This window comes from Lagopus leucura, unplaced genomic scaffold (genome assembly GCF_019238085.1).
Source record: "Lagopus leucura isolate 7727_CA_CO unplaced genomic scaffold, USGS_WTPT01 Super-Scaffold_774, whole genome shotgun sequence".
Lineage (NCBI taxonomy): Eukaryota > Metazoa > Chordata > Aves > Galliformes > Phasianidae > Lagopus > Lagopus leucura.
In genome coordinates, this window is record NW_024962258.1 from 2,382,943 (window position 1) to 2,455,031 (window position 72,089).

Genomic DNA, 72,089 nt, shown 5'->3' on the forward strand with positions numbered 1-72,089 from the left:
GTTTCAGTTTGCCCCCATTTTCTCTTGTTCTTGCATTGATCCCATTTTCTCTTGTTCTGGCTTTGAGCAGCCCCTGGCTTCTTTGCATCCTCCCTTTAGGTATTTATACATGCCAGTAAGACCCACGTCCGTCCCCAGGGCTCCTCCAGACTGAACAGTTCCAACTATCTCAGCTTCTCCCATGGGCGCAGTGCTCCAGTCTCTTGAACATCTTGGTAACCCGCCTTAGGGCATTTTGCAGCACCCCTAGATCTCTTTCTGTGTCCAGATTTGGTGCCTTCTATCTTTCATCTGTTCTTGCCAGTAAGACATACTGTGTGGGTAACATTTTTCCTGTAACGTTGTCACAGCATATGTGAAACTGTGAGTCTCCTACTCTATTGCATATTTTTACAAGAGTGGCATACAAACTCTTGTTTTTTGCTGGTGAGAAATGTTAGGTAATCATGATGACTTTTTAACCAATAGTATTTTGTAGCTGAGAATTTACTCTATTGAATAGTGTTGTTAAGTTCTTTATAAGTTGTGTAGATTCCATGGAAATAAATAGGAGTCATTACTATTGGAAAGAGTTATGTACTGTGAGTTTTAGGGTTTTTTCCTTGCAATGTTTTTATTTTCTGAAAAAGAAGCAAATAGAGAAAGAAATAGTAGATCAATGAAATTCAGTAACCTAGCTTTTCAATTAGCCTAAAAATGCATAGACTGCTGTTCAGCTTTTTGATTCTTATAGGTAGATAGGGCAAGTTTTATTATCTTTGCTTCTTTCTAGTTGGAGTCAAAATATCTTTCATCAGGAACGCAGTCTTTTCTTCCAAATCTCTGTATAGTCTTATTTCATCTCTTTATCCTTCCACACAGCCTTTAGAAATTATGTTCAGTGTCTGCCTGTGGGAATGACAAAGAGTATGTTGAGGCTTCTCTGTTTTTACTTTTGCTGTAGCTCTTAAGTTTCAAGCCAACAGATCATTCAATTCCTCTAGCTCTATTACTCTCAAAGACTCAGGCTGAGTTCTGATAAAATTAATTTTGCTGTCACAGAAGTAGTGAGATAGGAGAAATCTCCCCTTATTAAATACCTATATTTCCCTTGAAAACTTTATCTGTCTGATTTCTTGTTAATAAAACATCAAAATAACCTCTTTTACTTAATTCCTTGCAGACAAGGAGAAAATATCATGACAATAAATGAACGTGTTTAATAAATGGATTAATAAGGAAGGTATTATTATATTACTCAAAGAAAATTTGGAAAGATTTATGCTCAATCTTACGAGTAATAAGCAAGTCAAATTTTTACAAATTTAAGGTTGCTTCGGATAGAGGACCTTTGTTTAAAGTGATGTGTTGAAGGCAGAAATTCCATTATTTGATTTTAAAAAGGTAATGTTTGTATTACAGGGAGATGAGATTAATGGCATTTTAGGCATTTTGGGATATTTGAATCCTGCAATATTCTGATGAGTGAATATACAGTTAGCTATATTACACCCTGTTGGCTTACTGGAAAAGGTGACTTTTTTTGTATGCTAACCAAATTAATTAATCAGTTAAATACACGACAAAACTTCGTATAATGTTTTATCCCATATTTCCCTACTCTATTTATATGGAATCTGAAACATTTGGCTATTAGTATTTTTCATATTATTGGCGCAGAAAGAGACACTACAGAGTAGAATTTAAGATTTGTCAATTGTTTAAGTGCTGGTTCACCCAGTTCTGTGACTAGCAGGGCAAAAGGACCTACAGATCTGCACCCCAGAAAGAGTAAGGGAAAAGGATAGAGAGATGGGCCCAAAACAAAACAGTGGCAACAATCTGAGGAGAAACTGATTTACTAAATAAGGCATCAAAATGCAAGATAACACACTATAATACAATATAATACTATATAATTAGAATTGGAGATAATAAATCAAATAAAATGGGAGTGTCCAAAAGCTGAAGGTCTTACTTTAATGCTGAGGTGAGATGTGCAGTCAGAATGAACAGCAGGGAGGAGAGCCTGACGATCAAAAACGGAACAAGGGATGATGTCAGATGACCTTGCCAGGGGTTATAGCTCTTCTCTGAATGCGAAGTCCTCTGGGGTATGTAGTTCTTCTACCCTTCTGGGACAGGTACCCAGAACTAGAGCATTAACTCTTTAACTCCCAGTGTACTACGTGATGTTATGATGTAGAATACTGATAAGCAAAAATCATAAAACCATGATAAGATTCAACATTTAGCTACATCTGTAATGGTTTATTGAAAGAAAATAATTATATAAATATATGTACAGCATCTTCTTACTATGGACTTTGATAAAACTGTATTTGTAAACTACTGATAGATAGATAAATGATCTGAACGTGGAAATTTAAGTTAAAAAACACTGATGCAAGAAATTGTCCTTTGTACTCCTGTTGACATGAATTATACAGTAGATATGAAGGAAATAGATTTTTTTTTCTACATCTGATTAAACTCAGGGAATTTTGTTTAACGTTGTCTCCTGCCAGCATTGAACATCTCCACAGAAACAGCAGCACCATGCTATTACAGTTAGGTTCCTTAAGCATACAGAAAAATAGTTTTTATTACCACACTTAAAAAACAAAACAGAACAAACCATCAACCAATGAAAGAAAAAGAAACAAAATGAACAGTCTGGAAAGAGAAGGGTTTTTCAATTTGCATGCAAACTATTTTATTATTTTTCAACTGCCATTTTAAAGTTATTTTCAAAAGATTCTAAAAGACAAAATTCTCAACTAGTATAAGAACAATTCATTGAGTTTAGTATCTAAAATTTGAGCAGATAAAACCTTCTTTGGTACATGAATCACTCAGTATTCCTTCACCAAATGCAAAAATATAATTGATTAACTCGTTCAGCTTGTGGCATTCAGGATTGTTATTATCATCCCACTATTACCCAGTAGCTGCCTCGATTTAAACTGCATGAAATTGATGCTGTATTTAAGCCTCTCTCAATACATCCAAGGAGAACAACAATGTCATGAATCTCTGTCATGTTTTTGAACCGTGTTGTGGTAGAAAACTTGTGTTGTAGGTCTGTTACTTTAAGTAAGAAATAATTCAAATATTTTTGTATTCATTCTTTCCCCAAAACAGAGATGTATAGAAAAACTTTGCTCAAACTGTTAACTAAACAAACACCTAAGGTTTTTTGAACTTCACACTTATTTCCACTCTAGTTACTGACATTCATTCTAGCAGCACTACTTCTGGAAACAGAATATATATAGCTAAAAATATAATTATTAGGTACACAATATCTTTTCAAGTGTTATTAATGAGTTCAACTTTACATTAACATTCATTCTTGTTATTATATGTTCCAAATTATTGATTGCAAGGCACTGTTTTGAATTGGACTTCTGTAAAATGAATCTAACTAGCATGTTTATTTTATCATTAATCTTGTTGGTCATTATATCATTTGCTGTTCATTATAGCAAGAGATAAATTGCAGAAATGCTTAATATTGTTAGTTCAGCTTGGTTGCGTCTTTTAGTGACACTAATTCTGCTGAGCAGTTGGGCAAAATCAATGTCTGATGCACAATTTGTATTAAATTATGCTTGTTATATGATTGAATCAACACTGTGGAGTTTTCTCAAGCTAATTGATCAACTCTTACAAAACAAATTAATATGATGCATCAAACTTAAGCTGAACTGTAGACCAGAACAGAACATGAGCATTGAACAAAAGCCAAGCTGTATCAAACGACACAGGTCCAAGTAATCCATTATTTGATTCATAAGACACTAGGAACTCGCAGTTTTGTGTTTAAAAGAAAATATCAAAATATGAGCTTAAAGTAGGATTCATAAGTTGGAAAGCCTATGAATTATACTAAGGAAATTCCCTCAAAATTTTATTTTGTTCAAATGGACTGCCTACATATTATATTTCAGTTTAGTAGAGAAATTCAGACAGCATGAACTCAGCCAGGGATTCAGCTCATTGTCTACAAGATATTAAACACAAATTGTCTCCTCTTTTACTCTAGCATGTTTAAGTTTGTTTAGATCATTTGTTAATATCATGGTTTTATGAGTTTTGTTATTGATATTCCACATCATAACATCATGTAAAGCACCAGGAATTAAAGAGTTAATGCTCCAGTTCTGTGGACTGCCGATTTTCCAGATACCTGGTTTTCAGAAGAGAAGAACTACACTCCTCTCAGGATTTTGCATTCAGAGGGAGAGATAAATTACTCACAAGGCCTCACCTTGAGTCCTGTGTTCGGTTTTGAGCACCTCGGTACAGAAAGGACATTGAGGTGCTGGAGCAGGTCCAAAGAAGGGCAACAAGGCTTGGGAAGCACTTGGAGAATATGCCCTACGAGGAGAGACTGAAGGAACTGGGGATGTTTAGTCTGGGGAAAAGGAGGCTGAGGGGAGACCTTATTGCTCTCTTCTAATATCTGAAAGGTGGTTACAGCAAGAGTGGGGTTGGTCTCTTCTCACTGGTGACAGGTGACAGGATGAGGGGAAATGGCCTTCAGTTGTGCCAGGGGAGGTTTAGTTTGGATTTCAGGAACCACTTCGTTACAGAACGTGTGGTTAAGCAGTGGAATAGGCTCCGCAGGGAGATAGTTTAGTCACCATCTATGAATGTGCTTAAAAACTATTTGGATGTGGTGCTGAGGGACATGATTTAGCGGAGGGTTGTAAGAGTTAGGTAGTATGGTTAGGTTGTGGTTGAGCTCAATGATCTTTATGGTGCTTTCCTACCTGAGCAATTCTATGATTCTGTGATTCTATTCTGTTGTAAAATCTTAACCTAGCACTGTGGCTTAGTTCTTGAGATCAGATGTTGGGTGTATATTGGAGAGTTACTTTAGAGTAACTCTCTAGAGTAAGCTCTATATTTTTTGTTATAATAGTTACATTGAAGCTGATGCGATTTCTATCATGTTAACAGTGACAGATCACTGAATAATGAGATAAAATTGTATTTGCCTAAATTCTTAGCTGAAAGACAAACAAATTTAACAGCACTAATTTTTGTGTCAACCCATGTGTTGTTCAAAATATACACCTGTGTTATGTAGTAAATCAATACATTTTCTCATTAATTCAGCTTTTAAAGGTAAACGTAGAACTAAACATTCTCAATTATTTTTTTACATCGTATTGAGTGAATATTCTTTACAATCATTTGCCTACACATTTGAGTTGAGTACCGTTTCAGTCATATTATCCTTAATTATTTGAAATTTTTGTGTTTAGAAAAACAAAACATAGAAGAAACATTCTTCTAATTTCCATATGAAAATCTCCAGAATATTAATTCTACTTTTTATACAAGTAATCTAATACTTTTTTTTTTTTCAAAAATTACAGTAGTATGTCTATTTTCTTATATTAAGTCATTTTCAAATGACAAGGTTTGATAATTTTTCTTCCAGATCTGTTGAGAAAAATGTAACTATAATGAATGTCTTTGTGTTTTGCTGATTGACCTCTGCTACACAAACATATGCTCAGTTTGTTCTTTATTTTCCTCCCTCAGGCAGAGGACTTGTGATTAATATCTCTTGTTGTGTTACCTCAGTTGTTAATGAAAAGCATTGGGTGTTCCTTTCCCTACACATAGTGCAAACTCATACAAAAAATTTCACAGGTGAACTCCTTATGAACACTTCTAATTGCTTTGGAACAGCGACTGAAAATCTCAACTAATTTACCATTCTAATAATGGGTAGTATAAACTGTAATTTTTCATAGTAATTAACTCGTGTCAGCACCATTATTTTTCATTAATTATAAATGAAAATAATGAAAGATCACCCGCAGGAACAGATGTGTGAAATTGTCTCTAAGGTTCTGTTCTGGCTTTTTTTCTTTCCTCCAACAAATTACAGTGAGAATGGGATCCAGCCTTGCAAGAATGCAGGTGGATATGTTAGAATATGTCCAGAAGAGACTGGAATAAAAGGATATTTAATAAAGTTGTTGTCTGTGAAGTCTAATATTTTAATGAAAAATGTGGTTATTACCTGTAAATGAGACAAATAGCTCAAAATTAAAATGATTTTGTATCTTAGAGTTGCAAGAACTTAAGAAAATCAATCTGGCAGTAACATTTAGTGTTTTTTTTGTTTGTTTGTTTGTTTGTTTGTTTTATAAATGGAGAAGTCTAATTACATATTTTGAATCTCTACACCACAATTTACCTTCATTAAAGACAAATTCTAAGAAGCTGTGATTTTCTATTTAGTTTATGTGTTCATGTTTGCTTTTTTTGTAGGCAGAAGGTGAAGGAAAAATAAAATTGTATATGTTTATGTGTTTTCTCTCTTTTCACATCTTCCACTCATCTCTTACGAGCACAGATTCCAGAATTGAAAATGTAATTCCTATTAGGTTCTGCTGAATTAAAATATTTTTTTATTAAAGAATATACATACTTCACTCCTGTATACATTCATCAAAAGCACCTATTCCTCTATATTACTAAATTACTGTGTGAACATCTGCTAAACTATTAGCTTAGTAATGTCTAGTCTTTTTCAGTAAGAATGCTGGAAATGTTTAGGAGATCACCTGGTCCAATTCCCTGTATGAAAGAGTTACAGAAAGAAGTACATTGCTGAGACCCTCATCCAATTGATTTTGAAGCATCTTTAAAGATAGAAATTGCTTATCTCTTGGAAACTTATGCCATTGCTTTACTTATACATTAAAGATAACTTTGTCACTAAAATGACTGACTAATGCAGAAGATATTAATTTGAATATTTTTAGCATAATGAACTGGCTACATTATTAAAGTGTTTCACATCCTCTTGCAAATAAAACAATGCATGAATAATAATAACTTATTGTAGGTGGTTATGTATTTTTTTATAATTTGAAAATTTATTTTAAAAATATTTTAACAGCAATTTTGCATGTATCTACTGCATACAAGTAACTTTATGTTGTACATTCTAGATAAATTACTAAACAGTCTACTTTTAGCATGTTATAATTACTAAAAAGAAACCTCTCAAGTCTGGTACATCATTACATATATATCTCTATGCATTTATGAACGCATTTGTTCAAATATATTCAGAAACATAAATCTATTGTCATTCATCTTAGAGTCAAAAAGTTACTGAATCTACCAGTGGAAAGTCCTTGAACCCTGATATTTTATTTCTGAAAGCATTTAGTATTGGAAACCTAAGGTAGAGCGTAAAAGAGACAACTCGTTGACACTAGTTTTCATTTTTGATCTTTAAAAAATTTGGCACAATGATTTACTGGTACAGAAAATGATAAAACACTACTGAAATCTAAGCCTTACGAATCTAATTTTTTTGCCTGAATTTGATTAAAAGTAAATACTACAAAATATCCATAATATGTAGGTGATTTTACAATATAGAGAATATTTCCTATACACTATTAAATGTATGTCACGGAGTTGACCAGATCAATCTATGTCCGTGACAGGGGCGACAGGCCTCTGCCCTCCCCCCCACCCCAGTCCCACAAAAAATGGGAAGGAAGGAAGGGAGGAAAAGAGCAGCGGCAACAATCTATGGAGGAAAACTTATTTTACTATAATATCGGAATACAAGATAACACAATAGATACAATTTAATTGAAATTGAGATGAATAAATCAGACAAGGTGAGAGAGGGAGAGTTCCCGGGACCGAGTCAAACCTGAAAAGCTTGGAACGGCCAGGAAAGCACCCTCCAGCACCCACTGCAAGGCAGCAAGAGAGCGCCCCCCCCACCCGGAAGGGCCAGATCCCGTGACTGCTGTAATGTACAGGGATAGGTAGCTGGGATTGGGCAGTGACACTTTAATGCCCCGTAAACTACATGATGTTTTGATGTGGAATACTGAAACCCAAAAACAAAAAACAAACAAACAAACAAAAAACATAGAACCATGACAATGTAATAATCTATTGGTCATTGAATAGGATACTTTTCTTAGTGAACAGTTTTATATAACTGTTTGAAATATAATTCTTCTTTTCCACAATAAGTGTTTCAAATTCATTTCTGTTCTTTTGATGTTATTCTTACTTCAAAGGTTTTAAATAAAAAAATCACATTTGTTGTAATACATGACTAATACCTGAATATTTATTTGAAAATAGTGACAAGACATGTCAAGAATTTTTCATTAAATCTGTGGAGTATTCAACATAAATGAACAGATCTCACAATTTTTCCTGCTCAGATATCACCCTTTTCTGAAGCACCGTGAATCTTACTAAAGTCTTCAAGTGAAGAAGAAATCTTTATTCAAAGTTGAAAGTTATTTCAAACACAAAGAAGAATTTTTTTTTAGAAATGATCTATTATCTGAAGGAAGAAAAATTTTAAAAAGATAAAGAGTGGCATTAGCGTGTCATTATTTGCCTTTCATATGTGCTATAACTAGGGTTTTTATGCAAGTTTCCAGCTTGTTAATGTTTTCTCTCCTAATAGCAGCCAACATGCACATTCGCACTACATTTAAAGGTTTGTTCAGTTTCTCAGAACTAATTCCACTTATTAGATATTTTTTGACATGAAATTCTCTCAATCCCCAGTTTCTATGAATGGGAAATGCAAGATACTACTGTAATTCACATAGAAAATAACAGGTTGGTCCATCAAGGTTGGAAAAAACTTCTAAGATCATCTTCTCCAACCATCAGTCCAGACCACCTTGGCCACTAAATCATTTCTCACAGTGTCACAACAAACACTTTACTTGAAAAGAAACCTTTAGGACTGGTGACTCAATCACCTCTCAGGGCAGCTTGCTCACACACTCATATCCCCCTCTGAGAAAATTTTTTTCTTATATGTAACCTAAAACTCCCCGGATGCAACATGAAACAATTCCTTCTCAACATATCACCAGTCATGTAAAAAAAAAGACTCTACCTCAAACTCATTATAATTTACTGCAATTGTATGGAGCAGTGAGATTTTTCCCTGAGCCCTCCTCTCCTCTAAGCTAAGCAATCCCCATTCCCTCAGTTGCTCCTCATAAGACTTGCACTCCAGACCCTTCACCAACTTCACTGACCTTCTCTGGACCCACTGCAGGACCACATGTTTTTCTGTGGTGAGGAGGTCCAAAATTGAGCATGTAGCAGCCTCACCAGGTCTGAGTACAGAGGAGCAATCACTTCCCTGCTCCTGATGGCAACACTATATCTGGTACAAACCAGGACCCCTTTGATCTTGGTTGCTCCGAGCACACTACAGATTCATGATCATCCAGGTGTCAACAAATAATCCCATATTCTTTCCCTTCACATAGCTTTCCAGCCAGTCTGCCCCAAGCCATTACTATTTCATAGGGTTGTTGAGACCAAAGAACAAGGCTGAGCACTTGGTCTTGTTAAAGCCACTATATTTGGACTCAGCTCATCAGTGCCACCTATCCTGATCCCTCTGAAGGGCCTTCCTATCCTCAGGCAGATCAGCAACTTCCTAAAAACTTGGTATCATCCGCAAACTTAGAGAGTGCAGTAAATCCCTTCATCAAGATCGTAAATGGAAATATTAAACAGAGTCAACCCCAGTGCTGTTCCTTGAGAAATACCACTAGAGACCGGTCATAAGCTGGATTTAGCAATATTTGCCACAGCTTTCTGAATCTGGCCATCCAGTCAGTTTTGTTTTGTTTTTTTTTTTTTTTTTTTTTTTTTTTTTTTTTTTTTTTAAACCAGTGAAAAGTACATCTCTGCAAGTCATGGGCTGCGAGATTCTCCAGAAGAACACTGTGGGAGTCAAATGACAGAGGAATGAGGAAGAAAATTTTGTGAAAGTTCTGGCTTGTTATGAACTGGGGAGGAGGGAATTGCTTGTCACCACAAACTCTGAGGCTTTTGGTTCAATAATCATGGTAGTATTCTGCTGAGAGGCTGCATAGTGAAAGATTACCTCTGAGAAGACATGGACCTCCTCCTTACATATAGAATTTTGTGAACTGTTGTATTAAAAAATGGTTGGAGTGACATTATGTGGTCTTAACATGTGCTTCCTGATCACTATGAAAACAAAAGGATTTTGTTCTTTTTAATCTCTCTGCCCAATCAAGAAAGATTTTTGGTTTCCTTAGTCTTTGGTAATAAAAATTTAAATCCCATTTTAAGAGACAGCGAAGATGTTTTTCGATATGACTTGATCTAAAACATAGAGTAAAACAAACCTCTTCATTAAGCAGAAGAGTGTGTAAAATACATTTTTTATGATCAAAACATGGAAAAGAAATTTTACTTTTTATAAATGATCTGCCTTGCTTGAAACAAAATTTCTAACTACAGAAATCTGAAAGGACTGAAAACAAACATAGCAGTAAATATAATTAACTTAAATGTTTGCTTTTAATGACAGATCACTTACAGATAAGAACTAAAGAAAAATATCTTGCTGCCATTTTCAATGTAATACATGAGTTCATATCTTGAGAAGTAAAATACTAAAAAGTAAAAATACTACAAAGAATGAACAGCTCTTCATTGTTAGTGTTCTGAAACTGCATGGAACATGTAAAGCTTTCCAAGTCAGTGGAAAGTCTGTAATCACATTGCAAATATTGAATCATTTTTTAACAATTCATGTTTCATACAATAATAATAATAAGGAGAAACTAGAGATTTGTTGAATTATATACGTCAGAAAGTTTCCCAGTACTTCCTAATTGGTCTTTAATTTTTTTTTACTACTATATTCCATTCTTTCTTTAGTAAACTAATTTTTTGTCCTTACATATTTGTTTCTTATTATAAACAAAAAATAACCCAGGTGATTCAAGTGATATTTCCAATATTCACAGCCAAGTTTTTTTTTTTTTCAAATTAATTAATTGATAATTTTAGTATCATCTATATAATCCATGATTATAAAATCTAACCTGCCCATTAACTTCTCTCAACACATTTAAAGAGACTTTATAATCCTTATATTGATCATATTTGAATATTTCTATTTCATTATTGGAGTCCATTTAATCAAAAGTCTCCTTTCCAGTTATTTTGAGATATTCTCTATTTTGAAGTGCATGTTTAACTATCCTTTTTTTTATTCCAATTCAAAACTGTAGTAAAATCAAATACTATTGTTTACTGCCAACAGAGAACTCTTCTATTTTTAAGGAGGAATGTAAATTATTACTGCATTATTTACTACTATAGTGAAGAACAAAAACATTATGTATTGCACCTTGAGTTTTGGAGAGTTACTGTCATGTAAGATTCCTTCTATTTATACGGTTTTAATGGCCAAATGTAACTCAGTATGTCACAGTACTGTAGAACATTTGAAGAACATTTGAAAGGGATTGGTAACATTTTTTTCTAATTTTTAAAATAATTCTGCTTGCTTTATTATATTTATATAAAGTGGCATCCATTATTATCTAATTATTATCTAATATGAGAGAACTCATTCCTACAAACTGTGCGTTATTAATACATTTGAAAGGTATATATGTTTTCATGGGTTTGATAGACTCACATAACAGGAGAACTATTGCTAAAAAGGTGGAAATAAGTTACACACTTAAGAAATGTTCTTCCTCTTGGAGCTAAAAAATTAATGCAGTACCTCTAGGTGAAACTTGACATAGAGAAAGAAATATACAATAAAAAGATAGCATGTTTGAAACTTTCAAGAATATGAAAGAACTCACAGGAAAATCTATGACAGATGAAATGGGAATAAATTTATTGCAACTGTTTCTGTTATCAAAAACACCTTACCATCAAAAGTGTTGATAAATTCATCTTTGTATCTTAGGAACTACTAATATTACCAAAATTCTCTTGAACAGGAAACAGATGTTAAAAGACCAACAGTTGGACACTCATGAATAAAAACAAAGAAATAACCAAAAACAAACAAAATGCAACAACAAAACACTAGCAATTGAACAAAGAATTATTCAACTATTTAACCTAAAAAAATCCTACAAAATGGTTATGCTAAAGAAAGTATTTCAAAGATTTCAAAATATTATACAGTGAAATGGTACTTTGTGAAAACGCAGATTATGAAAGGGAGAGACAATTTTCATGAGCTATGAAAATAAAGCTAAATACATAATCATGAAATTAAGGAAATTCTAGTACTTTTGCTAGTGTTTTTATCATAATACGAGAATATGATCATCACAAGGCATGCAGACTTTAGAGAGGACAATTCTGTACTTGGAGAGACTAAGATGAAAAAAAAAAAAAGCAGAACAGAGATATAATCTGATCTAGGGAACTACAGGAAATTGCAGTCTATTGAGTAGCAGTTTAACAATTTCAAAACTTCAGCATTAAGATATCCGTGCAGGTAAGAGGAAAATAAAAAGACAAAAAAAAAAAAAAATAAATAAAAATAAAAAAAAAAATAAAAAAAAAAATCCCAAAACCAAGTCCAATAGGAAGGAATAAATACAGTGAAATCCCACTGATCTCAATAGGCAGTCTTACAATGTTAAGAAGCTAGATATAATACAGGAAAAAAAAATAATCAAGAATTATCTTTATCTTTTTGAAAGGAATTCCTGTGGTGTTTCACTGAATTTCACAATCCTTACAGTCCCAACACTCCTAATTCACAACAATCCTACTGCACAGGAAAAATCTATGCACAGGAACTTCTAAACAGATACCTGAATCTTTGTTTAGCATATTAAAAATTTGGAAAAATTTTGGCAACAGCTGACGCCCACAGCTTTATAAAAATGACAACAGTCAAAATTGTCATTTCCAGTGCTTCTTTGTATGTGTAATTAATCCTTAATGTAGGGGTAAGCAGAATGCAGATATATTTGCAGCATTGATGAAACAAAAAATAAATACAGGAAATGGGATAGATTAAACTGACATATAGATACACTGAAGAGCAAAAGATAAAGGAACAGTAGCGAAGATGAGAGCACATACGTCACTGTCTGATGGGCCATTGAATGCTACAAGTTCCCATAAAGAGGAAGATCAAATGAAAATTTACAGCTGGAAAGATAGGAGAAATATGACTATCACTGGAAAATAGTGCACTTACAATTTGACATTTGAGGGATCTTGTGTGTATTAAGTTGCATGAAAGTTGTTACACTATGTTTGATTCTTAAGGGGTCTGAAGAAATATGCAAGACTTGTTTGTAAAGGATGTTCAGTGATAAGGTGAAGGTTGAGGAAAAGGAAGAACTGAGGTAGACTAGGAAGAAAGGTGGGAAAGAATGGGGCCAAAAGGGGTTGATCAATAGCATTACTTGGTAATGTAAATTCCTGTAGACTATCTTCTTATCAAATGCCACTTCTTTCTCTTTTTTTTTCTTTTTTTTTTTTTTTTCCTTAGTGAGCCTACTGTCTGTCTGGCACAGTTGCAGGTGTCAGGTGTGAGTAACTGCTTGTGTTAAGGTTTCCCCAAGTGCTGATGAATGCACTGTTCTCTGCAAGTCTTTGGAGGTAGTCATGGGTGCTGACAGAATAAATCTGATCTTGATGTTTCTGCTGTGTAAAAGTCAGCCTGTGTGCTTAAATTATTTTTTATTTGGCTATCTCAAAATATTGTGTGGATTTTTTTTTTTTTTTTCCCAAGAGAAAAATGTTTTACAAAGGTATTTGGATGTAGTACCTGATATATTTCTTGCATTTATGTAGAAGCCTTGCATGGCTTGATATAGAAGAAACAGCAATAAAGAAATGTAGAAAAACATGGAGATACTATTTCAGAATTCATATAGAAAACCATGGAGAGATTATTTCAAGATTCCATAAGTAAAGTATCCATTAGTTGAATCCCCATTAACAATAAATGTTTCTGAAATCAAACACATTGTTATTCCTTCTACTATTCCTTTTTTTTTTCAACTGCTTAAGTTCTCTGAAAATTATTGAATTCTGTTAGCTTTTAATTATACACATTTATTGTTGCTGTTTGAGAATCACTCCAAGTTCTAAATGCAGAAACAAACATTTATTTATCATAACATCTGAGTACCTAACCCTGGTTTTCACAAAATAAGAACAATTTTTTTTTTTACATTATTATTATTATTATTATTATTATTATTATTATTATTATTATTATTATTATTATTATTATTTTTCCCCAGTTCCTTCTGATTCTGGTTGATTGGTCATAGTGCTTTCAGTAGTCTAAATTTTCATTTCAGTTTCCTTAATTTTCAAATGAACTATTTGTTTATTGACGCTGTTATACATACCTGTGTGTTTTTCACTAATGACATTTGCTTTCATTACCTTAATGTCCCCAAGCAGCTCTAAATCCAGAGTCTTCTTAAAATTATTGTTTAAAGTGCATTTTAAATTGCCCAGATCTCATATCTTGTTGTTTAAATGAAGATATGAATGACAGTCCTCAATTGACTTGCATCCCATTTCTCCAAAGCCATCACATTGGACTGCATTAATTTTATCTGCATAAATAATACCAGAAGTAATGAGAAAACAATTAAAAATATATTGGAATAAAAACTAGGAAGAAAGACCTTGTTCAAGTGATTTCATAACAATTATTATAATAACATTCAGGTGGAAATATAGAATAAAATTAATATTTAAATTCAATTCAGTTAATACATAGATGAGTGTTCTATGCCCTTTCTTAGTTACTAGTTTTACCATCAAAGTCATTCTGCCCTCTGATGAGCTGGTCTCCCCATGATTACAGACATCAAAATCTGAGCTCAATTTCTTAACACAATGCTAAATTACATGCAATTTATTTAGCAGTTACTGTGTAATTAGTGTATCTTAATTTGAGCTATTGAGTTCTGCATGTAAGATTCATAATAGCAAGATCAATTTGCAGGTACCTGATTTCACTAGTAGGATTTTTGTGGAAGATTAAAATAATATTTTTAAATTACCATGATAAAGAGGACTGCAACACTGTTTTAAATTAAAATAAGCACATTCCTTTATACCTTATAGAAATATTTATTAAAAACCAGGGACTTAAGAATGTATAAGTTCCTGGTCAAAAAGAGGAAAACTCATTCAGAAGACACATTTCTGCATGTGTGCACACAAAGGAATGTTCATGTTTGTATCTGCATGTGATTTTCATTAAATAAATTCATTACTTCCTTTTTTTTTTTTTTTTTTTTTTTACTTGGAAGAATAGATGTCTTTGCCAGCAACATATGGTGATGAAAACAACAACAAAATCATGATTACCAAAACACTCCAATAAGCTCAGCTTTGTGTTGATAAGCTTTCTGCATTTATATAGGCCTACAGGAATGTTTTTGTTTTTTTTTTTTGTTTTGTTTTGTTTTGTTTTTAATTACTCTTTACAGCCTCTATAGCCTTCACAAGCTTCTGTACTGAAGAAAACAAAATGCTTTTAAATGAACCAGCTTCAAAGTAGATAATGGGCTTTGGCGAGAACAGTAATCAATCTGTGCATTTTGACTGTACCTATCACCAGTGGAGTCTCTTTATCAACAGCCTTCTCTCTCTTAGGGAAAAAAAAAGAGAAGATTGGAATGTCAAACCTGAGTAGCCAGCATAGGTTCATTATTTAGTATTGTGTCTTTCCTTTCCAGCGTAAGGAACCAATTTATTTTTACTGAAGTTGGACTCTGAAATTTGATACCTACATGAACTAAGCAACTGATAGAAGAAATTAGCAGGAAAACTGTACAGGCCACAGCAATCTAAAAATCAGAGAACAAAGAAAAGAACTGGGAAGAAAGAAATAAGAAAACAGAAAACAGAAACAAGCAAAATAATGAGTCCACTAAGAAGTCAAGGAAGGAGATTCAGTCCTAGATAGTTAAACATTTCAATGCAAACAAAAGGATAGACTTTATTACCAGCTGCCTACAGTTAAACTTGCAGAAACATATGGGCCACACCTTAGAATGCCCTTCTGGAGCATCTGCTACAGATGGCCCTCTCAGTATCATCTCAGTGGGTTTTTGCAGAGGAGCCAGGAACATGACAGAAAATTACAACATGCAGTTAGTTCCCTACTGCCATTTAAAGCATGTGTATACATGAATTGCTTCGTGCATCCAAATGCACTGTGCATCCAGAATAATTTGAAAGGATTCTGTTATCAAAATACTATTTAAGTGTATTATTGTATTAATAACTCCATCTATAAAAAATAAAGAAACTATTCTAAATTTCTCCCATTTGGATTTTGAATGAAGATATTAACTTGATTTATGAATCCAGACTGAATTTTTCTCTTGCTCAGGAAAAAGGATATAACAGCAGTTTGACTTAGTGCCCTTTGGGAAAAAAATAGACTTACAAAAAATCATTTTTGAGTCATTTGGATTATTTATTATTGTTATTAAAAGAGTAGAAATTTCTTATAAAATCTATTCAACATTAAGCTAAATCATTAACCCAACATTAATACTTCGAGAATAAAGCCACAAAATGTGCAAAACAAAGATCTGTGTATTAGCTCATGGACTTATGAATTATTAAGAGAGATCTAAAGACACAAAACTTAATCACTGAAGGAGAGTAGACTTTTCCTTTAGAGAAGATTACAATGAACATTTTTCTTTTAGTTCCAAACTGCATGGTAAAATAGTACTTTTAGCACTCTTCAGAATAACAAACAAACAGGCAAATAAAAATATTTCCTAAATTAATGACAGAAATGATAGCAGAAACCTACAAGAACAAAAAGGTAGAAAGAAATCACAAGAAAATCAAACATGATGACTTTTTCAAGACTTAACACAGGTAAATAGCAGTTAATTTTTTTTTTTTTTTTTTTTATGGTTAGATTTCTGTAAACCAACACATATTTTCAACAAAAACTGTTGCAGAATGACATCAGTGTAATAAGTGTAATATCAGATTTTTTTAGGTATCAAGCAACAATAGCATTACAAGCACCATGCAAATGTACACTGAATAGTAGATAAATCATTACTCCCCAGTCTGTGCATTCTCCGTTACAGAAATTAGCTCGTACTTTCCCATCAGCAGGTTCCTAGCTTAGAAAAAACAGACCCTGAATCTAATTCATTGCTTTTCACTTTCACCAGGAGAAACTCAGTCTCATAAAGTTCCTGATAGCTATCCTGCTAACAGTAGGAAATTATTCAGTTTTTTTAGATAATCAATACATAACAAATATGAAGAAAGGGATATTATAATATTTAACTGAATTAAATATTGTAAGGGCACAGCCTCTGTTATCAAACTTTTTTTTTTTTTTTTATGGCTGCAGCAGAAATTTCATTCATTTACAGTGAAATGCTACAGACTACAGGCCTTGTTAGAATTGAGGTTAACAGTTTTGCTGTAGAAAGCATTGAGATCTTGATTGCAATGGGTACTGGCTACAGCACAAATAATTCTCTTCTGTACTCATGACTAGCACTTCTATAGAAGAAAAATGTTAAATGGTGTTTATATCCTTGACATAATATGAAATGAGATTTAGTTAAGCTTCTCTGTGCACAAGAACAACAAAAAAAATTAAAATTAAACATCTTTTCCTTTTCAACTGTAGATCCACTGAGATGCCTGCACATTAAAAACTCCTGTTAAATAACAGCAAAATCACACGTTCCATATTTTTCTCTCAATAAACTTACCTAAAATCCCTTTTTTTCTCTTTCTGCGATCTAAGGCACCTGTCACTTTTCTCAAGACTGAACAGACCCAGTCCTTTCCTCATAGGAGAGATGCTCCAGGCCCCTCACCATCTTTGTGGCCCTGAGCTGGACTCTTTCCAAGAGATCTCTGTCTTTTTTGTACTGGGGAGCCCAGAACTGGATGCAGTACTCCAGATGAGGCCTCACCAGGGCAGAGTAGAGGGGGAGGATCACCTCCCACGACCTGATGGCCACACTCTTTTTAATGCATCCCAGTATGCCATTGGCCCTCTTGGCCACAAGGGCACACTGCTGGCTCATGGCCAACCTGTCGTCCACCAGGACACCCAGGTCCCTTTCCGCAGAGCTCCCCTCCAGCAGGTCATCCCCCAACCTGTACTGGTGCATGCAATTATTCCTCCCCAGATGCAAGACTCTACACTTGCTTTTGTTAAACCTCATCCGGTTTCTTTCTGCCCAGCTCTCCAGCCTGTCCAGGTCTTGCTGAATGGCAGCACGGCCTTCAGGCGTGTCAGCCAATCCTCCCAACTTCGTATCATCAGCAAACTTGCTGAGGGTGGCCACTATCCCCTCATGAAGGTCATTGATGAAGATGTTGAACAAGACCGGACCCAGCATCGACCCCTGAGGAACACCGCTGGTTACAGGCCTCCAACCAGACTCTGCACCACCAACAACGACCCTCTGTGCTCTGCCAGTCAGCAAGTTTTCAACCCACCTCACTGTCCACTCATCTATCCCACACTTCCTCAGCTTTGTTATAAGGATGTCGTGGGGGACAGTATCAAAAGCCTTGCTGAAATCAAGGTAGACCACATCCACTGCTCTTCCCCCATCCACCCAGCCAGAGACAACGTCATAGAAGGCTATGTCTAGCTCCAATTTATAGGAGGGAGAGGAGGTTCTTTTATTATCTATATACCCAGCGTGAGATTAAGAAGCAACGGTTCAAATGTTGGTCCGACCAGTTTATAACAAATCTTAATCGGGGAAATGGGGAAGGGGAGGACGGACACTATTATGAATTAGGGTAATGGGGAAGAGAAGGAGAGTGATAGAAAAGATAGAAAAGAAGAAGCAAGGAGTCTTTATAGGCAGCAAGAGGGAGATAGTCACCACCATGGATCCAGCGAGGTTCGTAGTTCAGTCTTTGATCCTCAGTAGTGGTGGGTCGTCAGGCAGAGTTGTTCTATTGACGACAACGACAACGACCATGGTGATGATGGCCCCTTTTCAGTGCTTTCAAAGTGGGTGAGTCAGCTCTCCTTTGAGTGGCAGCTTCTGGCTCTGGGATCTCAGCAGAAACTCCTTTGTTCCCATCTTCCGGGCCTTGCCAGCAGATAAGAGCAGGGATGCCCATCTGCATCCTGTTTTTCACAGAACACAATGGTATCATTCCCCAATTTTCCCATACCTATCTGGAGCTGTTTAGTCACAGGCCAGATCTTCCACCAGGAAACACTCCTGATCACTCTCTTCCGCTCTTCTACAGAGCAAATAGCTCTGGGGGAAGGGGCTTTCAAATGTTCCCAAAGCGAAATCGATTGTCACACGGTTAGCACCCATCACTTGCCTCCTTAACAAATCATTCAGAGTCTTATCACAAGAAATACTTCAGGAAGCAAGCTTTGAGCCAAAAAACAAAGAAGGATTCTCACAGGCTACCAGATTGGTCAAGCACGACCTTCCCCTGGTGAATCTCATTTGGAGATATGGCCAGACAGAAGTATAAACCAGCATATGTTATGACCACCATCGCCATCACAAACTGAACACATCCAAGAAAGAAAATTGGAAGTGCAGATAGGAGGAAAACTCAAGACTCAGGTCTCTACAACTGCCTGGTCCCAGGGGCTTCCCATGCTGGAACTTGTTGACAGGTATTCAGAGAAAAGCAAGCCAATCTACAAAAGCTCTAGAAGGAACAGTGGAGAAGAATACCAATGTGCATGGGGCAAAGCAGTCAGCTGAAGTTTATCTAAACCTTGTCTTGAGACATTTCCTTCCTGAACTACTGAAGTTTGGAGCTCCATCTGTCCATGGAGCCTGTATGGATGAACTATACATCCTGTTCTAGCTTTCCCTGTCTTCCTGCTCATGGAGGTGCTAGATGCCCAGGGATGAGGTTGTGCTGGCTGCTCTGATCCCTGGTTCCCTGGATCTGCCTGCCCTGAGAACTGTAGTACATAGTAATTCTCTCATTCAGTTATTTAGTAGTAAAAATCAGGAAATAATAATATGGAATTATCCCAACAGTGTGTGGTGTTTTCACACGGGTGGGCAGCTAAACTCCACCAGGCTGCTCTCTCAGTTCTTCTTGAGAAAGGACAAAAGGAGAAAATACGTTGCAAAAAGGCTCATAGGTTGAGATAAGTGTGGAGTCAGCAGTTGCCATCACAGAAGAAACAGTACAGGAAGATTAACATAATTTGTTACCCACTGATAGCAGACTAGAGCAGTGAGAAATAAAAACAAGCTAAAAACCATCTTCTCATCAAGCCTCTTCTAACTCCTCCTCTCTGAACTGCACAGGTGAGTAGGGAATGGGAGTTAAAGTCAGTCCATTAAGCTTTGTCTGACACACTTTCCTGGTCACTCTCAGAACCTGCTCAAATGTGAGGTCCTTCCCACAGGATGCCATTCTCCTCCAACTGATCTTGTGTGGACTTCACACAGGAGCAAAGCTCGGAGAGCTGCAGGTTCAACTTCTGTGAGAAGGCTGCTCCAGCACTGTCCCTATGAGCAGCAGCTCCCTCAGCCCTCCTGCCATTCCTCCTGGCCCCATCTACCATCACAGTGTGATGTGGTTCATCTGCAGCTGCACAGGGAGATCTGCTCCATGCGTTGCTCATGGGCTGCAGGGAGACAGACCCTCAAGGTTCTTCTCCTAGACTGTAGAGGCTTCTGCTCCGTGCCTGGAGCAATCCTTGTCCTTCTCATGGACTCAACCCTGTGCCTGCAGGGCCACTTCTCTCCCATTTCTCACTTCTCTCTCCCAGCTGCTGTTGTGAAGCAGCTATTCACTTTTTAAAATCTGCTGTCCCAGAGCACATCTAGCAGCGCTCCACAGCTCAGCTCTGGTAGCAGTGGATCCCTTATGGAGCAGCTCTGCTCTGACATGGGGCAGTGCTGAGCCCTGTTCCCAAAGCCACACGTCCTGCCTGTCCCCACATAATACATTGGGCTCAATACACTGTGAAAACTGTATTTGATGTCCTCAAAACATGAGGATTTGAAAATAATGATTAAAAATGGCTATCATGGCTAGAAGATGGCTATTTCTCAGTCTTGACACCTCCTATGCTAATAGGAAGATATTAAGAGAGTATCTCCTAGGCATTTTGTGCAGGAAAAAATGTAAACAGCTGCAGCCACATGTCTTTCTTCATCAGACAAAGAAGAATCAAAGTGATTACAGCCCACAGATTTCTTTTTCCTTCTAATTTTATGCCGACATAGCTTGGCATGCTATTCAGATTTCTACTGTTGCAGCATTTTTTCAGTTTTCTGTTTCAGTTTCTCATAATTTTGCTGTAGGGAATGAGGTACAATTAACACTTTGCAGGGCTCTGAAATCACAGTTACTAAAATTTTTCATCATGGATTTTATCTCAGGAAGACATGAGAAAGAAAAAACATCCCTCAATTTCACAAATGTTTAGTGTTCTGCGACATTATCCATGATCTCTTATAGAAATTGTATAGCTAGGAACACAAGAACTTCTTACGTGTTTCTCTGTCTCAAACATGACAGCACAAATCTGTGAATTTTAGATTCAGTCAGTAAACTTCAGGCTCTGAAGCTACATCCAACATTTTAATTGTTGGTATGGATACTGCTATATAATTTATAAAATCATAGAATGGCCTGGGTTGAAAAGGATCATAATGATCATCTAGCTTCAACCCCCTGCTGTGTACAGGGTTGCCAACCACTAGACCAGGCTGCCCAGAGTCACATCCAGCCTGGCCTTGAATGCCTCCAGGGATGGAGCATCCACAACCTCTCTGAGCAACCTGTTCTGAATAAAGGGCTAAGTTGTTACATTGTTAAAATTGTAAAAGTAGTTGAGCACAAACAATGGGAAAGATATGGAGTACATCGTTGCCCGAGGAGCCTGCTGTTTGGTCCAAAGAGCCACATCTTAGAAACCATTCTAGAAACTGAACCAGTTGAAGCTGGAATGCTTCCTCACATTACATTGGGGTCAGAAGTACACTGCGAGGATGAGACACGGCCTTCATCCCCATGACCACCAGGGTGATTACCAGGAGGCACCCTGCATGCATAAAAGCATTAGTTAGGGGTGGAATTCAGGTTGTAGAATGGGAATGGAATATTGAAATGAATTTCTAGACATAATTGTAATAACCGCTCCTTATCTTAGAAATGCTATGAATATGCATGTATTCCTTCTATAAAGATGTTTACCTGCTTTTGTTGTGCAGGCTAGCAAGTATCTACTCCCCCTGCGCCCAGTGTGCATTCAGCACTGAAGAAACTTACCTGCTTTACAACTATTTTGTGGTTATAGAGTTTGATTCTGCAAGTCAGTTCCATTACCCTCTGTGTGTAAAATAGCTCCTCCTGATGTCTAATCTAAATATCCTCTGTCTTAGTTTAAAACCATTCTTCTTCATCCTATCACTATAATAGTTGTTCCCCCTCCTCTTTTTATGCTTCTTTAAATATTGGAAGGCCACAGTGAGGTCTCTCTGGAGCCTTCTCTTCTTCAAGCTAAATAAGCCCAGTTCAGTCAACCTTTCTTCATAGGAGAGGTGCTCCAGCCCTCTGATCATCTTAGTGACCCTCCTCTGGACCTGCTCCAAGAGTTCTATGTCTTTTTTGTGCTGGGGGCCCCAGGCCTGGACACAGCAATATAGTAAAATTCAAGCATAGAAACATTAATCAGTTTAAGATATAGTCAGGTATTTCAGATTCCTTAAGTAGTATTGAATTTGTGTTAACTGAAGCTAACAACATTATCTGTCAACACCGACAAGAGTCAAGACTCTGAACTACATTTGTTTTTTCACTTAAGAGAGTATGGTGATATTCAGAGGTGAATACATAATCCTGTGATTACGTATTTCAGGTGTTGCTTTTCCTTAAATTTTTATGCTAAAAGCAGCTGATGAAACCATTGGTGCTACATTCAAGTATTTATTATTTAACTCTTTGGAAATTGCTGGTCTTTATTTGTTTCATATTTATACTTAATATATTCAGTTATACCCAGTTTCCTTGCTTAATATTTAGGATAGTGAGAACCAGAAACTTAAGTTACGGTACTTGATTCTTATGTTGCTTGATATTGGTTTCATCTAATGCACACATAGTATTACAAATGTGATGATAAGAAACGATTTTTTTAATGACAAGTCTTAAGCTCTCAGATATTTCATGTACAGAGAAACTGAAAGCTGGGATGTAAGATATACTAGACAAATTTTTATTTGAATCCACACTTAATCATAAATTGTGAGGAATTTATTTAGGAAATTGCTTAGTAACTTCCCAAATGAAGAAGACCAGTAATTAGACACTTGAAGTCTTAGAATTTAGATCCTTTTTGTTTAATATTCTTCTTATATCTAAGGAAAAATATTCTATTGCACTCATTCAAAAACAAAAATTCCAGACAAAAGCTTACTTTTCCAAAATAAAAACTGCAAATGTTCTAAAAAGCATCAGATGTTTTTTGAAGAGGGCAAAAGATTTTGTATTTAATGCTACCACTCCAGATGCACTGAGAGGTTTTCTCTGTCTGATATTTTTACCAGAGGGATCACTGGCAAAGAAAAACAAGAGCCAATGCACACAGAAAATTAACTGCATTTGTGATTCAATAGTGAATCACTAGAATATCCATCAAATAATACAAAATGGAAAATTAACTTGTGGTTAATGGATTTTTAAAGCCATGAGCTTTTTTTTTTTTTTTCTTTTTTCTTTTTTTCCCACATAAACTTACCAGAACATTTTGATTAGTGAGAGGCACATTACTTGTATGACAAGGGGACAACTGACTTTACCATGCAGCTGCTGTGGCCATGTTACGTCTATTTGTACACCATAAGTACAATGATGATGTTGTAAATCTTTACGATAATCTTCTCCAAAATTTTCCACTCTGCATTTATCACAGTTATCTAAGAACCATTAAATTAAATACCACATAATTTACAGATTAGACTGGCTAGCCAATTTCAATAAACTGCTCATGAGGTATTGTTAATATTTATCTTCTGAAGAATTTACGTTTATAACAAAGAATCAGTGGCTAAAGTCAGATCTGCAAAATTCTTGTGTGAGACTGTTTAAAAAAAAGAAAGAAAATCACACTAGGATATTTTAATAAGTTCACCTGAGCTTTATAACAAAATTTTGTCAGTTATTCAAGCAAGATGTGCGTAAGAGGTAATTAATATTGTTACTTCTGTTGAATGGAACACTGATTCCAGCAATAACTCTGTAATAGTACAAAATAATGCAATAATGCAAAAAATTTTCAGTATAGTAATTATAGATCCACTTAATTACATTATGACTTTTCAGTAAGTACTCTCACTTCTTGAGAAAAAGTGATAGATGCTACTCTTTTAACACTATTGATGGAGGATAGTAATGAAGTAGTTCTGGCTACACTATCTCCATTGTAGAGCTAATAATATCCATATTTTGAAAACATTTGATCAACATCATGCTTATACAGCTACTGTTAAAGTCAGTAGGTAAAATTCATAGCTGGCATAATCTCTTTCTGGTGTGGAATCATTTTAATGAAGAAAGAACAGGTATAGTTGGGAGCAAATGAGATCAGCATAATAACATCAATATTATTCTTGATGAGTGGATTAATTGCAGTTATAGTTACCCTTCAATTATGTATAATTACTGCCATTCAGTTACTTGAACTGAAACAACTAATATCATTTGAGATCCCTGTTGACATCCTGCCTGGATGTCATGATAGCTAAAAAAAAAAGTGTAATCACATCCATGTAGATGACTGATATTTCAGAATGTGTATGTGATGGTAACTGAAGACCACTCAGGAAGGTTTATTGAAACAGAGAACATGGGCAAAAATGTACATTTTCATAAATGTCATTCTCAGCCAGTGGGGATAGATAGACTTATTGACAATCAGCTATAGTCTGAAAGGACACCAGCTAGTAATGTAGAATTATCCAAACACATCTAACTGAAACGTGGTTGAAGTAGATAAACAGGTTGGCTCCTGTTGGGAGAAATTGATTGTAATTTTCTTTTTATCTTTTCAAAGAGCATTTAACGATGAAGAAAGAAGCAGTTTAAACTGGAAATTAATGAAAGGGCTCCAATTTGCTTAGCTGGCTATATACACAAGCTTCTTGCAAAGTATCTGTTGTATCTATTTGGATTTCTCGACAATCTAAGAGCTGCTGTCACTTGAAGGCCGAAAAGCTTTTAAAAACATTGTGATTATAGAGTGTTTATTCAAGAAAGCCATAGTAAGATTATGGTTGAAATTTTCCACAAGTTTTATTTTATCCTAAAACTTGTTTTATTTATTTATAATGAGAGAGTAATTATGGTCTTAATTCCCTCTTAATAAAAGTAGTAGTTTTATAGACTATATTGATCCAATTACCCCTGACTTTGAGCTGAGAGAATAAAACATTTTAACTGGTATGTAGCAGATAAAAATTAATATTTGAAACACTGGTTCTTAGCATTCCTTCCTACCAACCACAACTTTGAAATTTCCATTATCATCTCTACAGAAAATTTTGTAACGTGTACTTGCCAAGGTACTTCATAAAGCATTTGCTGAACAAACTGTAAGCAGCTTGATATGTGAAGAAATTGTTGAGTTCCTCAACAATACTGAATTGATGACTAATCATCTTCCTAATCACTTGGGAAGCAAAGATAACCCTAAACCAATGAAAATATTTAGTTAATCCAAACAAGCTTCAAGATGTTTCAAAGTTTTCAAAATGTTTCAAAGAAGTTTCAAAATCATAAGTTGACCTGGGTGCACTAGATAACGGAAATACACTAAAAGAACTTTTGTTAAAATAAAATATTGGTGGTATTCACAGCAGTATGGATTGATAGTTAGAGGTATTTAAAAAAAAAAAAAAAAACACAAAAAAACAATTTCCCATTGTTCAGAATTATCTAATTCCTGGAATTCAAAATTTGAAAGAGATCAATACGACATGATATATATAGAGAGAGATATGCATGAAATGGAGATCTTATAGGTACCTCACTTTAACTAGTAATTTTGAAAGGTTTCAAAGGTATGGGTTTATGATTATTCAATATGAAGTCTAAAGTACAATTTTTTACAAAGAGGTAAACAATTTGATGTTCATGAAGAAACTATAGGCCTCTTGCAGAATATGGTGAAAAGAGCTGTTTTGGTAAATTTCATTTTCAGATGATTTTAAAATTCCTGGTATTTATGCATTGCTTATCCTGGTGGATAATACAGGCCATGAGATTTCTCATCAGAAATAGTTACATATTACTCAAAGATGTTACTATGTAAATGTATTAATAAAACGTATCCCATCAGATAAGAATAGTACCTGTTCCATAAGGTTCTTTTTTTTGGTAGAAAAGCTTTAATGCACTGCTTCTGTAAGTGTCATTAATGTGTAAGCAAATACCAGTAGTGTCAGTAGATATAACAGCACTTAAGTATTATGAAGATGAAGATAATTTCATATGTTCATATTTACAATGTAATGTCTGTATTACATTTAATACACATTGAATTTAATCAGCATTTTATATTAATACATTTATTTCTGAATCCAGGACATAATGTAAGGCTCTCCTTAAAAGGTCCTCATTTGCTTTCGTGTACTTCCAAACTGAAAAGAATCACAGAATCATAGGGGTCTTAAGGGATTTCTGGAGATCATTTAGTCCAAACTCACTTCTAAATCAGGTTCGCTGCAGCACGTTGCAGAGGAAAGCATCCACGAGCTTTTGGAATATCTCAAAGAAGGAAACTCTACAACAGCTCTGGGCAATTTGTTATAGTGCTCTGTCATCTTCAACACAAAGAAGACAGAAATTTTCTGTGATCCAGTTTATGCCAGCTGCCCCTTGTCATGTCACTGGGCACCACTGAAATAGTCTGCTCCCACACACTTGACAGTCACTCTTTAGACATTTACAAGCATTATTAAGGTCCCTCCTCAGTCTTCTCCAGGCTAAACACTAACAGAGTTCTCAGTCTTCATTCATGCAAGAGATTTCCCACCCCAGTCATCTTTGTAGCCCCCTGCAGGACTCTCTTTTCTATCTTTCTTAAAATCAGGAGTTCAGAATGAAATATAGTACTCAAAGAGTGACAGAATCACAGAATAGCCAGCGTTGGAAGGGACCTCAAGGATCATGAATCTCCAACCCCCTTTGCCACACGCAGGGACACCAACCTCCACATTCAATGCTAGACCAGGCTGCCCAGGGCCCCATCCTATCTGGCTTTGAACACCTCCAGGGACAGGGCATCCACAACCTCTCTGAGCAGCCTGTTCCAGCACCTCACCACTCTCTCTGTAAAGAACTTCCCCCTGACATCCAGCCTAAATCTCCCCTCCCTCAACTTAAAACCATTTCCCCTTGTCCTGCACTTATCAACCCTTTCAAAGAGCTGATTCCCCTCCTCTCTATAGGCTCCCTTTAGGTATTGAAAGGCTGCAATTAAGTAATCCCGCAGCCTTCTTTTCTCCAGGCTGAACAAGCCCAGCTCTCTCAGCTTGTCTTCACAGGGGAGGTGCTCCAGTCCCCTGATCATCTCTGTGGCCCTTCTCTGGACCCTCTCCAACAGCTCCCTGTCTTTCTTGTACTGGGGCTCCACACTTGGATGCAGTATTCCAGATGGGGCTTCACAAGAGCAGAGTAGGGAGGGACAATCGGGACAATCACCTCCATGTCCTTGCTGGCCACCTCTCTTCTGATGGAGCCCAGGATACCATTTGCCTTCCGAGTCACAAGAGCACACTGCTGGTTCATGTTAAGTTTTTCATCTATCAAGATCCTCAGGTCCTTTTCTACAGAGCTGCTCTCAAGGACAACTCCTTCCAGTTTGTATGGATGCCTGGGATTCCTCAAGCCCAAGTGCAAAACTCTGCACTTTGCCACGTAGAACCTCATCAGATTCACCTGGGCCCACCTTTCTAGCCTCTCGAGGTCTCTCTGAATGGCATCCCTTCCTTCAACCATGTCAATTGCACCACTGTGAGAATCCTTCTCTGTTTTTTGGCTCAAAGCTTGCTTCCTGAGGTATTTCTTGTGATAAGACTCTGAGTGATTTGTTGAGGAGGCAACTAATGGGTGCTAACCGTGTGACAATGGATATCACTTTGGGAACATTTGAAAGCCCCTTCCTCCAGAGCTCCCTGCTCTATAGAAGAGCGGATGAGAGTGCTCAGGAGTGTTTACTGGCGGAAGATCTGGCCTGTGACAAAACAGCTTCAGCTAGGTGTGGGAAAAATTGGGGAACGATACCATCATGTTCTGTGAGTAACAGGATGCAGATGGGTACCCCTGCTCCCTCTTATCTGCTGGCAAGGCCCGGAAGATGGGAACAAAGGAGTTTCTGCTGAGATCCCAGAGCCAGAAGCTGCCACTCAAAGGAGAGCTGACTCAACCACTTTGGATTTGAGCTGTCACTCCAAAGACAGCTGACTCGACCACTCTGAAAGCACTGAAAAGGGGCCATCATTGCCATGGTCGTCGTCGTCCTTCTCACCATCGTCGTTGTCAACAGAACAACAATGCCTGACGACCCACCACTACTGAGGATCAAAGATGGAACTACGAACCACGCTGGATCCATGGTGGTGACTATCTCCCTCTTGCTGCCTATAAAGACCCCTTGCTTCTTCTCTTCTATCTTTTCTATCGCCCTCCTTCCCTTCCCCATTACCCTAATTCATAATAGTGTCCGTCCTCCCCTTCCCCATTTCCCTGATTAAGATTTGTAATAAACTGGTTGGACCAACATTTGAACCATTGCTTCTTAATCTCACGCCGGGTATATAGATAATAAAAGAATCTCCTCTCCCTCCTATAAATTGGAGCGAGACAACCACTCAGCTTGTGCACTCTACTCTAGATGTGCAGTTACCAGTACATTAGAGAGGGAAGATCACTTCTCTCTACCTGCAGGCCATGTGTTTAGATTTAATATACCCCAGGATGCAATTGGCCTTCAGTCTACAAGGGCACACTGCTGGCTCACGGTCAACATCTTGTTCACTGGGAGGTCCTTCTCCAGATCCTCCTCTGCAGAACTCTGCAGAACTACTGCATCTGATGTTTGCCACCTTTAATTATAGAACAATCTTTCTTCAGCAGACTATAAAATAGCATTACAGTCAAACACAATCATTTCTGTGTTTGTTTTTTTAAATAGCATTCCTTATGTCAAATAAGATAACGTTGTTAAATGGTTAGATGAGGTTTAAATTCAGATGGTACCCCTTGTATGTAGCCCAAACTAACATAGGTCATCATGACATTTTCAAATAGCTCTATGCTACACCATGTTGTTGAAAGAAGTATTGTGAATAATTCAGAAGGTCGAGGAAGTACATCCTGTGAATTCAAGTTGTCACTTTCCAACCTCTTTACTACAGAGAATAGACTTAGTTTTTCAATCAAAACAGTGTGAAAATAAAAGTGAAAATAGTATAATTAAATTTTTCTGCTTGTACATGTGCTGTCTAAGCTGGGTCAAATTGATCATCTTCTTTCAGTAGCAAGTCATATTCAGATTTAAACGACACAGGGTAATAATTTCAAGCAAGACAGTTTGAACAGATCTTTCACTGTCAGCTGACTTAAACCTATTTTCTAATTATGGCTTATTGTCCTTAGGGATTAATGGCAATTTGAACTGAAGCTCTAGCATTTACTTCAGAGAAATTTTTAAAATGAAGTATATTTACTTTCAGTATGTAGAACATGCAGAGAATAATCCCACCAAATTGATGTTATTACAGAAAGACTCAGCCTGAAGTGTATATGACCAAGAAACTTATGGACATGTCTCAGCTTAAATATATTACAGTGCAGTTTTGAATGTGCTTTTCTTTCCTCTCTGAAAAACGCTTTTAAATTTGTACCTGAAAACTTCAAGCTTTATGTCAGTTCTCAGTATACTATTTCTTATCCTCTTTTTTTTTTTTTAATTTCAAAACGCAGATATACACATGCAAACACTGCAATTTATATTAAAATATAAGTTTTCTGATTTGCCAGAGTTCTAATTTCCCACAGTTCTTCAGATTCTTTACAAGATTCTTTAGGCAGCGGCTTCATGGGAGTAATTAGATAGAACATCATGAACTAGTCAATAAATTATTCAGAAAAAAACTGACTGTAACTGTTTTTTATATTATGCATTGTTTTGTTTTGTTTTGTTTTGTTTTTTGCTTCCTGTTACTAATTTCAGTCATTACTATCTCTCATTAATACACTGGCAATCCTCATTTTCATCCTTTCCCCTCCTCTTCTCATAATAGTACACTAAACACTTCCAAAATTGTTGTTTATCATTTTGATACACATATTTTTAGAAACAGCACTGATTTTTTTTCAGTAGAATGTATCATCTGAGAAGTTTAATAAGAATACTGACTCTGTATTTAAGGTGTTTACATTAGAGGAGTATCAAGCTTAATTCTCCTTGTTTGAATGAGATTGCACTTATATATTGCTTTAAAATTCATTCTACTTCTGCTAGAGGGCATCCTGTTAAAATCAAAATTCTCTTTCATCTGTGACATACAATGACAGGTAAGAATACAGTTCATACAAGATAAATGATTACAATTCAATCCCTAATCTAAATGCTATGTGTTCTTGTAGATTAAATGTGAAGAAATTGTAAGATCCTGTGACACAGAAAATCTTGGAAGAAAACAAAAAAAAATTTGACTGCGATAAATGTATTACGATGCTGTGCTAACAATTTATTTGTGGCCTCAATTTTCTCTGCCAGAATAACAAGATGTGTAAATACACTTATGACGGAAATTTCAGAGTAACTATCACTTTGATCTTAACTGGGAGAAGTCACTTCATAAAGTTGGTAAATACTGTTAATTGCTTTTCTTTCCTTTATGTGTTTCTCCACAAATACCAGAGGTAGTGGCTAATGTGTAAGTAAAAGTTACAGCCCTCTATACCTCTGCTTGGACATCTGGAATGAAAGCCTTTGAAATAGAGCCCAAATACACACAACTGAACTAAGAGGCTCACTGGCACAAACTCTTACAATGAACATAGTCTCACTATGCTCTGTCTTTTCAACATTGCAGTTCTGTCTTCAGAATATCATTCCATGCGACACTTGAACTTCACAGATGATAACTTTCATTTCTTATGCAAAAAAGAATTTGGAAGTCTAAAATGGTGGCAAAAGCCTTTTAAAACCAAATATAACTACTTTTATTTTTACAAATGTGCTGGAAATATAATGATTTACTTTAGCTGCAGTAGAAAGAGTTAAGTACATAACTAAAATAAATAACTAAATTGCCTCTTAAAAGCTATTTGCTGGGGCTATATTCAAGAAGAGATCACAAGGTAGGGTAGAGAATTTCTGTAAAATGGCAATGAGTTTTAATGCTTCTAAATCTCAGTCCAGTGGATAATTCTTAAAACTATTGTTAACAAAGAGAGTAAATCATCAAAGAAGAAAAATGCAGTATTTTTCTTGGATTTTACAGAAACATAAATTTCCTCAGCAAGTAAAATAACTATTTAACCTTCCATACTAAATTTTTTTTGCTATTACCACTCCTTTCATTTTTTCCTGGTACTAAAATATAAGGAAGCCAAGATCAAATAATGTTTATCTGTATAAAGATTAGACCAAAATAGGAAATATTTTTTCATTTTATCACTTTTATTTTATTCATCATTATACATATGAGTTTGGGTGTTTGAGCACTGTACTATAATGCAGGTAACAGAGACTGCAATAAATAATCTAATATATAGAGAGCATTTTCACATTTTCCATTAGATATTTCCATTTTTTGTTCTTTTTTAAATCTTTGAAGTGTTTTCTCCAGGTTAATATGCAGACATGGAACAACTGATAAACATATGCATAACTGTTACCTTTAATTGGAAATTTACTACATTGAGGGGGAAAAAATAATTAGAAGAACTTCAAAGTAATTTACAGTATTGTTGTTTCAGTTCAATATGCATTTTACTTTCTTCTGGCTCGTATTTTAGCAGGGTATTATATGGAAGCCCATAGTGTAAGAACTTCTATGCATAAAATCCAGAAGAAGTAAGTTTGCAGACAACACCAAGGTGGGAGGAAGTGTTGATCTGCTTGAGGGGAGAAAGGCACTAAAGAGGGACCTGGACAGACTGGATCAATGGGCCAGGGTACTGCATTTTGGTCACAACAACCCCAGGCAACCCTACAGGCTTGGGGAGGACTGATTAGAAACCTGCTTGATGGAAAGGGACCTTGGTGTACTGATGGCTAGTTGGTTGAATATGAGCCAGCAGTGTGCCCAGGTGGCCAAGAAGGCCAATGGCATTCTGACTTGTACCAGGAATGGAATGGTGAGCAGGACTAGGGAAGTCATCCTGCCCCTGTATGCAGCACTGATGAGGCTTGACCTTGAGTACTGTGTTCAGTTGGTGACTAGTCACAAGTGGCGTCCCCCAGGGCTCAGTACTGGGGCTGCTTCTATTCAACAACTTTATTAATGGTCTTGATGAGGGTATTGAGTGCACCCTCAGTAAGTTTGCAGTTGACACTACATTGGGGGTTGACCTGGATTGATGGGCCAAGGTAAACTGAATGAGTTTCAATAGGGACAAGTGTTGGGTCCTGCATTTTGGTCACAACAACCCCAGGCAACCCTACAGGCTTGGGGAGAGTGGCTGGAAAGCTGTTTGACAGATAGGGACCTTGGTGTACTGATGAACAATCGGCTGAATATGAGCCAGCAATATGCCCAGGTGGCCACGAAGGCCAATGGCATCCTGGCTTGTATCAGGAATGGTGTGGTGAGCAGGACTAGGAGGGTAATTCTTCCCTGTGCTTGGCATTGATGAGGCCTCACCTGAAGTACTGTGTTCGGTTTTGGGCACCTCAGTACAGAAGGGACATTGAGGTGCTGGAGCAGGTCCAAAGAAGGGCAACAAGGCTTGGGAAGCACTTGGAGAATATGCCCTACGAGGAGAGACTGAAGGAACTGGGGATGTTTAGTCTGGGGAAAAGGAGGCTGAGGGGAGACCTTATTGCTCTCTTCCAATACCTGAAAGGTGGTTACAGCAAGAGTGGGGTTGGTCTCTTCTCACTGGTGACAGGTGACAGGATGAGGGGAAATGGCCTTGAGTTGTACCAGAGGAGGTTTAGGTTGGATATCAGGAAACACTTCTTTACAGAAAGGGTGGTTAAGCAGTGGAATAGGCTCCGCAGGGAGATAGTTCAGTCACCATCTATGAATGTGTTTAAAAACTATTTGGATGTGGTGCTGAGGGACATGATTTAGCGGAGGGTTGTTAGAGTTAGGTAGTATGGTTAGGTTGTGGTTGCGCTCAATGATCTTTATGGTGCTTTCCGACCTGAGCAATTCTATGATTCTGTGATTCTTACATAGCAGAAACTTCTACCTAACTTTGTCCCTTCAAAGTATACAAAATATTTTATTTACTATAACATTTTTATTTTGTCTCCAGAAAACAATTTTGTATAGGGAAATCTGAAAATTTATGTGCAACATAAAAGAAAAGCCACCCAACATTAAATGTGATATTTACAAGACTGTATGAAAATCCATCTCTGAAAGTAATAAGTAGAATCACGCACACTGATAAGGTAGAGATTAATTTCCTAGAGATTGTGAGATAATAAAAAATAGAGGTCTTTCCAGAAGAGTTCTTCCATTCATGAAGAAACCAAATTACTTCTGACAGGATCTTGGAGATATCAAGCAAACCATTCATAGCTAGGCCCATACTCATACACAGAAGGAAGAATGGAACTTGCTCAAGTTGGTGGCTCAAGTGGCCACACAGCACTCCTTCCTGGAAAGCAAATTAGGTTGCAGAGATGTTCTCCTTTCAGTGGCCAGCCCTTACATGAGTCCAAGGACTCCCTGGGACCATCGAGTCAGGTCACAAGGGGAGCACAGATGCAAAAACTTACCTGTGCTCCGTAGGTCTGCCGCATGCCTTCACCAGGTGCTCAGTCACCAGCTCAAAACATGACCCAATATATCCCTATAAGAGTCTTTGCAAAACATTTCAATAAACGTTCCAGATGTCTTCATCTTTTTTTTTTTCTTTGAAAATAGTATGAGGAGAAAATTAGAGAATATCTGTGTTAACAAAAGAAGAATGCAATTGCCTAATTGTTGTTCAATTTTGTTTCACACAGTCCTATTAATATGTTGGAGTTTTGACCTGATGAATTTCTTCCACGTCTGTGAAATCATTATTTAAGTATTATTTAAATATTTAAATATTTAAACACAAAAACATATCTACAGTGTGATTTTGGTAGGTAGATGGTTTTTCATCAGGTTTTTGAAGCATGACTATTACATAGTTTTTCAGTCAAGGATAGTATCTGAATCTAGTTCACTGTCAGTAAAAATCTTTTGGAACAATAAATCATCAGAGATATTAATCCCACTGGTAACTGGATTTTAAGATGTTTTTCTATAACTGTAATCTAGCTTTTCTTATGAAAAAACACTCCTATGATAATTTATATGCATGCATAGAAATGAATCACTAGAATGCCATCAGTAATATGTTCATTGGGTAGGAAGAGAAACTTTGCACTCATTCCTATTGATGTCTGTGAGCTTTGCCTCTCATCCTGCAGTTTCTGAGCAGCTTAGTTTGCTTTTCATTTTTTTCTTGCCTAAATAGTTTCAAGTTTTTCTGCAAGCTATCATATTTGTAAACACTTTTGATGTTTTTCTAAGTTAATATTCCTTTCTTAAGATAAATCAGGACAGAAAATACAATATGGAGAATTTCTTTCCTTCTTTAAATCTTCCTATGAATTTTCACTTAGTAAGTCAGAGACTGCACATTATTTTTTTCTAACCATTTACACATGTCCATTGTTAAGAGTCTGTGTACAATGAGTAAGATGATTTGACTGACTTAAAAGATTTATAAACAAAGTTTTCTCCCTTTTCTCAACAATTAATTTTCTGTGTTTTATAAATATTGTAATTGAGAAGTACTATTAGGAGTGTCTATATATTTTCTAAGACAAAGTATTCAATATATTTGTTTGCTGTTTCTTTTAATTATTAGAAACATTTCAAAAAATTACGTGTGGCTTCTTATAGGCAAGTTTGGGATATTTCTTACTTCTGAAGTGATTTACTTGTGTATCAGAAGGAATATCACAGAACCCTCTGTTTATACACATACACAAAAACGTAACAAATATTGTCATATCTGAGATGTTTCTATATGCAAGATACCTAACAATAAAAAGCAACTGATTCAAACTCAATATGGTTTTAATCATTATGCTCTAATACTTATTTTACTAACATTTTATCTCCATCCTATTAATCTCCGTATTTTAATTACCAAGACTCCCCTTTCATTAAATACTATTCTGTTCTAATATCTATACTCTTCAGTTCAATCACTGATTATGTTTACACTGCAATCATTGTACAGCCCACAAAATTATGAATGTAAAGTGTCTCAGTGACCCTTGACATCATAGTTTCTTCTGGGCTAATAAAAACACAGTTAATATCTGCTCCAACTGCATAAACAAACAAACAAAAAAAACTACTTTGCTTAAACAATATCACCAGAAAACACATTCAAATACTAAGCTTGACTGTTACTTTCATAGCACAGGCTATGAAAGGACCGGTTAGCATCTTCTTTAGGATTTTCTCTTGTACCACAAAAATTACCAGCTGATCACATGTAGTTAAATGCAGCAGCAGCAGTTACAGAGGTTTTGAATTTGTGCACAAGTATTTTGCATCATTCAAATTACTAGAGATCAAATACTTATCTCTAGTAATATTCAAATTGTAAACATTTTGGAATAATGAAACTAGTCTGAAACTGAAAGAGGACTATAAGCATGCTTTTTGAAATAATCTTTAAGTATCTATTGTCTCCCAATAAATATAAATGGTATCAAAATAAAGGTTAAGAAGTCACTCACTTTAGGCTGCTATATTGTAGAAGGAGCCTCCAGGAATTTTATCATTTTATCATTTATTAATTTAAATACCACTGCTGTGTATCACTGTACTTTAATTTAAATACCACTGCTATGTATCACTGTACTTTACTGCTGTTGAATGAACCATACTACCAGAAGAACTATAAGACAACTTGTACACTTCACACTCACACTATTTTATACAAAGTATGATTCCAAGAAGATGAAAATCTTAAAACATTCTCTTTATGCATCCCAGAACTCTAATATTTCTCAGAAGAGCATAACAGATACCTATCCCAGTGTTTTAAACAAGAGTTCTTTCCTAGAATTGCATAAAAATAGTATTGTTTATTTCTCTTATATACTGATATATAAAAGAAGACTATTTAGAAAAGGAATATCACAAATGCAGACCTCATCTGGGACATCCAGAGTTGGTAGATCCAGGATACTGGCATATAAGAGTGGCTCACAATGTAGTATATCCTGAATGTAGGAAGATACTAAATAAGCTTCAGCTCAGTCACAATATTTTTATCATTCATCAACTGATTTTTAAAATGTACTGTGTTTAGTTTTGGGTCCCACACTACAAGAATACTCTTTGCTGGGTAAAGAACTGTCTGCAGGGCCAGGGCCAGATTGTGGTGGTGAATAGTGTTAAATCCAGCTGGTGACCAGTCATGAATGGCGTAAGCGAGGGATTGGTACTGGGGCCTGTCCTGTTCAAGGTCTTTATTGACGAGCTAGTCGAGGGGATAGAGGCCACCTTCAGTGAGTTTGCAGATGACACCAGCTGCCAGAAAGTGCTGATATGCCTCGGAGTAGAATGGTCCTTCAGAGGGACCTGGACAGGCTGAATCACTAGTCTGAGGCCGATGGGATGAAGTTCAGAAAGACCAAGACCCACGTCCTGCATTTTGGCTATAACAACCCCTGGCAATGCTACAAGCTTGGGGTAGAGTGACTGGAAGAATGTGCGGAATAAATGGACATCGAGCTGTCGGTTGGAGCTTGGCTAAACATGAGCCAGCAGTTTGCCCAGGTGGCCTAGAAGGTCAATGGCATCCTGGCTTATACCAGAAATAGTGTTGCAACATCAGCCCTCTGTGTTCATCTCTGGTGAGGCCACACCTTGAGTAGTGCATTCAGTTTTGGACCCCTCACTACAAGAAATATGTCAAGGCTCCGGTTTGTTTAGAGAAGGGCAATGAAACTGGTGAGAAAACTGGAGCACAAGTTTTGTGATGAGCAGCTGAGGGAAGTCTGGAAAAGAGAAGACTCAGAGGAGATCTTATTGCTTTCTACAACTATCCGAAAGAAGGTCATGGTGATATGAAGGTTGGCATCTTCTTCCGCATAACTAATGGTAGGCCTAGACGGATTGGCTTCAAATTGTGCTAGAGGAGATTCAGGTTGAGCATCTGGAAAAATTTCTTCTCTGAAAGTGTACAAGAACTGGAATAGGTTGGCAAAGGAAGTGGCTAAATCACAACCTCTCGAGGTGTTCAATATTTAGATGCTGTACTAAAGAACATAGTTTAGTGGGAAAATATTGTTAAGTGGTTTGTTGAACTGGATGATCTTGGAGAGCTTATTCAACCCTGATGATTCTATGATTCTGTGATTCTAATAAAGAAACTGAGGTTCTGGATTCTATCCAAAGGAGGTCAATGAATCTGTAAAGGATCAGGAGAACAAGTCTTAGGGGGAGTGGCTGAGGGAGCTTGCATTTTTCAGACTGGAGAAAAGGAGGTTCAGAGGAAGTCTTATTCCTCCTTACAATGACCTGAAAGGAGATTGTAGTGAGGTGGGTGTGGAGGTTGACCACTTATCCCAGCAAACAGTGATAGGGTGAGAGGGAATGGCCTTGTTCATTCTCACTGTTGTGCTGGGGATGTTCAGGTTGCATATTAGGAAGGATTTCTTCTCAGAAGGAATGATGAGATATTGGAACAGGATGCCCAGGGAGATGGTGGAGTCGCTGTACCTGGAGATCTTTAAAGAAAGTATATTTCACAGAATCACAGAATCAAAGAATTGTAGGGGTTGGAAGGGACCTCCAGAGATCATCAAGTCCAACCCCCACACCTACAGATGTAGTACTTAACGAATATGGTCTAGTGGGCAATATTGTTTGTAGGTGGATGGTTGGATTAGATAATCTTAGAAGTCTTTTCTAACCTTAACAATTCTATGATTTCTAATAAAAGGTGTCTTGAGTAAGAAAGAAAAAAAAGTGAAACTTTAAATTGTTTAATATCTTAGGAGAATTTCTAACAGGATGAAAATATCATCTTTGGGATTAAAACAGTTAAAAGACCCGATCACTTTTACAGAAAAGAACATGGATTATAAAATCAAGTTTTTGAGCAAGAAATGTGTGCAAGGTCTTCCTTTAAAAGCTAGATTAGTTCATTCTCTTAATATTGTCTCACTACAAATGTTTCGACAGTTTCAGTTTGATTGTGGTCTAGGTACTGCTGTATTAATGCAATTCTTTCTCAATTAATCATTAATGTAAGATGAATATTTTTGCAAAAGAAAAAACATGTTGTCAAAGTTTACTGATTTGGAATGAATAACTGAGAAATAACTTCATATTTGTGAACATTATTTTAATTATCTTATAACTTCTGTCCTTTGTGTGACATTTTATTATCACAATAACTATAACCCCCTGAATGGTTATTTATATTTTCACAATATTATTACCATTATCACTGCCTTCAAAATGCACTGGTCAAAAATATAAATAAAACAAAATAGTAGAAAATAAAGACCCATATAGTAAATTCAAGAGCATAGAATGTTCATGAAATGAACTATGAGGTACCTGAGAGGTGTTCTGGGAGAAGTGGCAGAGTTTGCAGGTTACCTGTGTACTAATTGTAATCAAAATATAAAATATCATTGACTGAATATGTCCTGCTCTCGTAGCATTAATTGCTTGCTTATGTATTTGCATTTTATTTTAACAGTCTGAAGATTTGCCTGGTTTGATGAGCACCACTTTGAAACATTGAGCTGAACCTTAAAAAACAAATGAGAAGTAACTACAAAATGTTTTTAATCATGTCAACTTTTTAGGGGATGTCATAAATTTATTTATTAATTTATTTGTTTATTTATTTACTTATTGTAACTTAAACCTTGGTATATTGTCATGAAGATTTTTACATGAATGAAATTCATGATTTTTCAAGGAGGAAAGGGATTTCCTCATTTGGGCCAAAGTGCCAAAGAGTTTGCACAATTCTTTCCCTGTTTACATTAATATAGCAGTTGTACGTTATTTCTAGTGTATCAACCATTTATATGGTTATATAATAGTTTTATGATTTCAGCCAGCTCTGTAGATAGTTTATATATACCTTCAGTACAGAATTTCAGGTACAAAATTAACCCCCAAAATTTCAGATTTGTGAAAATGTTGCACTATGTTTGTAATACTAATAGACTCACAGAATCACAGAATCACAGAATCACCCGGGTTGGAAGGGACCCCAAGGATCATGTAGTTCCAACCCCCCTGCCTAGCAGGGCCACCAAACATACACATTCAGATCAGGTTGCCCAGGACCCCGTCCAACCTGGCCTTAAACACGTCCAAGGACGGGGCATCCACAACCTCCCTGGGCAGCCCGTTCCAGGGCCTAACCACTCTCCTTGTAAAGAACTTCCCCCTAACATCCAACCTAAATCTTCCCTCCTTCAACTTAAAACCATTTCCCCTAGTCCTGCTGTTATCAGCCCTTTGGAAGAGTTTACTCCCCTCCTGGGTGTAGGTTCCCTTCAGGTATTGATAGGCTGCAATGAGGTCACCCCGCAGCCTTCTCTTCTCCAGGCTGAACAAGCCCAACTCCCTCAGCCTGTCCTCATAGGGGAGGTGTTCCAGCCCCCTGATCATCTTAGTTGCCCTCCTCTGGACCCTTTCCAAAATCTCAATGTCTATCTTGTACTGAGGGCTCCACACCTGGACACAGTACTCCAGATGGGGCCTCACAAGAGCCGAGTAGAGAGGGACAATCACCTCCCTGTCCCTGCTGGCCACCCCTCTCCTGATGGAGCCCAGGATCCCATTTGCCTTTCGAGCTGCCAGAGCACACTGCTGGCTCATATTCAGTCTCTCGTCCATCAGGACCCCCAGGTCCTTCTCTGCCGAGCTGCTCTCAAGGACCAGGTGACTCCCAGCCTGTACAGGTGCCGGGGGTTCTTCCGGCCCAAATGCAAAACCTTGCACTTTGCCGTGTTGAACCTCATCAGGTTCACCCGAGCCCAGCCCTCCAGCCTGTCGAGGTCCCTCTGAATGGCATCTCTTCCTTCCACCGTATCAACCGCACCACTCAGCTTGGTGTCGTCAGCAAACTTGCTGAGGGTGCACTCAATTCCCTCATCGATGTCATTAATAAAGATGTTAAAGAGCACCGGTCCCAAGACAGACCCTTGGGGGACACCACTTGTTACCGGCCTCCACCTGGACATAGAGCCATTGACCACCACCCTCTGTCTGCGGCCTTTCAACCAATTGCTTATCCATCGGGTCGTCCACCCATCAAATCCACTTCCCTCCAATTTGGAGATGAGGATGTGGTGGGGGACCATGTCAAAGGCCTTGCTCAGGTCCAGGTAAATGACATCGGTCGCCTTCCCTTCGTCCACCAATGCCGTCACTCCATCATAGAAGGCCACAAGATTAGTTAGGCATGACCTTCCTTTGGTGAAGCCGTGCTGGCTGTCTCGGATCACATGCTCATTCTTTATGTGACCGAGCATGTTGTCCAGGAGGATCTGTTCCATGATCTTCCCAGGCACGGAGGTGAGACTCACCGGCCTGTAGTTCCCCGGGTCCTCCCTACTCCCCTTCTTGTATATGGGAGTGACATGACCCTTCCTCCAGTCGTTCGGGACCTCACCTGACAGCCACGACTTCTCAAATATGATGGAGAGCGGCTCGGCAACCACCTCAGCCAGCTCCTTCAGGATCCTGGGATGCACGCCATCCGGCCCCATAGACTTGTATTCATTCAGTCTAAGGAGGCACTCTCGGACTTGCTCTGCCCTTACAGTGGGGAGGGATTTACCTCCTTGGTCCCCACATAGAGGTGTGGGGATGCAGGGGTCAGGAACGTGAAAAAGACTAGAATCCTGGCCACCAGTGAAGACCGAGGTGAAGAACTCATTCAGCACCTCAGCTTTCTCTTCATCTGTTGAAGCCAGTTCTCCTTTTAAATTTACCAAAGTAGGTACACCCATTTTGGCCTGTCTCTTCTGGGCAATGTACCTGTAGAAGGTTTTCTTATTGTTTTTCACGTCCCTTGCCAAGTTCAGTTCTGCCTGCGCCTTGGCTTCCCTGATCCCACGTCTGCAAGTCCGGACGGCATTCCTGTACTCTTCCCAGGTGACACAGCCTTGTAGATACATACCGTAGACATGAAGGGACCATTTGAACACTGACTATGTTTAATGTATATTACATTGTGTCAAGCCCACCTTATTCTTCTTCTCAAGAATTGTATAGTAGAATGATCTAGGTGAGCAAGTATACTGATTGATGATGATTTTTAGGCTGAAAATAGCACTGTCTGGAGCCAAAACAAACACAGAAATAAAATGTGCAATTGGAGTTCATCATTGCAAATCAAAAAAGATCAAACTACCGTCTATGTAAGAGCAAGTTTTGCAAGGTCAATCTGTTAAGACAGAAACTGAAGATGATCTTTCCTTCCATGCCAAATAAGCTCTGATTCAGAAGTGTTCCAGATGGGCAGTGATCTACTTTCACTTACAAAATTGTAGCACAGAAAGACAACACTTGCTCAATGAGATGATAGCTAAAAGAGAGGTAAAATACAGAAGATGGAAGTATCACCAGATAATTGGTATAGCTGAAGATCTCAAACAGTAATCAGAATCTAATACTTTCACTAACTTATCTGCTGGAATTGTATAATTTATTAGCTCACTCATCAGATTGAGATTTGTCTTATGTTCTCTTGGTCTAAATATAATAACAAGAATAATTTCATTTCTGATGCATATTATTTTTAGATATTAATGTATTGTGTTAATCGTCCAGCTCAAAGTCTACATCTTTTTTTCTTTTTTTTTTTTTTCCACAAAAATAAAATCCCTTAAAGACTGTAGGCAATTGTTTCAAAAAGAGCAACCCTGATCCACTTACCAAAACAACAAATACCTGTGAATGATTACATAAATGCAATCAGCTTTCACATTTTACATTATGTGCTACGTGTTATGTAGCACTTTACTGTGTGTGTGAATTAGTGTTTGCACTTGGTAATTGAGTCAAATAACTGAGTTCATATAGTACTTTAGACTTCATACCTAACAAGAAGGTTAGAACAGTCACATACATAACAACTCAGAAATTAGCAACTTATAAATAATAAGAACTTGTGAAGTTAGCTCCAAATTGATGAAAAGAGAGCATTTCTGAAAATTAGTGCGTTTTCAGAGTGACGTAACTTAACCCTTGCAAAATAACCCTGGGCATCAACAGATAAATTTACCATTAGAAACTGGAATTTTCCAGCTAAGTTCTTTAAATCCAGGATAGTCTGAGACTTCAGTTTGATCAGTTACCACCTGAAGATATTTTATTAGCAAAAGTGTCACAGGTTGTTACTGTGGGAAATCTATTTTGCAGAGAGAAGACAAAATAAAATAAAAAAAAAAAAAACCACAAACAAAATACTGAAAAGTTATTTGAGGAAAAGAAAAATTCCTGTTTGAATGCTTCCCTGAAATTACTCTGTAGTTAAAAATGAACAAGCAAGCAAACAAGCAAAAAACAAAAAACAACGAAAAAACAAAACAAAACAAAAAACAAAACAAAACAAAAAACCAAGAGAACCACAAGCCACTTACATAAATACAGGTACGAAATTATGAACTAACCTTAAAATTTAAAGATAGAAACAATGCATGCTATTGCCTTTTCAGTGAAAAAATAGCTCTCCAAATCTGGTTGTATAACTTTGGTATGTGCTATCTCCAGACTGTTTTAAGTAATAATACAGCACCTCCTTAAAATGCAGAAGGTCTCTGCAGGTTTTTCCTTTCTACAAGACGAAAGAATGACATGACAAGGACATAATGGAAGAGGTGATAATCTGACCACAGATGCACAGTTTTATTTGAGATTTATTCAAGCTTGAGGTGTTTTGGTTATTGTCTTAGATTCAGTTTCCTGGACCAGGATTGGCTGAGCACATTTATGAAATTACATTATCTATGCACAGAAACCGTAAGTAGTGTTAATCTAAGAAGATAAAATACTTTTCTTATGCATTGTTCCTCATTATCATATTGTGTTTCACAATAGATTGCGACATACAAAAATGATGACACTGTTTTGCTATACTAACACTATGAATTATAAAAACATATAGAATATCTGTGTCTTGGGAAACAGAATGATGGTTGCGGTCTAATTTGAGTTTTGAAGTGTTATGACAGATAGGTTAATAAATCTGAACTAATGAGACAAGTACATCTCCTGGCCAAAATTAAGGAAAGTTTTGTTTTACAATGTAGTTAGTGACTGCCAGGTAAACTACAGAGAAAAGCTATATATACCATGGCAACAGCTACTATTTCACGGTTACAGTGTTGAGATATTACTTATCTTAGATCTCCAGCTTTATTCATATTTCTATGTAAAGTTTAACAGCCAAGAGTGTTTAATGGAGCATGAATAACAACAGCAACAAACAGTTGTGAATTACAAGGCTCTGAACAAAGAATAACTTCTTATGGAATAATGATCAGGTGCAGAATGTTCTTCACAGTGCTAGTAGAATCTTAAGTTAGAAGAAAACCTTTGTTCACTCATTTTCTAATGCACATTGTACTATAGTGGTATATTGTGCTGTTTTCTTAATCTACCTGCTTAAGGAGATCTTACAGCCCATTTGAAACTCCATGCAAAATAAGAGCATTTTCTTTGGACAAATACACTCATATGTGTTACCTGGTGCACCTAGTGTGAAGACAGCTTTCAAAATTTTAGCTGTCCTTTAGTACAACTGTCTGGTTTTTTTTTAAATAAAAAGACATGGCGATCAGATAAAGTTTTAGGAGGTTACTAAGGTTACACTCATTCTTGTGCTAATACAACCATATGTATTAGGATTAAGCTCTAATTAATAAAATCATAGAGTCATAGAATCATTAAGATTGGAAAAGACCTATAAGTTCAACAGTCAAGCCGTCATATCCATGCCCACTATACAGTGTCACTCAGTGCCACATCTACCGTTACTTGAACATCTTCAAGGAGGATGACGCTACTGCTTTCTTAAGCAGCCTGCTCCAATTCATTACCACTCTTTCAGAGAAGTTTTCCTAGTATCCACCCAGGAGAAGAGGTCAAACCCACCTCACCATAACCTCTCTTCAGGCAATAGTAGAGAGAAATAAAAGCTCCTCTTCTCCAGACTATTGAGTGCTTACATTGCTTTACGGCAAGGCGGCTGGAACTAGACGATCTTTAAGGTCCCTTCCAACCCAAGTCATTCTATGATATTATCATATGGCATTACATCAATTAATTACAGATTTCTATACATATGTAATGCTTACTCATTACCAGTGAAAACAAAAGCAAAAATGTTGAAGTAAGGCACCTGTTGCAACATGAAGTTACTGTGCTTGGCTTTGGAAAACATAGCATCAGTGGGAAGTAACCTGGTAAATACTGGAAGTCTGAAAGGACAAAGGAACCAGAGAGAACCTTAGGAAGGCAGTATGAATTTTCACACACACAAGCATACACACACACAAAAGAAAAACAGACACAATATAACAAGCTAAGCACAACAGAAACATCAGCATTCTCACCAGTTAAGGAAACAGAGTGGTAAAATTCCTTCTTCACTAACGAAGAAATCTTTTTTTCTCTCTTATTCACTGGTACACATATGTTAGTCTCTCTTCTGCGTTTATTTCCAATAAAGTTTTTTGTCAGAGTTGGTAATTCTTTCCAGGGGATAATTTATGCTTATGTATATCAGTTTTAGGATGTGACACATCAGGACCTCCCCTGCTCTGTGATGGATTTATGATGCATGATTTAGGGGCGTAGATAAAGCACATAGGGTATATAAACCACTGTGTAGTTAAAATAAATGCCATTTGCTACTCATCATATTGGTGTCTGTGTGGCTAATGGCCCTAGCCATTCGCTAGTCCTAGGCAGCCTGAACCCTCAAAATAGATAAGACACCTTCCACTAGATTTGGGTGCACAAAATCCCATTCAACCTGGCCTTGAACACTTTCATGAAGGGGACAACATCTTCTCTGCACCACCTGTTATAATATCTAACTACCCTCATAGCAAATGATATCTTCTGTATACCTAATCTAAAACCTTTTTTCAGTTTAAGCAATTGCTCTTTGTCCTTTTTTGCATACATTCATGAGCTTTCCCGTACACCCTTTCAAGTACTGGAAAGTCACTATTAGATCTCTCTTCTATAGTCTGAACAACTCCAACTCTTTCAGCTTCTCTTACTAGTGTATGTGTTCAAGGCTGTCTTCTGGATCTACTCAAATTGGCCCACGTCTCTTCCATGACAACTTTGGATTTGGGTACAATATCCTGGATGAAAATCATGGAGTCATAGAATCACAGAATAGCTTGGGTTGAAAGTGACCAAAAAGACCTTTCAGGCAGAGGAGCTGGAACTGTATCAGGCTGCCTAGGCCTTGAATAACTCCAGGAATTGGACATGCACAACTATCATCCTATTTAATGTAATATCTCTTCCTATTTAATATCTTTATTGATGAGCCAGATAAGGGGAATGCAGGCATCCTCAGTAGGTCTGCAGATGACATCAGCTGGCAGGCATATGGACAGGCTGGAACCTCTGGGCTGAAGCCGATGAGATGAAGTTCAAAAAGGCCAAGTGCCAGGTCCTGCACTTTGGCCACAACAACCGCCAGCAATACAACAGGCTTGGGGTAGAGTGACTGGAAGAATGTGTGGAATAAATGGACATGGAGGTGTCAGTTGGCACTTGGCTAAACATGAGACAGCAGTGTGCCCAGGTGGCCTAGAAAGCCATTGACTTGTATCAGAAATTGTATAACCAGCGGGAGCAGGGAACTGAATATCCCTTTGTACTCATCTCTGGTGAGGCCACACCCTAAGTACTGTTTTCAATTCTGGATCCCTCTTCACTAGAAAGACATTGAGGCCCTAGCATGAGAAAGGCAATGAAATTGGTGAGGATTGTGAAGCATAAGTCTTATGAGGAGTGGCTGAAGTAACTGGGATTAGTCTAAGAAGGAGGAGCATCAGGGAGATCTTATACCTCTCTGTAAAGACCTGAAAGGAAGTTGTGGCAAGGTGGAGCTTGGCCTCTTCTCCCATGTATCTAGTGACAGGACTAGAAGGAATGGCTTTAAGTTGAAGGGAAGGGAGATTCAGGTTGGTTGTTTGGAAAAGCTTCTTCAAAACAGATGTCAGGCACTGGAATGGGCTGCCCAGGGAGGTAGTGACCCTGGAGGTTTCAAGAAACATTTAGATGTTGTACTGAGGGACATGGTTTAGTGGGAAATATTAGTGATATGAGGACGGTTGAAAGGGATTATCTTGGAGGTCTTTTCCAACCTTGATGATTCTATGATTCTATGACTCTATGATATAAAAAATGTAGATTATTCTGAAAGTAATACCTCCTATATACTTTTGTGGAAACTAAGCAGATATGGAGAGCCCAATAACACTATCTGATAAATTCTCAGCTGCAAAAGTGCAATTTTTCAACACAGTCACCACTATTAACTATGGATTTTCACTAGTGATGAAAAAGAGCCTGCATGACACATTCATATAAACCCGTACCAGCATAGATGACATTAACTCAAAGATGCTATAATTTCATTGTTGCTAGGAAGATTTTATCCCACACAGTCCATCTGTCTTAGTCTGAAAAAAAAGTGGAAGCCAGAAGATGCAAAATTTGAATTATGCAGCGAGTATGATAGGACAGTTCATTCAAGACTGGCAATATGCTCCACAGTTTCAAAGAGGTATGGGACCTGACATTATCACCATGCTAGTAAAGATTATGTTTAGTCCAACTCTGGAAGCTTGAGCCTTCAGCATAGTCAGTGTCACAATGTAGTTTTCAGAGTTGATGGTTTGACCAGGTTCCAGGAAGTCCAGAATGGTAGCTCATTTCCTATCCCATCACTTAACCTGATAAGAGCTGAGACTTTAACTTTTTCTTCCATGAAGAATTCACATATCACCACTTCGTGGACTGCTGTTTTGATTCTGGCTCATAGAGGTTATGCCACGTCTTGTCACCAATAATGATATGACCCAGGAAACTGTTTCCTTCATCTTTGTACTTGTTCAATAAGTTGAGAAACTTGCATACAGGGCACTATCTGTTCCTGTGTGAACATGCATGGACCCCCTTGTCTCTCTGGTGTGAGAGCTATGCATGGCTTATGGAACATGGCTGTATTTCTGTATTTCATGCCACTGTTATAACTGCTGAAATGCACCATGCAATATTGGTGATAAGGTTTAATTTCTAGTGCCATATTACCAACATCAACCTCTGACATATAAGGCAAATATAATAAAATAGAAGACGTTACTTTTCAAGTAGCCTTAATATATATTTTTTCCACTGTACTTATGATAGAATCATGGAATCATAGAATGGCCTGGGTTGAAAAGGATCATAATGATCATCGAGTTTCAACCCCCCCTGCCATGGGGCAGGGTCGCCAACCACTAGACCAGGCTGCCCAGAGCCACATCCAGCCTGGCTCTGAATGCCTCCAGGGATGGGGTATCCACAACCTCCTTGGGCAATCTGTTCCAGTGTGTCACCACTCTGTGTGAAAAACTTCCTCTAACCTAAACCTCCCTTATCTTAGTTTAAAACCATTCCCCCTTGTCCTATCACTATCCACTCTCATAAATAGCTGTTTTCCCTCCTCTTTATATGCTCCCTTCAAGTATTAGAAGCCAAAATGAAGTGTCCCCAGAGCCTTCTCTTTTCTAAGCTAAACAAGCCAAACTTTCTCAACCTTTCTTCATAGGAGGTTAATTCATAGGTGCTCCAGTTCTCTGATCATCTTAGTGGCATTTCTCTGGACCTGCTCCAAGAGTTCCATGTCTTTCTTGTGCTGGGGGCATGAGGCCTGGATGCAGTTCTTTAGATAGGGCCTCACAAGTGCTGAGTAGAAAGAGACAATCCCCTCCCTTTCCCTGCTGGCCACCCCTTTTTAATCCAGCCCAGAACACAGTTGGCCTTCCAGGCTGCAAGCACACGCAGATGTCTAGCTTCTAGTCCATCAGGACCCCCACATCCTTCTCTCCAGGGTTGCTCTAAAGGAGATTTCCCAGTGTGTATGAATACCCGGGATTGCCCTGACCCAAGTGCAGCACCTTGCACTTGGCTTTGTTGAACCTCATTAGGTTTTCATGGGCCCTCTTCTCCAGCCTGTCCAGGTCCCTCTGAATGGCTTCCTTTCCTTCCAATGTATCATCTGCACTACTCAGCTTGATGTCACCTGCAAACTTGCAAACTTCTTTATATTCATATGTATGTGCTGGAATCAAAATTTTTACTAATATGGCATTTAGACATCTCTTCAAGCTGAAAAGACAGGAAAGAAACATGGTTCAAAAGAGGAGAAGAAAGTTAGTCATGCTTAGAACTTATGGGCCTAAGAATGGAAAGTATTTGGAGAAGAAGTGGCGAAGGAATTTATACTTTTCAAAAAAGATCAAGGGAGAAAAGAACAAACACTGCTTTACAGCAGAAAATTTCAATCCATGGCCTGAAGGCCACATGTGGCTCAAGATAGTGAGTAAATAGTTCTTCCCCTTGTAATCACGCCATCATAGTGGCAGATCTTCCCAGCCAAGTGGTCTGACCTCACCCTGAACCCAAACCTATCACTTAGTAATAACCAAAATATGTTCCCCAAAATTTTCCTCTTCAGTCAGTGTGACTCAGGGAAGCCAAAAATTTTGATATCTGTGCTGTAGACTTGTCTGGGTCTCACTGAGCAAAGAGAAATTTTCTTGGTCTATATATATAATGTGTATTATAGTTAGTATATGTAAGTTACAAAGTTACAAAGTTCTTTTGTTTTTAATATATATATACACATATATACATGTGTGTGTGTGTGCGTATATATATATATATAAAAGAAAGAAAGAAAAAAAAAAAAACACCAAAAAACAAAAAACATAATACCAGTGTGATTTTTTACCTCAATTTTGGTATCTAATGGATTTTTGGCTGATTTGTTGTAAGAGATTGCAATTCTTAAGGACTTACCAAGGTGCTCATCAGAGATTTTTGATATAATTCTTTTCTTCTTATTCTTAATCCTTAAAAAAAGATGGTCAGAAATATATGTATATATGCCAAAAAGTGATGACATGTATGAAGTGTGATCATGAAGAGAGGAAATTTTTTCTCTAGTAAGATAAGTCTCATAAAGATCTTGTAAGGAGATGTGATTGAATTTTAGCATAGTGTAGAGACTGCAGCTGCTGTGCTCATATTTTCTGTGCTGATCTGCAGACACCACAGATGTTGCAGTCATCTTGCCCTTTTAAAAATTACATTTGAAAATTCCCCTATTTCACACCACATATTTAATTTGTTATTAGTTGATAACACTCTGACTGTTGGCCTTCAGAAGTCTTATCACACATAATAGGCCATCAATGGAAGACATTTGTTAAACAGTTGTCTCATACATGCATGTGACATTTCAAGAACAAGAGAATGTATATTTCACCATAAAATTCAGTACTGGTATGTGCTTTGGAAGTCTTGACAATGTCACCACTTGCACAAAAGTAGTATATGAAGTGCTTACCTTCCATTTTATCATTATTTCTTATTAGACCAGAGTCACTATACAGATTGATAAAGTAATTTCTTTTTCTGATGCACCTCTAAATATACTTGCATATTGAATTCCCTTGCTGAAAATTCAGTGCAATTAAGCTAATTCTGATAAAAAAATTTCTCTCTCTTTTTTTTTTAATAGATAGAAGCATTGTAATATATCATATCCAAAAGACAGATGTGAATAGTTAAAACATATTCTTAACTAGTTAGATGCATAGTGCCAGTTATAGCATTTAGCATACTTCCAACTTTCATGTCAACTGTAGATTTGAAAAATATATTTTAATGTTTTTTTTTTAATTTCAGAATTTAGAGGATCTTTTTCTAAAAAAAATCATTCTTCAAAATATGAATACTACTTTGACAACTCATTTTTTAAATGAATGTTATTTTTAAATGATGTGTGTATTTACACCCTGGAAAATATAGTCAGCTGCCCTGTATTTTATACGTAGCTCAAATATATTTTAACAAAATATTATCCTTCAGATATATAGCTTGCCAATATTGCAACAGTAATTATTATAAAATACATACATTCAGTTTTATAAATTCTTATTTCTATAGGTAAGTTCACACATAGAAAATCCTGATACAGAAAATTACTTAAAAATAATATTGTCTGTAGAAATGATAGATTTCACTTAGGAAGAGTTGCACTTGTGGTAAAATTAAGAATATTGAGGTAGTGAGCACACTGGGAAATTTCTTATTGAGCAAATTCCGTTTAGAAAGAGATCAGTTACTTCATAATTTTCGACTGTGTGCTTAATTAATTAAGTAATTAAAGGCAATGGTGACTTTTCACAATTACACACTTTTAAAATCAAAGTTATCCTCTGGGACTAAGACTGTTCTTTGTCACTCTTAATATCTTTTCCATTTCCATTTCCAAGCTGAGTTCCTCTGGAGATGTTAGCGGCTCAGTGCAGCAATTTTCACTTACACTTTATCAAATATCCCCAACAGGCAAATATCAGTTATCTCATGAGCTTGAAGGAGATGTGTTTGCTACAATTTGATTATCCATCAAATGTTTCCCTAGGCTCTAAAAATAACCTACATTTTACAACTCATTCCTGAGAAAATTCTGCCCAATGAAATTTGGAAAAGAGTTTTAGTAGTTTAACTTACTGTGAAAGTCTGTTGTTACTGTCACATTTATTTTTTCACTGGGTTATTTGAGAATAGAAGTATTTTGAATTTTTCAAGAAAAAAATACAGTCTTCTTAAGGATTGGAAACCTTTGTGCTATTTACAGTCTTTTATGGTTTTTATTGTTTGGTTGTTTGATTGGTTTTTAATGGTTTGAAAGGAAATTATATCTGGGCATGGGAATTCAGGAATTTTCATTTTATTTATCAGCCATTTTTCTGGATGTACACTCTAGTCTGTTAAAGTAGCTTTTTTTTTTTTTTTTTTTTTTTTTTCATTGAGTTATCTCCTAAGAATCACATGAAATAGTAATGTCATCTGTCTTTTTGAGGGAATTTCTGTGGAGTTCTGTACATAGCATACTGTCCCAGGCCCATATGAAATCTGGGAAAAACTAAGATATTAGAGTGTCTGAACCCTTCTTTGTTTTTGGCTCAAAGCTTGCTTTCTGAGGCATTTGCTGTGATAGGACTCTGACTTACCTAGGAGATGAGAGGTGGGTATCTCCATGTGGCAGTTGGTATCACTGTGGACAGTATTACTTTTGAAAGAATTTCTTTGGAGCTCTTCGCCTGCTAAGAGAGTGCTCAGGAGTGTTAATTGGCTGAAGAGTGGGCCTGGGAGCAAATGACTCCAGTTTGATAGGGAAGATTGGGAAATTACACCACTGTGCCCTGTGAAGGCAGGATACAACCGGCATCTCCTTGCTTTCTCTTATCTGCTGACTTAAAATTTGCAAGGCCTGGAAGATGGGAACAAAGGAGTTCCTGCTGAGATTCAAAAGCCTGAAACTATCATTTCAAAGAGAGTTGATTCGATGACTTTGGACTTATAAATAAGCTTGTAGTGTTGGAAAGAGTAGTTGTAAGCTAAACAACACAACTTTCGATGATCCATCACTACAGAAGGTTAATGTTGGAACCTTGAGTAGTGCTGGAACCTTCAGTGTTGACTATCTCTCTCTCACTTTCTACAAAGACTCCTTGCTTCTATTTTCTATCTCTTTTCTATCACCTATCTTCCTTTCCTATCTCCCTTAGTGACTAGAACCTGTAATAAACTGGTCGGGCAAACATTTGACTCATTGTGTCTTAATCTCACTGTTGTGTATACATATATTAAACAACCTCCTCTTCCTCTTATAAGTGGATTGAGACAAACAGCCAACCTCCTAAGAGCAGTTTCTGGCCATGGTTGCTAATTCCTTATGATTTTCATTGCTATCTATTGGCTTCTAGATAGTAAATAAGATGTTTAGAAGGAAGGAAAACTAGATATCTTCAGAGATATCTATGTAATTAATCAGAATTATTTCCTCTAAAGAAATTTGAAGACACTTCATATTTAAAGAGTTACAGAGGATCTTCAGACTCCGTTTGGCAGGATACAGGAATTCATATTCTTTTAATGCCTGCAAAATATTACTAATTTGTTTACGTTTGCTGCTGAGTTGTGTGAGTGAAACTGAGACAAAGGCAAGGGGAATTCTTTATTTATAGCATTTTACCAATGCTACTTTTTGTTAGGTTTGCTTCAAATTTATAGCTTTCCATAACATGACATAAATCATATTTCAATAATTACCTGAGGCAATTTGTGGTCTGGAATTAGAATCTTTCATACTTTCATCATTCTTCTTCTTCTTGTATATGAAATCAAAATAAGTAAATAAAAGGAGTCTGTGTGTGTTTACATGCAGTTTCATTCTTGTGTGCATAGTCTTTTGATATATACCTTCAAGGCACAGAATGTGTAATTCTGAAGAAGAGGAGAATCATTAGAACTTATTAATACATAAACTAACTTTTCCTGGTTTAATGTGCCTACACAACTAAAATCATTTAATGCTTTATTTATTTATTTATTGGTTGGAATTTTTCAGGTAATAGATTAATTAAAATTAATATGATATTAAAATACATATTAAATAGATATTAAAATAGATGATTAATTCATATACTTCAACTTCTGGTATTTCATATAAATGTATATAAATTTAATGTGAATATTAAGCATATATGAGATTATATTTCATTTTTTTCCCATTTCATTTTCAGAAAGAAAAAAAAAGAAAAAATAGACTTCTTGTTTTGCAAAGTGTGACCCTTCAGTGATCGAACGTACAGGAATGGCATAAGTCGTATCATGGCAGGTTGAGATTATACGAATGGGATAGAATAGAACAGAATAGAAGTAGAATTATTCAGTTGTAAAATATCATCAAAGTAGTCTTTGAAATAATTAAGCCCAACTAAGTGACTAGTTCAAGACTAACCAAAAGTCAAAGCTTATTACTGAGGGCATTGTCTCTTTATGTTGACGGACATGGGGCAACAACCACCTCACTAGAAAGTCTGTTCCAGAACTTGATCACTGTCACAGAAAATCTTTCTTACTATCCAGACTGAAGCTACCCTGGTGCAGCTTTGTGCTGTTACCTTGAGTCATGTCATCAGGTAGTGGGAAGAAGAGGTTGGTATCTCTCTCTCTCTCTACCAGAATCACGTTCATTACTAAAGCTGAGTATGCACCAATGCAAAATACAGTGGGAGAACAGTCTATTCTAAACAGTTGACTGCTGTTTCATGCATCCTCAAATGTGGCTTACTCCCTTAAGATACTTTTCTGCTGAGTTGCCTCCAGCCACTCATTTCTCAGTCTGTATTTGTGCCCAGCATTGCTCCATCCCAGATGCAGAACTGAGCATTCTCCTCTGTTGAGCTTCTTACCATTGGTGATTGCTCAAATGCTCCAATGTATCTAGAAACTACTACAAGGCCTCTCATCTCTGCAGAAAGTCAACAGCACATCTTAGTTTTGTGTCGTTAGCAAACTTGTTGAGGATACTTTCCACTTCTGCATTCATATAACTGATAAAATTACTGAGTAAGATTGGCCTTAGAATTTAACTCTGGGGAATACACTTGGTGATTAGAAACCAGACAGGTATAGCCCTGTTCACCACAGCATTTTGAGCTCTACTGTTCAGACAGTTCTCCACTCAGCATAGCATGACCTATTTATCTCACAGCTGTACAGTTTCTTTTCAAAAGAATTCTGTGAGGGACAGTATCAAAAGACTTACTAAAATTCAGAAATATTACATCCACTGTATTTTCTTCATCCTACAAGTAGGCGATCATCTTATAGAGGAAGATGAAAATAATAAGGCATGACTTTTCCATGATGAACACATGTTAATTATACCTTTCTTTAACTGAGCTATTATTAAGAAAAACTTATTTACTGAGAACTCTGAGACAGGCTTCCTAGTGAGGTGATCGAAGCCTCATACCTTTTAATATTCAAGAGACATTTGAATACTTTCCATAATATGCTTTAACTTTTGGCTAGCCCTGGAGTGGTCAGACTGTTGGATTTAACAATCTTTGTAGGTCTGTTTCAACTGAACTATTATTTTCTGTTCTATTCTGTTTTGTAGAAATTTGTTTTGATCTGTGTCTTACTCAGCACCTCCTTACCTTTGTAAATAATGTGTAAAGGTGATGCCAGAAGACATAGGTACACACTCTAATGGACTTGTTACACTTCAACTCTAAAAGGCACACTTCAGTTTCTGTAAATTTTATTGTTGTTTTGACTGTTACTAAGACCCAAACACCCTGTAGCTTCTTTAGTTGATGGGTGCATTTTAGTAATCCTAAAGCTTCTGCCTTTGGCAAGTGCAACATAAAAGCATATTAGCTGTGACACCCTTGGATGATTGATATGGAGAAATGCAAGATGGAACGGTCTGTCTGACCCTTGTAAAATGTGATCAGAAAGCTTGATAAGGACAGGCTTGATAGAATACCTACTTACTGTTCATTTGGACACTTGATATGTGCTTCAAGTTGTCTAATTTCCTGTATGAGCAACAGCCAGCTACTCTTTAGATCTTCTGTGGAACAGATATGTAAAATTATAATTTTCAGAAGATTTGGAAAGTGAAGAAACATTTCTCACCATACAATGAACACTTGTTCATAATGTGGCCTTTTGAAAAACTTCATCATGTCAAATGTATTTCTATTTAAGAAGCGTTACTGTATGGAAGGTATTTCATGTGTTAATGCCAGCTTCTAAACCTTATAATGAAGTTCACATCTCTACCCTTGACTTCTACTTTGTTTTCAGTTCTCTCCATCATCCCTCTTGGTGGGGCAGTGAATGAATGGCTGTGTGGAGCTTGGACACCTTCCAGGTTAAAATACTACATATACAGAATGCAGTTGTTATGTTTGTCTTTTCCTTTTGGCAAACTATGATATTGATTTTGTTTTGTTTTGTTTTGTTTTGTTTTGTTTTGTTTTGTTTTGTTAGCAAATAATATAAGCCAAAAGAAGTCAAAGAAATAAACACTGCAACTGCATATTGAATTTAATCTATTTCAGTGAAATTTTATATTTTTTATCACATATAAATCAACCCCAGAAGATGACTGCAACGAAAAGCAGCAGACTTGTTTGACTTTCTCCCTTTTTAGTTAGCAGGCCGTGGGACTTGACTGGTACTACAATGAAATGAAGACCACTGATACTGGGAGGGCTTTGGTACTTTGGTGGGGAGTGAGTGGGGTGCACTCAGATTGCTGAACAGGGTTGTTAAAAGAAAGCAGACACTAATACGTTTGGAGATTTAAAATTTCATAAAACAGTGTGACATATATAAAGGCATATGACTAGAAACACATCCTTCAAGCACATGGAATGGAAATGTGGACTACCAGAGCTACGTCTCTCTTCACTGGTAAGCAAAGATAGGGTTTATTACCACCTGCAGAACTTGAACTTCCATGAGTCTATGAGTCTCAATGACATGCATCCCAGAGCCCTGAGGGAATCAGCTGAAATAGCCACCAAGTAACTCTCAGTGATATTTGAAAACTCATGTCAGTCAAGTAAAGTCCCTAGTGACTGGAAGTAAAACAATATAGCACCCATTTTTAAAAAGGGTAGAAAGAATGACCCAGGAAATTACCAACGTGTCAGCATCACCCCTGTACCCAGAAAGATCATGGATCAGATCCTGAAAGCTATGCTAAGGCACATGGAAGAGAAGGACATTTTATGGGACAACCCACAAGTCTTCACTAATGGCAGGTACTGCCTGACCAAACTTGTTGATTTTTTTTATGATATGTCAGTGAAGAAGGCAAGAGACACTGATATTATCTATCTGGATTTTCAGTAAGGCGTTTGACACAGACCCTCACAACTCACTTATCTGTAAATTGAAAAGATATGGATTTGATGGGTGGACAGTTTGGTGGACAAGGAACTGGTTGCATGATCATGTTCAGAGGCCGATGGTCAGTGGGTCAGTGTCCAGATAGAGACCAGTGACAAGCGGTATCCCTCAAGGTTCTGTACTGACACCAGTGCACTTTAATATCTTCATCAATAGCAACAGCAGTATGCTCTGGTACACCCTTAGCAAGTTAACAGATGAAACCAAGCTGTGAGATGTGGTTGACAGACTTAAGGGAGGAGATGTCATCTCAAGACATCTACACAGGCTTAAGCAGTGGGCTGAGGTGAACCTTGTGAAATTCATCAAAGCCAAGCACAATGACACTCTCGTGTCATTAGTGATAGTGATAGGACCAGAGGGAATGGCTTCAAGCTACAGCAGGGGAGATTCAGGCTGGACATCAGGAAGTATTACTTTTCAGAAAGGGTGGTCAGGCACTGGAATGGACTGCCCAGGGAGGTGGTGGAGTCACTGAGCCTGGGGGTGTTCAAGGAAAGGCTGGATGTTGTGTTGAGGGACATGGTTTAGTGGGAGCTATTGGGAATAGGTGAACGGTTGGACTGGATGATCTTTTAGGTCTTTTCCAACCTTGGTGATTCTATGATTCTATGATTCTATGACAAGGTCTTGCACCTGGGCCGTGGCAACTTCCACTATCAGTACAGCTGGGGGACAAAAGGATAGAGTGCAGCCCTGCCAAAAATGACATGGGAGTAGAGGTGGATGGGAAGGTGGATATGAACCAGCAATGTGCTCTCACAGCCAGAAAGCCAACCAAATCCTGGGCTGCAACAAAAGCAGCATGGCCAGCAAATCATTGAGGTTATTCTGCCCCCCTGCACTGTGCTGGAGAGACCTCACCTGGATTACTGTGTCCAGATGTGGAGTCCTCAGTACAGGATAGACATGAACCAGTCAGAGAAAGGCCACAAAAAATGATTCAAGGGATGGAATACCTCTCTTATGAGAAGAGACTGAGAGCTGGGGTTGTTCGTCCTGTAGAACAGAAGACCTCAGGGACATCTGATAGAGGCCTTTCAGTGTCTAAAAGGGATCTGTAAGAAATAAAGGAACAGACTCTTTGGAAGGAACTGTGGTGATAACACAAGAAATGATTTCAAGCTAAAAATGGAGAGATTTGGATTGAATATAAGAAAAAGATTTTTTTTATAGTAAGGATGCTGAGGCACTGAAACAGGTTGATTAAAAATGTAGTTGATGTCCCTGGAAATACATAAGGTCAGATTGCACCAGGCTTTGAGGAGTCTAGTCTAGCTCTGGTTGACCCTCTTCATTGAAGGGGAGTTAGACTAAAAGACCTCTGGATGTCCCTTCCAACTCAAATAGTTCTGTTTCTATGATTTTTTTTCTATGAAAAAAAAAAAAATAGAGAAAATAAAATCCAATTAGCTGTATCACTGAAAATAGAATTCTAAAGATTCTCTAGCAAATCATGTGATTTGTTTCAGAGTTAGATCTTGGTAGATTGTGATTAAATTATATGCTAAGAGGTTTTAAAACAATTTTATGTGTTACAGGTTTATGCTGTGTGTTCTATTTTATGCCTTTACTGTCAATTCTGTGTGAGATTACTTTAGTTTAGTTCTGGTCTACCTAACCTTTTGAGTAAGCAATTCAACTGTATAGCTGCAGAAGACTTTAGTAATCCCTCTGCCATAATGTAATTTAAACTTGTTAAGAACCACAGCAATGCTAAAATAAATTCCTAGCCATTTGTCCAGAGGGTAAAAATACCGCTTATGCAGTTTGCTGATAAAAGGTCAAAATAATCATCTGTTTCTCTTTATTCTTGATGGAAAAAGTATGCCTCACAGGCCAGACATCTACCATCCAAATGTTTTATCGAACTAGGCACATTATTTATAGTGTCACCTGCACATTTACTTATGGCTGTGCTAGAAACCATAGTAGTACGTAGTTAAATAATATCAGCACTCTGTGATACTTTACCTTACTGTACTGCTTTCTGATCATTAGTTTGGAGAAGAAACGTTTGAAAATTATTTCAGAAGTTATCTTTATAATCTCAGTAAGACATCTTCTAAAGGAGGAATAAGTGATTTTAAGTAAATACAAACCAAATAGGAAATTAGTACATAGGAAGAAAATGAAAATAATAAATAAATAAATAAATACATGAAAGAACACTGGCAAGACTAACTTGTATAATTCATCTGAATAGAACTCAAAGGCAATTTATTGTTTTTACTTGACAATAGAACGGTAACATCATATTGATTAGTTTTTTTGTTTGTTTGTTTGCATCTGCTTGTTTTGTTTCATCAGTGCATACAAGACATGTATAAACTTTTGAATTGGAAATATTATTATTGAAATAGGGATACTTCTTCTCTTTGAAATTGTTTCAGGAACCCTGCAGAGATAATGGAAAAGCACCTTACCAGTAAGATAATTGCACAGTTGTTTTTGCATGTTTGTGCTCATTTACTGATATTGAACCTGGATTTATTTATTAATTAAAGGATATATTATAAAAAAAAAAAAAAGTACTTTTATTTTGAGCAGTCGTCAATACGTTAAGCTCGACATATGCTAAATATTTTATTCATGTGATTTATTGCAAAATAAATGAATGAATGATAACAAAAAATATTTTTCTTAAGAACTTTTAATCACTAAAAAGTTTAGGTACTCAGATGCCAAGAATGTGTATGCATTCATGCTCTATAAACTCCTTAATTATAGTATAGGACTGTCAGCATATTAGAACAGTTCTAAATGTTTCTGTCTATTTTCTGCAATTATCTAAGTAACTTATGTTGAAAATGTCAATGAGAAAAAAATCTTAACATTATTGATTGATTGATTAATTGAGAAATTTTTATCTAGGACAAAGGAGATAAACTTTCTCAATACATACTCAGATAGAAGGCATTAATATTTTTTACATTTGCTCAATAGGAGAAAAATAAAAACAAAACCCAACCCAAACTAACCAACAACAACAATAAAACAACACAAAACAAAACAAACAAAAAAACCACCACAGCTGAAAATGAAACCAAAAGCACAGAAAATATGCAAGAGCACATGATGGAAGGCAGGGAGGAGATATAGGAGAAACAGCACAGTTTCATCAAGGGTAAATCCTGCATGACCAACCAAGTGGCCTTTTATGATGGTGTTGCTGCATTAATGGACAAAAGAAGAGCCACTGATATCATCTATCTTGAATTCACTAAGGCTTTGGTGAATGGTATCACACAATATCCTTCTCTTCAAATTGGAAAGATCTGGATTTGATGGGTGGATTCTTCAGTGTACAAAGAACTGGCTGCAAATCAAGTCCAGAGAGTGTTGGACAATTGCTCAGTGTCTGGATGGAGATCAGTGATGAGTGATGTTCCCCAGTGTTCAGGGTTGAGATCAATATTGTTTGATAACTTCATCAGTGATACCGGCAGTAGGGTCAACTGCACCCTCAGCAAGCTAACAGATGACACCAAGTTATGGTATGCAGTTGACACACACTGGATGTACAGGATGTCATTCAGAGAGATCAGGACAGGCAATCTGATCTAGCTGTGGTGTCCCTGTTCATTGCAGGGGAGTTGGACTACCTGGTCATCAGAGGTCCCTATCCATCTTTTGGTGGTTCTATGATTCTATGAAAAGAGTTCACCAATAACTTCTGCTAAAGAAGATAGCTTGAAGAAAGAAAGTCAGAATTACTTTCCAACACAATGCACTAATGCTGCTATAACCAAACAATAAAGTTAATAAAAAGTGAGTTTCATTCTATTCCCCCTGTATCTGAATCTGTAGTTAAAAACTACTTATAAATTAACTGTATTATTTCCTCCATAATATTGAGACTTGTATATTTCTTCCTTGAGAACAGTTACCTAGAGATCATTGGTGTCCACTATCTGAGGGGCTTTGAAGTCATTGCTCAAATGAAGCAGTTATTCCATCCCAAAATGTATTTTTTGTGCTCTTATTCATTATATATACTGGTACTTCTTCATTCATATGGTTGTGTTTGTCTTGCTTTCATTGTGCCTTTCTCAGTGAAGAGTCTGGCCATGGCAGTTTTTTACCCTGAAATAAGTTGTCCATATCATTATTTGGTTACATGCAATTACACAGAACCCCACTGATCATTCAGAGGCTTGAGTTAGAAGGAATCTTAAAGATCATTTAATTTCAACTACTACTCATTAGTTGCTCCATTTTTAAAAAAAATTCAATATGAATTTTTTAAAATTCCATATTGAATCTCTCAGGGGAAAAAAAAAATAAGGGGGGGGGAGGAAGGGGGGGATGAAGAACAAAGCAACCAAAATACTGCAACCACCTCAACATCACAACAAATGAAATATATCAAAGTGAGCAGAAAGTGATTGAAAATTAACTGAGGAGTGCTACTAACCATGCAAATATTTTAGATATCCAACACATATTTTTGCCTGCATTCTGCATTTAAGGGGCCTTTGCTGATTTCTGAAATTTTAAGATTGAGTATTAATTTGAAATTAAAATTGCAAACCAATTGCTGCTGTACTTTTTCTAGTTTGATTATTTATTCAGATATAAATTCAAAAACAGAAATTCAATATGTTTGGAAGTCTGTATTAATAATGCTTTTCCAAGACTTCTAAGACAAAATGGTAATGTAGCATATTTGTGAAAAAGAGAAAGGAAAACAAAAGGAAAGCTTTCATTGTGAAGCTAAAAGAGTTATCAATTAATAATTGATCAAGTGTGAAGCTTCTATGTGAAGCCTTGATACTACTTTTTTTTCATGAAAGGAACTGTAAGTTTCAAAGAGCTGTAAAGCAAAGGTGTACAGTACTGAGTAAATCTAGCTTTGATTCACTGAGGCAAAAATAGAGTACCTTATCAATTTCATACCATGCTGGTCATATTTTTCACATATTCATTTCTAAATGATATTACCAGTTCACAAAGAATATGCTAAATGGAAATGCAGAAATGTTTTATAATCTGGAAAAATTTTTCTGTGTCAAGACTTAAACTTACTGACAGAGCAGATGTTCTAAGCCTTCTATTACAGATAATGTTCTTTGGCTAGAGCCAAATAATGTAGTTTTCCTTATATGTAATTTGAATTTTCAAAATCACTGAATGAAGAAAAAAATAGTACATAATAAACATTTTAGTGACAACTCTACCATGACTCTTCATGTAAATGTTTAATCATGAATGCAAATTGCTAGGTAGTTATATACATAGTTTACTGTATGTGTAAGAAACTGATTTACATGTAGAGTAGGATTTTACATTTTGAAAATGTGCATTTAATTTCAATATAGTAAAACAACATTTAAAGCGAAGATTGTGTGTTTTAGCTTTCTCTTGAAACATAGGGGATGCAAACAAAAATGAAAGCAGACAAATCAATATTTATTATAAACAGTAAGAATTAAAATAATAGCCTGTAAAAATATTAGCAATAAAACTAAAATTTTCTTTTTTTAATTCAGATTCGGAAACCACAAATTAGACTCCAAAGGAGTCCAGTGATTATTTAAAGAAAATTAATTTAATTATTATTAGTCTCATTACCATGCTTGATTTTTAGTAACATTCTAAGCCAAAATCTCATGAAAACAGCAACGAGTAGATGCTTGCTCGTTAATAAGTCAGTCTATGAATAGTTATTTCTCTATAGAATAGAGACAAAGACAATGCTTGTTGGTGCTACTGAGAAGAATAATGATGATCTATCCTATTTGTCATCACAGTTTGTAAGAACTGGAAAAACATCCATGTTTGAGGTAAAACAAAGTCAAATAAGTGAACCAACTGTCCTCCTCAAACATGTTTCTGCCAACTTGAGAAAGCAGTTCTTCGTTTGAGAATAAATTGAATGTCTTTCATAACACGTTTTAAATCCCCCAAACATCACATAGGCATAACAAGTAAGGGAATGTTTCTATGAATATTTGGAATTGTTGGGCACTCAGTGAACTGAAATGTGAGAGCTTATAATTCTGTAATTGTCAGAATTATATAAAACAAACTATTATGAAACAAAATGGATTAAGAAACGCATGATATAGGCTTTCTCTTTTTCAATGGCTAGGAAACCAAGCAAATTCAGGAATTTAAGACCACAAATCATCATTTAAATTTCTCAGAAACAGTGGTAATTTGCCCTTTATTTTTCAATTTACTTTGCTTTGATACAAAAAGTACTTTATCCACAATATTATGTTGTTACAATGTGCACTATTTCATTTTTCAGATACTGGAAAAAAAAAAGAAAAAAAAAAAAAAAAAAAGGATTAAGCAAGTATCTCCATGACACCTGTGAGATTTCTTACACAAGCAGTATAACCACTGGATATTAATACTCAGTAACTTTCTCTTCTTTTATCACATTTTTCATTAGTTAAGAAATAAATCCCATCAACTTGATATTAAAGTTAATCACACTCAGTTCTTGCGTTTCAAAGTGATGTCTCTCTTTAGCCTTTGTTGGAGCTTTTGTTTTTTTTTTCATGATATACTGTGATATACTGTCTTATTCCTCATACGGACAAAGTCTAGATTTGGATAATTAAAGGCTTTATTGCACAGTAAATTTTTCCATGAGAAATAAGCAGTATTGCACAAAGAATGAATACAAACAACATCTCTACTGCCATTCCACTGCCACTACTGCCACAGCTAGTTTAAAAAAAAAAAAAAATCTTAACAACTATTCTATTCTGCTCTAACACTGACAGCAAAATGACCTTGGTAAAAAACAGTGTATCAATATCTGATTAATTTTATGAATGATGTCTGTTATTCAGGATATCACTGTAAACAATTTTTGGTTAATCCATTTTACAACACTCATTCTTTGAAAACATTATATATGGTAAGGAATTTTATACTGAGGATGAAAACAGGTAAACTAAATTTATTATTTTTACTAGCTTTTTTATAGTATCTTTCCTATTATCTAGTATTTTTCTATCTCAATAATCATTGCTAATCATTTGAACTGCAAAGAATTTGTACATGGCACATCTATTGCTTAGATTTCTCCTTCTGGTCAAGCAAAGTTTAAAGAATCTATCATTAATGAATATATATATATTTTTTTGTAGTGCAATTTGCAGAGTTGACAGAAAGACTTGTAAGCTGTAAGATAAAAAATAATTATATTTCCATTTGTCTGCTCCTGCAGCTGCAGATGATCACCATTTTTGAAAATCAGGATCACAGAGAAATATACACTTTAAAACAAGTCACTTTTAAATATACTTTTACTGGATGTTGTAATCATTTTTTAGAAATATATCTGCTATAGACACTGTATGACCATTTTTAGTAGCACACATACACACACAAAAGTATTTCGATAGGACATAAGTTAATTTACTTCAGGTCAGTGTAATCATCATTTCCCAGGGAAGATTATGGCACAAATTGCAGGATCCTATACTCTAAGTCAAAGAGCCATCAGTTGTACCAGCTGCATGAAATTTGTGTCTTCCAGTAGGACACTTGCCTTGATATCTGTTTTGTAACAAAAAGGTCTGGTTCATTGTGAATCCCTGCAATGTATCATTTAAAAAGATAATTCTTATAGCTAACACCTTAAGAATAGCGTAACATAGTTAATTTTACATCTAAAAAGATATTGGGAGACCTAGCTGGTATATTATCAAAATATGTGGACTCCAATCTACATGCAGTGTGTCATGCAGACACTATCCAGAGTAGAGCTTCTCCTTTTTTTCAGTCCAGCTACTACAGCATTTCTTTACAAAACTGGGTGTTCATAAGAAAACTTGCTGTGCTTGTAGGTAAAAGCAAGGCCGTGCAGGTGACAGACTCCCTGGTATGAAGTGGGATCTTCCTGTAGGTTTCTTTAGGTTTCTTCTTAGGACAGGAAAATCAACTGAATTTATCAATGAAATTACTTGAAGAGAATGAACACAGATTTTAAAGAATAAGTACATGTGCATACAATTATTCCTTATTTTAGTTGTCACAATCATTTTTTAATTACTGTACTTTATTATTACAGAATATATCAGAAACTTTCTGGACCTCTGCAGACAGCAATGCAGAATTTAAATGAAAACCAGAGAAATCTATCTAAGCCACAGTTTTTCTGTTATGTGCTCTATATATTATTTTCAGGGGGCAAGAAGATGTCTGTTGATGTCCATGTGAGTTAGGACATTCAGGGCAACAACCATCACAGCGTGTAGCATGTACAGCATTTAAGACTTTTTTCAAATTATCTCTTTTCCAACAGAAGGAAGCTGTTTCACTTTACTTGGCAGCAAACTCCTATATTCTGTTTTAAGGCAGATAGCAACTTTTTGCTTCTCTGAAACAGCAACTTTCTTTATTTGCAGATATTTTCTGCACCTCTCTGTTTTAAAGACTTTCTATCTAAAAGAAAACAATTCAGTCCCAGTCATTTTTTTTTTCTTGGCCTACAACAGTTTCTGGGTCTGCCAAGTAGGAGTCTGGCATGTGGCCTGATTTCCAACAGTCATACCTGATTATCTTCCAGAGAAAGGGCCAGATATTCTCCTGGGACCTGTGGAATCTGTTATAATCCCTGTTATACGATCATTATTGATGCTCATTTTTTCATCTGTCTCCACGAGCTCAGCGCAGTAAAAAGACTATGGCACACAACTGAGCAATATTAATTATACTTTCAATTGTTCTGCTATGTTTCCTTTCTGTTTAATTTTCTTTTTCTATACACACACGATTACTTCAACAGTAACAGTAACAGTAACAGAGCACTATATATTGTGCAAAGTCACTGTGACTGTCTGTTAGAGCATGCAATAGTTTGCTGAAATTCTTGTACTGTCACAAGAGCCTGATCTCGAAACTGTAGTGCACTTGCCAAACGGCTGTTTTCCTATCACTTTTCACCACATTTCCAGATATGGTCAATTGATTTTCTCTCTATTATCACAAAATGTGCACAGGATAGACCTTCAGATTGAGAAGAAAGATCTCCCTGGAGGAAGTGTAAGAGAAAATATAAAATAATAATAGATTTTTTAAAAAAGTATGGAAATACAAACACTTTTCTCCTCATTTTGTTAATACTGTTGTATTATGTAAAATTTTAATTGAGTGTTGTTAGTGATCAGCTAGCCTCCTAAAAAGAATGGCTAGCTATATATTGTTTAGCAAAAACTGGTTCTACTATGTTTTTAACTTTGGGTCAGTTGGGTCAGAAACACGTTTTTTGTTTATCTTTGTAAAGAGGCTCTTATCATATACTGTGACAAGAAAAAAGCTTGAGAAAGAGTTTGTTTGTGCCTTGCACTTTCTTTTGAAGTATTTATTAATAAGTCTTAAATTGTTATATATATTATATATATATATACATATATATATTTTATATATATATATATATAATCATCTTACATATATATATATAATATATATATAATATATATATATTATATATTTTATATATATATATACATATATATATTATATATATGTAATTAAATTAAATAAGTCTTAAATTGTCTGCGTGAACGTTATGTAACAGATCAGTATGGGTAAAATATGTTTCCATAATTTCCATAATTTCACAGACACCTTAATTACTACAACCAATGCTAGCTGTCAGGAAAAGGAATTAATTTGGGAAAAATAAACCTCTAGAATAACCGTGACTATGCATGAATTCATATTTCTGGCCAATTACAAAAAGAATTTGGATTTTGAAAATGACACTTTTTTTTTTTTTTTTTTTTTTTTTATGTTTAAGCTGAAAATTTTTGTTTAGGGATGTCAATTTCCATATAAAAATTACTAACTCCATAGGAGTTGGTGAAATAAATAATTTTCTTCTGATCCCAGTTTGAAAAGAGTTATATTTGCAAAATTTTTCCTTCCTCTTTACTCTGCTTTAGAACTTAATCCTCATCTGGGTATGTTTGATTTTATCACTACATGGGAGTTTATCATGGTTTTGTGATTTTTGTTTTTCAGTATTCCATATATAACATCATGTGGGGCACTGGGAGTTTAACTGTTAATGCTCAAGTTCTGGGTACCTGTCCAGAAGAGAACTACAGTCCCACAGTCCCCAGGGGGCTTTACAATCACAGAGAGGAGATATAACTCCTGGCAAGGTTACCTGATGCGATCTTTTTCATCTGCTCTTCGTCGGCTCTCCTCGGAACTTACGAACCAGTGCATAAAACGTTGACATTCTTGGTGGAGAATGCAGGCATTAGCTGCTTTCTAGCTTTTTAGAACGAATCTCTCTCTGCTCTCGGAGAGCTTCGTTGGGAAAGTTTATGTTTCACAGGTGCTCACTTGAAAACTTGACCTTGAAAGTCCAGGTGGACTGCCAATATTCTGGGATATTTGTAAACTTGAGCACTGCTATCTTGTTTCTGTAAAGAGAGAAAAAAAAATGATTCCGCTGTCTCTTTTGAATCTGCTTGTGAGGGTGCTGCTAATTTTACAGAACTTGGGATTTTTAAGCAGGCTCCCAGTCTCTTCTTTGAATCCTTTATGCATTTTTTGAATGATTATCTGATCATGTTGTCAGTCTCCCTAAACATACTGTTCATCATTTCACTCAGTATTTATATTTATCATATTTGAGGAAGCCTTCCCCAAAACCAGAGAATACTGAGTGAAGAGGCTTGGGACAGACTTCAGAGAGATGGACATCTTTGGTGTCATGGAACTTTATTTCTGAATACCTGAAAGACCCTGAGGCCTTAAACAGATATTTGAGACAGGGACGTTGCGCCTCAGGCAGATCTGAAGAGGCACAAATGATTTGGGGCCTGGCTAATACTTATTGGGCCATAATATTATTCAATATTATCCCAGAGAGGGAGAGAGTTTGTGAAAATGAGAGAGTGTCTGAGAGCTGAAAGGGAGAGTTTCAGGGACACAGTGCAAAATGGGCGAGAGAGTCTCCAAGCTGAAAAGGAGAGTTTCCAGGAGAGACTCTTAGCCGAGAGGCAGAATCTCTGGGCTGAGCAAGAGAGTCTCCTAGTTGAGAGAAAAGACCTCCAGTCTGAGAGAGATGCCTTCCAAATCGAGAGAGACTCCCTGCAAATTCCAAAGAGAGAGTCTTCAGGCTGAAAAGGAGAGTTTCTTTGAGAAATTTGAAGCCAAGAGCGAGAATCTCCAGGTCCAGAGAGAGAATCTCCTAGTCGAGAAACAGTCTTCAAATCCAAAAAGAGAGTCTCCAAAGCGAGACAGAGAATTTCCAGGTTGAGAAAGAGAGTCTCCTAGCGCAGGAGGGAGAATCTCAAAACCTGGCAAGAGTGTCTCCAAGCTGAGAAAAAGGGTCTTCAAGCTGAAGGGGAAAAACTCCGAGCTGAGATAAAGAATCTCCAGTCTTGACAAGATGTCTTCGAACACGAGCATGACTCCCTTCAATCCAAAATACCCTCCAATCTGAACGGCACACCCTCCAAACTGTGCAAGACACCCTCCAATCTGAGCTAAACACTTTCATCATCAAACGAGACAGACTCCAAGCAGAGCTAGAGGGTAAGAGCATGAGAACTGACCAACCTGATCAACTACAGGAAGCAGCACAATTGATGTCAGTTGCCCCTGTAAGAGGATGGAAAATGAAATGAATCTCGACTCACTTAGAACAGAAGAAAGAGGAGGAAAGAGGTCCAGAGGAGTGGCTCCGAGATCCAGGGGAAGCACCCCTGAGTCCAGGGGAGGGGCCCCCGATAAGATTACAGTCACCAACGCCTACGAGGGCAACAAGAAGTCCTGAAAGAATAAGAGGTGAGCAAGATATCATTACCTTTGTTGGTAACTGAAAATGATCTCTGAAAAGGAATTAAATTCAAAGTCTGAGAAAAGACTTCTTACATCACCCAAATGAGCCTATTGCCACCTGGTTACTTCAATGTTGGGACAATGGGGCCAGCAGTGTGTGGCTAGATAGTAGAGAAGCTCACTGGGTGGCATTGCTAGGGACTCAGCCACTGACAGAGGCATTAGTACATGCCAGAGCCAGGCCTGCACCCTCTGGAAGAGGATGTTGTTAGCTGTAAAAGAAAGATACCCCTTCAAGGACGATCTGATGCCTGAGAAAAAGAAATGGGCTGATACACAAAAAGGCATCCATTATTTGAGAGAATATGCTGTGGTGGAAATGCTACATAGCCCTGATTTCATTCCTAACGAGCAAGACCAAGAGCACCTGAAAGAGTCAGGTGTACACCAAACATGTGGCGTTCATTCACAAAGGCTGCACCAGAGAGGTATGCCAGTACATTTGCAGCAATGTATGGCAGAGGAGAAAGAAATGCCCTTATAAATGAACTGATTAATAAACTTCAAGACTTTGAGCTACATTTAAGCCCTCTACCAGTTTGTGTTTCAGTCATAGCAAAAGTAGCTGAAAAGATGGTCAGAATGGAGAGCAAACAAGAAGATATAATAGAGAAACTGTCAACCGTGACTAATGCTGATGAATCCATGGTGGTAACAGATACATCCAATGGGGAACAGAATTCCCAAAACAGCCTACTGGAGGGGCTGATCAACTTGGTTTCTTCCCAGTCCCAGTCCCCAATCCCATAAAGCCATTGCTGTCATCCAATGTCTCATCTATCAAAAGAAGACATCCTCCTGCTTGAGAAAGTGACAACAGTAAGACTATGTCACGTTTTGCCTTGTGGCATCACCTACGTGACCATGGAGAAGATAGGAAGGAATGGCATAAACAACCTACTCCTGCACTTCAAGCACGGGTAAAAGAATTACAAGACAAATCAACCACCAAGGTGAAGTTTGCCAAAAAGGTGATTGCTCCAGTTGCTGCAGACAACAAAGCTAACAAATAAAGAGGCCCTGCCCCCTGCCAGGGTGGGGAAAGGGATAATAGAGTTTATTGAACTGTGTGGATTAGATGGCCTGGCATATCAGAACCGCAGAAATATAAGGCCCTGGTGGACACTGGTGTTCAGAGCGCTGTAATGCTCTTGAGTCACCAAGGGACCAAATCAGTTTATATTCATGGGGTAACTGGGGGTTCCCAAGAGCTGACTATGTTGGAGGCTGAAATCAGCCTCACTGGTAAAGATTGGCAAAAGCACCCTATTGTGACTGGCCCAGGGGCTCCATGTATTGATTATCTCAGAAGGGGATACTTTAAGGATCCCAAAGGGTATTGATGGGCCTTTGGAATAGCTGCTGTAGACACAGAAGGTGTTAAGCAGTTGTCTGTTTTGCCTGGCCTATCAGAAGATCCATCTGTTACGGGGTTGCTACGAGTAAAAGAGCAACAGGAACCGAAAACAGTGCTGCAAAAACAGTGCACAGACGGCAGTATTGCGCCAACAGGGATTCCTTGCTCCCCATGCAGAAGTTGATTCATCAACTAGAGAGTCAGGGAGTGATTAGCAAGACTCTCTCATCTTGTAATAGTCCTATATGGCCAGTGCATAAAGCCAGTGGAGAATGGAAGCTGATGGTCAGTAATTCCATGTATATATACAGGTTTGTATGCGCATGTTTAACTATTGTTTGTTTATATATGTTAAGCATGATGTAGTGATTAGAACAAGGGTGGAATGTCATGGTTTTGTGATTTTTGTTTTTCGGTATTCCACATCATAACATCATGTGGGGCACTGGGAGTTTAACTGTTAATGCTCAAGTTCTGGGTACCTGTCCGGAAGAGAAGAAGAACTAGAGTCCACAGGGGGCTTTGAGGTCACAGAGAGGAGATATAACTCCTGGCAAAGTCAGCTGATGCGCTCATTTTCATCCACTCTTCTTTGTCGGCTCTCCTCCCGTCTCCCTGCTGCTCAGCTGGAGTATGCATCTCACCTCAGCATTTTGTTGAGGCCTATACACCTTTTGAACATTCTCTTACTGATTATATTTGATTTATTAGCTTCAATTCTAATTATACTGTATTATGGTGTGTTATTTTGCATTCTGATACCATATTTAGTAAATAAATTTGTTTCTTCTGAGATCGTTGTCGCTGTTTTTAATTATTTTGGGGTCCCTGTTCCCTTTTTTTCTGGAGGCGCGGATTTTGCGAAATCCCTCCACCCCACCAAGTCATGGAACTGGGCTGAACCACTTCGTAAACGGTTGACAGAGTTACTATTAATTGCACAGTTTTGGGCAGGACTTTTCATGAATGGCACAGATGAGCTCAATGTATGAACTACATTGAAAATCAGAGATTCATTTTGGTCTTTTTTTGTGATGGTCATGCGATCTGGGAAGTGCATTTATCATTTAAGATTGGACTAGATAATATTAGCAGTCTTTTCAAACCTTAACGATTCTATGATTGTATTCATTTCTGCCTGCCTTTGAGGCTGATAAGAAACACAAGTTTAATTGGAAAATTCAAAAATACTTGTTATGTAGCAATATGTATGCACATACATACAAAAAGAAGGATATTTATACATCTCTATGTTTAAATATCTTTATATATATTGTCTATGTATAGGAAAATCTTTGCTAGTAGATTGGTGGACTTATTTGAAGACTTGTGTAGCTGCAACTTTCCAATATATTCTGTGTGATATTGATAACAAACATGGGGAAAACAATTTAATTATTAAGGTAAAGATCAAAATTTATACCTTGAAACAATACAATATAAAGATCTTGTCCCTCAAGAAATAGTAATTACTACCTAAGTGGACTTAGGAAATTGGTTTTCAAACAGAAACTGCAAATGTTTCACCATTGCTGGATAGGGCCTCAAAGAATATGCAATACATGCATACACGTATGCCCTTATTATTCTGCAGATTTTAAGAATCTGTAAAATAATCTCTTCCCCTACCACAACAGCTAAGTTACTTTTCATAAGCTTTGAAAAATTAGAAAAAAAAAAAAAAAAAGATTAATGCAGGCAATATTTGATTGATTATATGATCAATCTCCCTCCAAGAATGAATACTACAGAATATTTTTAGAACAATCTTATAACGAATGAAATGCCAGAAAAAATACAACGTATTTCCTAAGTTGTATCCCCAAAAGTTATAATGATGATTTATTATCCTGATCTACTATTTAAGGCATGAATGCGAACTATTAAATAATCATTCAAGAAGGATTTCTTTTTATTATTACAGATGCATTCTGACTGGAGATTCTTATTTTACAATGAAACACGAAACTTATTTCATCATAAGTTTATTAATAATTATCTATTGGGATTTAAAGATGGATGATATGTGGTAGGGTCATTCCTTCATTTCTGGCTCCTATTGTCAGCAGCTCCCAGCTTGACTCTGGTCACTGTCTTCAGTGCTCAATCCATTATTACCATTATTTTTCCAGTCATCTGAGACTGGCAAGGAATGCATTGTCTCAAATTAAGACAATAATGACAATCAGCAACATTTAGTGGACAGTTTTACATTTGAAAACATTCCTTTGAACAAAGCCAGAAGCTGCTTGCTTTTGAATGGGAAGGCCATCTGGGAGCAAATATTTTTTACTTGATATAGGAAGTCAGGAGTTGATACTGTTGTATTCTGTGAAGGTAAGATACAAGCTGGCATCTGCTTGATTTCTCTTATCTCTGTTGATTTGAATTTGCAAGACCTGGAAGACAGGAACAAAAGAGTTCCTGCTGAAAGCCCCGAAGCCAGAAACTGTCACTCCAAAAAGCAGCCTCGGCTTGTCTGGACTATAAATTAGAGAATTTGTATATTCATTGTGATTGCCAGCTGACCATTACACCTTGGATGACCTGCCACTAACAGAATCACAGAATTACAGAATGGCGCGGGTTGGAAGGGACCCCAAGAATCATGAATCTCCCAACCCTTGCCACATGCAGGGCCACCAACATCCCCATTTAATACTAGACTCCCTGACATCCAACCTAAATCTTCCCTCCCTCAACTTAAAACCATTTTCCCTTATCCTGCTGTTACCTATTCTTTCAAAGAGTTGACTCCT